Source organism: Emys orbicularis, chromosome 4 (assembly GCF_028017835.1).
Source record: "Emys orbicularis isolate rEmyOrb1 chromosome 4, rEmyOrb1.hap1, whole genome shotgun sequence".
In the NCBI taxonomy this organism is placed as follows: Eukaryota; Metazoa; Chordata; order Testudines; family Emydidae; genus Emys; species Emys orbicularis.
Window position 1 is genome coordinate 126,843,994 of NC_088686.1, and position 68,192 is coordinate 126,912,185.

The 68,192-nt window shown below is 57.6% G+C and overlaps 3 protein-coding genes across 4 annotated transcripts in view; all 3 read right to left on the reverse strand.

Annotated features, from left to right (window-relative positions):
* Positions 1 to 7,783: 7,783 nt before the first annotated feature.
* On the reverse strand, positions 7,784 to 30,061 carry SSH3 (slingshot protein phosphatase 3). Its single transcript, XM_065403951.1, has 14 exons — positions 29,996 to 30,061; positions 27,387 to 27,424; positions 26,506 to 26,671; positions 24,368 to 24,486; positions 23,910 to 23,981; positions 22,419 to 22,484; positions 20,798 to 20,992; positions 20,338 to 20,431; positions 19,979 to 20,107; positions 19,570 to 19,616; positions 18,976 to 19,122; positions 10,090 to 10,293; positions 9,397 to 9,856; positions 7,784 to 8,338 (listed from the first exon to the last, which is right to left on the reverse strand). The coding sequence occupies exons 1-14, from the start codon at positions 30,059 to 30,061 to the stop codon at positions 7,784 to 7,786; spliced, it is 2,358 nt and encodes a 785-aa protein (XP_065260023.1).
* A 3,211-nt stretch (positions 30,062 to 33,272) lies between these two features.
* On the reverse strand, positions 33,273 to 46,537 carry ANKRD13D (ankyrin repeat domain 13D). 2 transcript variants are annotated; one of them, XM_065402522.1, is made up of 16 exons: positions 46,448 to 46,537; positions 43,877 to 44,012; positions 43,351 to 43,475; positions 42,050 to 42,095; positions 41,498 to 41,641; positions 40,824 to 41,013; positions 38,942 to 39,008; positions 38,500 to 38,581; positions 37,226 to 37,287; positions 36,860 to 36,990; positions 36,320 to 36,477; positions 35,278 to 35,404; positions 34,851 to 35,010; positions 34,428 to 34,507; positions 33,781 to 33,807; positions 33,273 to 33,702 (listed from the first exon to the last, which is right to left on the reverse strand). In XM_065402522.1, exons 1-16 carry the CDS (start codon positions 46,535 to 46,537, stop codon positions 33,516 to 33,518), a joined length of 1,812 nt encoding a protein of 603 aa, XP_065258594.1. In that variant the 3' UTR covers positions 33,273 to 33,515. The 2 variants fall into 2 exon arrangements, with proteins under 2 accessions (XP_065258594.1, XP_065258595.1); XM_065402523.1 differs by lacking the exon at positions 33,781 to 33,807 and having other exon boundaries at positions 33,273 to 33,723; positions 34,851 to 35,001; positions 35,239 to 35,404; positions 46,448 to 46,522.
* A 5,245-nt stretch (positions 46,538 to 51,782) lies between these two features.
* The window catches only part of GRK2 (G protein-coupled receptor kinase 2), a 19,726-nt gene continuing 3,316 nt past the window's right edge, over positions 51,783 to 68,192 (reverse strand). The window contains exons 2-21 of the mRNA XM_065402525.1: positions 65,178 to 65,254; positions 63,293 to 63,366; positions 62,998 to 63,099; positions 62,520 to 62,594; positions 61,925 to 61,986; positions 61,525 to 61,576; positions 59,716 to 59,807; positions 58,833 to 58,932; positions 58,190 to 58,268; positions 57,697 to 57,827; positions 55,942 to 56,036; positions 55,538 to 55,645; positions 55,357 to 55,423; positions 54,806 to 54,906; positions 54,348 to 54,414; positions 54,141 to 54,236; positions 53,317 to 53,479; positions 52,576 to 52,712; positions 52,356 to 52,469; positions 51,783 to 52,001 (exon numbers count right to left, since the gene is read on the reverse strand). Of these exons, the coding sequence (XP_065258597.1) occupies positions 51,837 to 52,001; positions 52,356 to 52,469; positions 52,576 to 52,712; positions 53,317 to 53,479; positions 54,141 to 54,236; positions 54,348 to 54,414; positions 54,806 to 54,906; positions 55,357 to 55,423; positions 55,538 to 55,645; positions 55,942 to 56,036; positions 57,697 to 57,827; positions 58,190 to 58,268; positions 58,833 to 58,932; positions 59,716 to 59,807; positions 61,525 to 61,576; positions 61,925 to 61,986; positions 62,520 to 62,594; positions 62,998 to 63,099; positions 63,293 to 63,366; positions 65,178 to 65,254 (1,957 nt within the window). The 3' untranslated portion in view covers positions 51,783 to 51,836. The remainder of the gene's footprint in view (positions 52,002 to 52,355; positions 52,470 to 52,575; positions 52,713 to 53,316; positions 53,480 to 54,140; positions 54,237 to 54,347; positions 54,415 to 54,805; positions 54,907 to 55,356; positions 55,424 to 55,537; positions 55,646 to 55,941; positions 56,037 to 57,696; positions 57,828 to 58,189; positions 58,269 to 58,832; positions 58,933 to 59,715; positions 59,808 to 61,524; positions 61,577 to 61,924; positions 61,987 to 62,519; positions 62,595 to 62,997; positions 63,100 to 63,292; positions 63,367 to 65,177; positions 65,255 to 68,192) is intronic.

Below are 68,192 nucleotides of genomic sequence, written 5' to 3' on the forward strand. Positions count from 1 at the left end.
AACTGGCAACCCTACAAGGTCTGTGTATTCCTCTAATGGCTATTCCATTCACAGAGTGCTTCATCTCCAAAAGCAGCTAGCATTGCTATGTGGCCACAATACAAACAGCAACCCCTTCATTTAGAAAGCACCAGAGCTTCAAAGCTAGGAAACCATCAAGCACCTGTTAAATCCTACAGTCGCTTTCTGAGAGACAGAATTCTTACTAAGTGCAACGAAATGCATATTTCATCATGACAGCCTCAACTCTGACCCACGTAGTGCTGACAGTTGCTATGGAGCATTGTTATTTATTACTTGTACTAACATAGCAGCTAGGAGCCCTGCCAGTCATGGGCCAGGACCCTGTTGCACAAACACAGAATTATCTCAGTTTTGGTATCTAAATCATAGAAGATTAGAGTTGGAAGAGACCTCAGGAGGTCATCTAGTCCAACACCCTGCTCAAAGGACCAGCACCAATTAAATCATCCCAGCTAGGGCCTTGTCAAGCTGGGCCTTAAAAACCTCTAAGGATGGAGATTCCACCACCTCCCTAGGTAACCCATTCCAGTACTTTACCACCCTCCTAGTGAAATAGCTTTTCCTAATATCCAACCTAGACCTCCCCCATTGCTTCTTGTTCTGTCATCTGCCACCACTGAGAACAGCCTAGCTCCATCCTCTTTGGAACCTCCCTTCAGATAGTTGAAGGCTGCTATCAAATCTCCCTCACTCTTCTCTTCTGCAGACTAAATAACTCCAGTTCCCTCAGCCTCTCCTCATAAGTCATGTGCCCCAACCCCCTAATCATTTTCATTGCCCTCTGCTGGACTCTCTCCAATTTGTCCACATCCTTTCTGTAGTGGGGGGCCCCAAAACTGGACACAATACTCCAGATGTGGCCTCACCAGTGCCGAATAGAGGGGAATAATCACTTCCCTCGATCTGCTGGCAACGCTCCTACTAATAAAGCCCAATATGCCATTAGCCTTCTTGGCAACAAGGGCACACTGTTGACTCATATCCAGCTTCCAGTCCACTGTAATCCCCAGCTCCTTTTCTGCAGAACTGCTGCTTAACCAGTTGGTCCCCAGCCTGTAGCAGTGCATGGGATTCTTCCATCCTAAGGGGAGGACTCTGCACTTGTCCTTGTTGAACCTCATCAGATTTCTTTTGGTCCAATCCTCCAATTTGCCTAGGTCACTCTGGACCCTATCCCTACCCTCTAGCGTATCTATCGCTCCCCCCATCTTAGTTTCATCTGCGAACTTGCTGAGGGTGCAATCCATCCCATCATCCAGATCATTCATGAAGATATTGAACAAAACCAGCCCCAGGACCGACTCCTGGGGCATGCCATTTGATACCGGATGCCAACTAGATATCGAGCCGTTGATCACTACCGGTTGAGCCCGATGATAAAGCCAGCTTTCTATCCATCTTATAGTACATTCATCCAATCCATACTTCTTTAACTTTCTGGCAAGCGTGCTGTGGGAGACTGTATCAAAAGCTTTGCTAAAGTCAAGATATATAACGTCCACCGCTTTCCCCATAATCACAGAGCCAGTTATCTCATCATAGAAGGCAATCAGGTTAGTTAGGCATGACTTGCTCATGGTGAATCCATATTGACTGTTCCTGATCACCTTCCTCTCCTCCAAGTGCTTCAAAATGGATTCCTTGAGGACCTGCTCCATGATTTTTTCAAGGACTGAGGTGAGGCTGACCGGTCTGTAGTTCCCCGGATTCTCCTTCTTCCCTTTTTTAAAGATGGGCAATATATTTGCCTTTTTCCAATTGTTCAGGACCTCCCCCGATTGCCACAAGTTTTCAAAGATGATGGCCAATGGCTCTGCAAATGATATTGCTCGATGTGCTCAATGGGGATAGACGATCAGTCATTAGGCTTATCGATTGTTGGTACAATACGCTCATTTGCTGTGTCCCAAGAATCATGTTGTACATATAGTTTTATAAGTATCAGAGGGGTAGCTGTGTTAGTCTGGATCTGTAAACAGTGACAAAGAGTCCTGTGGCACCTTATAGACTAACAGACGTATTGGAGCATAAGCTTTCGTGGGTGCCACTTCATCAGATGCATGTAGTGGAAATTTCCAGAGGCAGGTATAAATTTCTAGACTGATTCTTGCCTGCATATTTATACCTGCCTCTGGAAATTTCCGTTACATGCATCCGACGAAGTGGGTATTTACCCACAAAAGCTTATGCTTCAATATGTCTGTTAGTCTATAAGGTGCCACAGGACTCTTTGTCGCTTTATATAGTTTTATAAGAAGATCTGATTTCTATCAATTTATGGTAAAAATATTGTACATAAGTGGGTGCATATCTGAGAATGGCCAATCAGTGTAATTAATGTGTCCCTCTGTTATAACTGATTCATTCATTAATTCAGAGACGTCCCTATGACCTGTGTTATGCAGGTCAGACTATATGATCACAAGGGTCCCTTCTGGCTTTAGCATCTATCATTCACCTATATTTCATTTGCAGGTGACCTGTGATTTAGATGTTGAGGTTATTAATTAAACTAACATATATTTAGGCTTAGAAGGATTAAATTTTTATCAGTAAATGTCAATTTCACCATGCACACAAAAAACAACAAAAACTATTTCCATCGATAATCATGAAAATTCATAGATAGGCCACGTAAGAAAAATGTTGCTTTTAAGACCTGATTAGAGTTTGATGTAAGGATATTTAGTGTATATATTTTGACATGTGATGTTGACAATTTTTGTTTTCATAGAATCATAGAAATGTAGGGCTGGAAGGGACCTCAAAAGGGCATCAAGTCCAGCCCCCAGTGCTGAGGCAGGACCAAGTGTACCTAGACCATCCCTGATAGGTGTTTGTCCAACCTGTTCTTAAACACCTCCAATGATGGGAATTCCACAACCCCCTTGGAAGCCTAGTCCAGAGCTGAATTACCTTTGTAGTTAGAAAGACAAGGTGGATGAAGTAATATCTTTTATTGGACCAACTCCTTTTGGTGAAAAAGACAAACTTTTGAGCTACTCAGAGGGTCAAAGCTAAATACAAGGTGAGACAGATTGTTTAGCATAAGTACTTACCACATATTATAAGAGACCATTCAAGGTGAAGTGGCCTGTTAACACCCCTCCAGTCACAGGAGAAAAAGCAGGGGGTGGGGGGGAGGGAGGAGAGAGAGAGAGGGAGGGGGTAGTGGATTACAGATTTTTGGACTAAACCATAAATCCAGAGTCTTTATTAAATCCATTATTTTTAGCATCTAGCAAAGTTGTGAATTTAAGCTCCTGGGACCAGCCCAGCTACAACAACACGGCAAAAAACATGTAGTCAAAAACTTATCCCTACTATCTAACCTAAATCTTCCTTGCATAGAAAACTTTAACATGCTTGAATTATTGTCTGACCCCACAATTATTTCCTACCACTAAAAAAATTTAAATCGATACAAATAATAAAAAAAATGCTTAAAACCCCTAATTTTATTCAACCGTGAAAATTTAAATGAATTAAAAATAGAAAAAATGCTTAAAATCAACTTTGTAATTATCCATCAAAATTATAAAAAAATACAAACCGAAGGCTGGCCAAGCCTATCTATATTTAATAATACCTGATGCATTAGACATTAAGGTTGTGCTGAAAAATGCATTGCTTCATGCTTAGTGAGACTGCTGATGTTGAGTGCGTGGGTAGCATCAGAGTGAGGTGTGGCTTTAACCATTAATTGCATTGCTTTTAAATATTGGCAAATGAAAAGAGAAGGAAGTAGATTGGCGACACTTAGCAAGAATCATAACTGGTTTTGAAACCAAGTGTTTTGTTTTGGGCATTTCCCAGGTATGGGTGGGGGTGGAGTTTTTTTTGAAAAACATCTTTCACTGTTTCCTTTTGTGTTGGTAAATAAAACACATTTTTTTAAAAATGAAATGAATGGTAAGGGTGAGTCACTAGATTATTAAAGCAAAGAAGTGAGCAGTGCTGGCATTTCTTATAACAAGCCCTGCTGCATTGTGTGTGTCTGACATGCTACAAATATTCATTGTTGTATTACTATAGAGCCTAGGCACTCCAGGCACGGCCCAAGATCCCACTGTGCTGTATGCACAGATAGAGATGGCCCCTGCCACACAGGGCTTACAGACTAAATAGACAAGACATGGAGGCATAGAGGAGGGAAGTGATTTGCCCAAGCTCACTTACCGAGGCAGAGCCAGGAATAAAAACCCAGGTCTTTTCAGCTCCAGTCTGGTGATCTGTTCTCAAAGCAAGAGCAGGCTCAGATACCCCGGTGAAGGGCAGCAGTATGCAACCCAAAGCTAGAACGCTTACCCCCTGCCTCTCTGTGCCTTGATTATCCCAGCTGGCAAACATGGCTGCTAGTAATTGGGAGGGGGAAGGGATAGCTCAGTGGTTTGAGCATTAGCCTGCTAAACCTAGGGTTGTGAGTTCAATCCTTGAGGGGACCACTTAGGGAGCTGGGGCAAAATTGGTCCTGCTAGTGAAGGCAGGGGGCTGGACTCCATGACCTTTCAGGGTGCCTTCCAGCTCTATGAGATAGTTATATCTCCATTTATTATTATTATATTAGTAATGCCTTGTTGCACATGATGGGCCTGTTCCCATCTGTCAGTGTGGCTGCACTCTGGAAAGGCACAGTCATCTGGCCAGCCTGACTTTTCCAGCTGCTATGCTCCGGTGCAGAGACAGGAGCAGCTGAGGCAGCGTCCCTGAATGCAGAAGGCACAGGTTAGGGGCAGAGATCCGGGCCTGACTCTGCTTTCCCAAAGGTATTTAGGTGCCTCCTTGCTCCCAATTGGGAAAATCCAATTTTCTGTTGAAAACCAGGCTTGGCAGAAAACTCCCAGCCAGCTGCAGAAACCCAAGCCAGACAGCTGGTGTCCCTGAGGGCAGCCAGCCTGCCCAGGCCAAGGGGAAAGCCAATGGTACCCGGCTCCCTGCTGGGACGGAGTGGGAATTTCCTGCAGTGGCTTTATGAATGGGTTGCCTGACAGTGACTGGGGTGGAGCAGGAGCCACGAGGTTCATGTCACATAACCAGGCCAGGCTGGAATGCAGGGTCGTTAAGGCCTGGCTGAAAGCGACCCCTATCCACAGAGGGCCTAGAAAGACAACGGGGACCCCCAGGGCTGCACGACTGCCATCTAACAATGGGGAAGACGTGAACTCAGCATGGCTCTGCAGGACAATGGCACTGGGACCCGCTGACCTGTTGGAGACTCAGCAGCTCTCATGTGGGCCTGACAAACACACAGAGGGAGAGAGCCAACCATGGATTCCACAGCAGGCTGGCTGGGTGGAGCACCAGCTTGGCCAGGACGGATGATGTCTTAACCTTTCTCCCTCAGGACTCCCCGTGCTGTGTGCCAGCAGGCTAATGGTTGGAAAAGGCAGCCTGGTGTCCCTGCAGACACTGGCTGTGGTGCCCAGGGCCATGGAGAGGGTGAATATCTCTGACCAGGCGTCTGGCTCAGTTGGACTCACGGGGCAGAGTTCACGGCTCAAAGCAGGAGGGCTGGAGTCCAGCGGCTCAGTTTCGGAGGCGCTGAGGCCGTGTGGCCAGCCCTGGAGGAACAGTGAGCCCCCTCGGGGGACTGGCACACTGAAGGGGGTCCTCTGGGACAGTTTAAAAGCTGGGGCATAGCACAGATCTTGTGAATCCGTCACTCCTGCCCTCTGATTTCAGCCCAATTCATTGCCCTGTGGGAGCTGGTTCCGTGCTGAGTCATAGCCTGGGAGGCACCAGAGGGTTTGGGGGGGCAGGGGCACAAATCACCTCATGCCCCCCTTTCTGATGATGAGATTGGCCTGAATGGCAGAGGGGTGAGCTATTAGGGCCAGACGCTCCGGTGATGGACACAGAACCTGGTGGTGGATGGGAGAGGCATCAGGAGATTGAGACTAGACTGGCTTTGAGCAGGGGCTTGGACTAGATGACCTCCTGAGGTCCCTTCCAACCCTGATATTCTATGATTCTATGATAGACAGGGGATGTTCAAACCTCCTCAGCTCATCCATTCCTGTGCCTGGGACAGGGCTTTAAGCCACCTTTAAGACTAACAGATGTATTGGAGCATAAGCTTTCGTGGGTGAACAGGACTCTCTGTTGCTTTTTACAGATCCAGACTAATACGGCTACCCCTCTGTTACAAGCCACCTTTGTGCTCCCTGCGTCGGTGGTCAGGTGGCCTTGGGGCTGCTCTAAGTTACACTCTGCTCCCTGTAGGAAGCAGAGCCCAGCTGAGCTGGCCACACCCCCTGGGCTGTGGGGCTAAGCAGGCACTGATACCAACTAGGGAGGGCCAGTTCTCAGGGGAGCAAGCATAATTCATTAATGCACCCAGCTCCCACCATGGCATCGCTCACCCAGCAATAGTGCTGCCCCACAGAGACCCCAACAGGCAGAACCTCCCTGAGCCAAACTGCACTTTCCCTGCCCCCCAGCAAGATCTGGGCTGTGTTCATACCCCGGGCCCATCGATGCGGGTGGGGACTTGCTGCAAGCTGGCAGAGATCTCCCTGGCAAAGACCAAGGAGGGGTTAGCCATTGTGCTTCCATTGTGGGGCAGAGGGAAGGATGTGGGGCTGCACGGGGAAGTGTCCCCTTCATGCTGCATTTCCTGGGTTTGAGCCGATTCATTCTGGAGCAGGATAGGGCTAATGGTCAGAGCACATGAGTCGGGAGCCTGTGTTCTCACCTCAGCCACGGCAGGCGGGCAAGGCTTTCCCGCCCTCAGTTTCCCTCTTTGGAGCCAGCACCCATGTGTGTAAATTGCTTTAAGTTCAATCTGAGAAGGAGTCCAAGAGCCCCTCTGTCCCCCGGGGGTGGGGTGGGAATCGACTGGCAGGGACAGGGGAACCACCAGTGCCCCTGATCTGTGGGGCATCAGGGATCACAGATCACAGGGCTGTTGAGCCAGCACCTTTCCCTAGTTCTCCCCTGGGTGGCTGGGTCCCAGACCCCACCTCCAAGGGCTTTGGATTGGGTGACTGCTCCTTGCTTCCTGTCCCATCCTTAGGCAGCAGAGGGCACAGGAGCCCATCTCCCCCGTAGGCCTAGGGACCCCAGGGAAGGGAGGAGCCCAGAGCCAACTGCAAAGTGAATTAACTCTTTATTTACAGGCGGAGTGAGGCTGGCACAGAGAGATATGGCATGGTGTCTATGTGTGCAGAGCTGGGGAAGGGGAGGAGGGGTTCACCCCCTCTCTCCTCAGTCACAGTGATGGGGTTGGCATCCTTTGACCCAACTGACCAAAGCAGTGCTCAATGGCACAAAAGCAAAGGGCTAGTGGGGAGGGACAACAGAGGGCATCATGCCTCCCATCCTCCCCCAGTAACACCTGCTCAGCTGCAGGGCAGGGACAACAGAGGGCATCATGCCCCCCATCCTCCCCCAGTAACACCTGCTCAGCTGCAGGGCAGGAGCCTCAGGGCAGCATGGGGCTGTGCAGTGTGAGGGGCGGACAGAGCAATCCCCACGGGAGCATGTTCCATCCTTCCTCCAGATCTGAGGGGGGTGGGGGGATGCATACTTGGGGGAGGGGCTTTTCCCACCATAGAGTCCATCCCTTCCATTGGCCCCGCCCCCAGCAGCACTCAGGCCCCGCCCCCCAAGGGTGATCTGCACTGAGCCCCCCGGGTATCAAATGCCCTGCCCCAAGACATTGGCACAGGGTAGCTGCTGGGCCTCAGCACCATCCATGGCAGTACCTGGGCTATGGGGGCAGAGCCACAGTCAGAGGCAAGGCTACAGGGGTGGAGTCTCACCCCGAGCCAGGCTCTAGGTCCACACTGGCCTGCCGCACCATCCTCCTGGGTTGTGATGGGGGGAGGGTGCCTCCTCCAGGCTGGGACTCCTGTGATGGGGGCGGGGGGCTAGCAGGCTCCTCCCTGGGGGGTCTTTCCCGGCCAGCTGTCTCCAGCCGCTCCTCGAACTCTCTGGTGCGGCTGAGCACCAGGGCGGCATCCATGAGCTGGGCTACGGAGTAGCGGTGCTCCATGGCACGAGCCCGGCGTGGAGGCGGGGCCCTGGGGCTGGGGCCCTCCACGTGCTTCACAGCCTTGTGCACCTTGCCCGGTGCCGGGTGGTAGGAGATCTGCTTGCAGGGCTGGGCATGGCTTCGGGGGACCTGGCGGCTGCGCTGCTGGCCCCGTCGCTTGCCTGTCTTGTCTGTTGGGGCCTGCAGTGGGTGCTGCCTGGCCTTGGAGCCTGGCATGGCTGCCCCCGGCTCCTCCTGGTCCTGTGGGGGTAATGGTGAGGCTGCAGGTTCCGGGGGGGGGCACTCCACAGGGGACTCGTGCTCTGAGGCAGCAAACACCTGCAGGAAAGAGGAGAGGAGGCGATCAGAGAACAGGTTTGCTCGGGGCACTGATAGACTCAGGCTCTCTCTCTGCTGGGCCCCAATCCCTCCCCTCCTGCCCCACACATGGGCCCCACCTCTAGCTGCATACAGGGCTGTCCTTACCCATACACAAAGAACGCAGCTGCGTAGGGCACCAGGAAATTTGGGGCATCAAATTTCCTGGTGCCCTGCGCAGCTGCGTGCTGCCTCAGCCCCGCCTCTTCCCACTCCTGCTCCGCCCCTTCCCCTGAGGACTTCAGAAGCGGTCGGGCTCCCTGCACTCACCGGTAAGTAGAGCAACCCAGCCCCAGCCTGCTCTGCTCCCCTGGCTCCCAGCCACACTGCCGGCGAGTGCTGGGGGGTGGTTCCCCCCTGACCATAGGCGCCGACTCCGTGGGTGCTCCGGGGCTGGAGCACCCATGGAAAAAAATTGGTGGGTGCTCAGCACCCACCGGCAGCTCCCCGTGGCCCCGCCTCACCCCCTGCTCACCTCCGCCTCCGACTCCTCCGTGAGCGTGCTGCTGCTTCCTGCTTCTCCTCCCTCCCAGCGCTTGCACCGCGACACAGCTGATTCGCGGGGCATGGAGGGAGGGGGGAGGAGGGGGAATGCGGCGCGCTGGGGGAAGAGGCGGGGCTGGGGATTTGGGGAAGGGATCCAATAGGGGCAGGGAGGAGGCGGAGTTAGGGCGGGGACTTTGTGGATGGGGTTGGAATGGGGGCAGGGATGGGGTGGAGTCGGGGCGGGGGACATGGGCACCCACCGGTGCCGAGAAAGTTGGCGTCTATGCCCCTGATCCCCAAGCCTGGGAACCAGGGGAGCAGAGCAGGCTGGGCTGGGTCACTCCACTTCCTGCAGGAAGTGGTCAGCCCCCCCCTCACGGAAGCCTGGGGCGGGGCCCCACACAGCCCCCCCCCACGTAGGGCACCAAAATAGCTAGGGACGGCCCTGGCTGGATAGCACCTTCCCATACCCCTGGATCCCACCAGCTGGGGCTTCCCCCTCCCCCATGATGCCCCCTGGCTGTGCCACTCACCTCCCCCTCAGCAGCACCCCCCAGTGGGGTGGTGGCGTCAGGGCTGTCCATCTCGCTGATGCTCCTCATCACGGCGTAGAGGTTGATGCGCCGGTCGCGCGGTGTCCTGGGTGTCTCTGGCACCTGCAGCACAGCCAAGTGCCCCCGGACCTCCTCAGCCCCTGAGTCATCTGAGGCCCCCGGCTCCTCTGCCTCCTGCACCCAGATCTGGGGCCCTTCGCCCCCTGCTGGGGCCTGGGGCTGGGCTGGCTCCTCGGGGGGCTCCCGCAGGGGCCGGAAACAATACTGGGGCGTCGTGACTGGCTCCTCCTCCTGCCGCCCTGGCTCCTCCTCCGAACTTAGTATCTCCTGGCACAGGCTCCCCTCACTTTCTGATTGGTCACTGCCAGTGTCACTCCCGTTCACCGTGTCCTCCCATTGGCTGTCTCCTGCCTTCTGCTCCCACAGGCTGCTGTGCCGGCTGTGCAGAGACACACTGAGCTGAACATGAGGCACTGGGGTTGTCACAACAACCCCTGCTGGGGAAGGCGGGGCTGGGCAGTGCAGGCTCCTCCCCCACCTGGATGTCACAGTGCCCTGTGCTGGGGAAGGCTGGGCTGGGCTGGGCAGTTTCCTCCCCCTCCCTGATGTCACAGAACCCCTGCCGGGGGGCAAGGCTAGGCAGTGAAGGCTTCTCCCCCTCCTTGCAGTTACCTGGCGTCCAAGATGCCCTGGTAGAACTCCAGCTGCCTCATGAAGCTGGGGTTGGGGTGCACGATGGGGCGCTGCTCCTGCACATGCCGGTAGGCCCGCTCCAGCGCCCAGCCATACTCCTTCATGGCGTAGGCAATCACCGTGGAGGCTGAGCGGCTTACGCCCATCTTGCAGTGCACCAACACCCGCAAGTTCTGGGCCCTGCTGGGGGATACGGGCTGGTGAGGCAGGCACAAGGGGCTCAATGCACCTTCTTCACCTCCCCTTTGCCAGCTGTCTGCAGACAACTCCAGAAGGGAGCTCACAGCAGTGAGCCCAAGATCGCAGCATGGGCCGGCACAAGTGACAACAGAGGCTGCGGTACAATCCTGGAAAGCTAAGTACCGGCCGCGATTCACCTACAGAGCAGCTGCTTTACCTTGGAAGTGGATAAATCCATTAGTAGTATCACTCCGACATGTGAGTGCTAGGGAGAATTTGTCTCCTGGTGTGGAAGCCTGCCCAAAAGCACATCCCTGGGGAACTGCGACCTGGAGACCCTTTGGTGCCAACTGGCAGAGGGCATAAACGGACACAGGGTTTTACAGGTATCCCCTGGGTCTAACATCTACATAATAGTGCACCAAAGGGAGGCACGTGAGGCCTCTACCAACAGCCAGTAATGTGCTGGTTGCCCTAATCATGGTGAGATGTGTGGATGTATCTACCGAACACTGCATTCTTAAGGTAGAATCATAGAATATTAGGGTTGGAAGAGACCTCAGGAGGTCATCTAGTCTAACCCCCTGCTCAAAGCAGGACCAACTCCAACTAAATCATCCCAGCCAGGGCTCTGTCAAGCCGGGCCTTAAAAACCTCTTAAGGATGGAGATTCCACCACCTCCCTAGGTAACCCATTCCAGTGCTTCACATCCCTCCTAGTGAAATAGTGTTTCCTAATATCCAACCTAGACTCCCCCACTGCAACTTGAGACCATTGCTTCTTGTTCTGTCAGGTATGTAAGTTATGAAGGGAAGGAACAGGTTCTGTTCAGGCAGGGGGTAGGAAATGCTTCTCTCTCTCCATGGCTGACTATTGTGTCGTGTGTGGCTTACAATATAAATCAATCTGCGTATGGAGCCACCAGCTAATCAAAACCATGAGGGCGACAAGAGCTCACAATGTCTACAGGAAGGAACACCCGGCAGGAGGGCGGCCAGGTTCTGACTAAGATCAAAGAATTAGTCTGGTATATGGGGAGAATGCAGAGAGACATCAATATTCCTTCACCTAGAGCACAAGCTGTGAGGCAGCTTGTCTTATGGAGGGCGATAGCTGGCCTGGTTAATAGCTGGGAGAATGACTCTGGGTGAGCTAAGCCTCTTTGAGACAGGACAGTGTGTAAGCTCTAGAAGGCGGGTTATGATTTTGTTTTTATAGATTCATAGATTCTAGGACTGGAAGGGACCTCGAGAGGTCATCGAGTCCAGTCCCCTGCCCGCATGGCAGGACCAAATACTGTCTAGACCATCCCTGGTCTAGACAGTATTTATCTAACCTACTCTTAAATATCTCCAGAGATGGAGATTCCACAACCTCCCTAGGCAATTTATTCCAGTGTTTAACCACCCTGACAGTTAGGAACTTTTTCCTAATGTCCAACCTAGTCCTCCCTTGCTGCAGTTTAAGCCCATTGCTTCTTGTTCTATCCTCAGAGGCTAAGGTGAACAAGTTTTCTCCCTCCTCCTTATGACACCCTTTTAGATACCTGAAAACTGCTATCATGTCCCCTCTCAGTCTTCTCTTTTCCAAACTAAACAAACCCAATTCTTTCAGCCTTCCTTCATAGGTCATGTTCTCAAGACCTTTAATCATTCTTGTTGCTCTTCTCTGGACCCTTTCCAATTTCTCCACATCTTTCTTGAAATGCGGTGCCCAGAACTGGACACAATACTCCAGCTGAGGCCTAACCAGAGCAGAGTAGAGCGGAAGAATGACTTCTCGTGTCTTGCTCACAACACACCTGTTAATACATCCCAGAATCATGTTTGCTTTTTCTGCAACAGCATCACACTGTTGACTCATATTTAGCTTGTGGTCCACTATAACCCCTAGATCCCTTTCTGCCGTACTCCTTCCTAGACAGTCTCTTCCCATTCTGTATGTGTGAAACTGATTTTTTCTTCCTAAGTGGAGCACTTTGCATTTGTCTTTGTTAAACTTCATCCTGTTTAACTCAGACCATTTCTCCAACTTGTCCACATCATTTTGAATTATGACCCTGTCCTCCAAAGCAGTTGCAATCCCTCCCAGTTTGGTATCATCCGCAAACTTAATAAGCGTACTTTCTATGCCAATATCTAAGTCGTTAATGAAGATATTGAACAGAGCCGGTCCCAAAACAGACCCCTGCGGAACCCCACTCGTTATGCCTTTCCAGCAGGATTGGGAACCATTAATAACAACTCTCTGAGTACGGTTATCCAGCCAGTTATGCACCCACCTTATCGTAGCCCCATCTAAATTGTATTTGCCTAGTTTATCGATAAGAATATCATGCGAGACCGTATCAAATGCCTTACTAAAGTCTAGGTATACCACATCCACAGCTTCTCCCTTATCCACAAGACTCGTTATCCTATCGAAGAAAGCTATCAGATTGGTTTGACATGATTTGTTCTTTACAAATCCATGCTGGCTGTTCCCTATCACCTTACCACCTTCCAAGTGTTTGCAGATGATTTCCTTAATTACTTGCTCCATTATCTTCCCTGGCACAGAAGTTAAACTAACTGGTCTGTAGTTTCCTGGGTTGTTTTTATTTCCCTTTTTATAGATGGGCACTATATTTGCCCTTTTCCAGTCTTCTGGAATCTCTCCCGTCTCTCATGATTTTCCAAAGATAATAGCTAGAGGCTCAGATACCTCCTCTATTAGCTCCTTGAGTATTCTAGGATGCATTTCATCAGGCCCTGGTGACTTGCAGGCATCTAACTTTTCTAAGTGATTTTTAACTTGTTCTTTTTTTATTTTATCTGCTAAACCTACCCTCTTCCCATTAGCATTCACTATATTAGGCATTCCTTCAGACTTCTCGGTGAAGACCGAAACAAAGAAGTCATTAAGCATCTCTGCCATTTCCAAGTTCCCTGTTACTGTTTCTCCCTCTTCACTAAGCAGTGGGCCTACCCTGTCTTTGGTCTTCCTCTTGCTTCTAATGTATTGATAAAAAGTCTTCTTGTTCCCCTTTATTCCCGTAGCTAGTTTGAGCTCATTTTGTGCCTTTGCCTTTCTAATCTTGCCCCTGCATTCCTGTGTTGTTTGCCTATATTCATCCTTTGTAATCTGTCCTAGTTTCCATTTTTTATATGACTCCTTTTTATTTTTTAGATCATGCAAGATCTCGTGGTTAAGCCAAGGTGGTCTTTTGCCACATTTTCTATCTTTCCTAACCAGCGGAATAGCTTGCTTTTGGGCCCTTAATAGTGTCCCTTTGAAAAACTGCCAACTCTCCTCAGTTGTTTTTCCCCTCAGTCTTGATTCCCATGGGACCTTATCTATCAGCTCTCTGAGCTTACCAAAATCCGCCTTCCTGAAATCCATTGTCTCTATTTTGCTGTTCTCCCTTCTACCCTTCCTTAGAATTGCAAACTCTATAATTTCATGATCACTTTCACCCAAGCTGCCTTCTACTTTCAAATTCTCAATGAGTTCCTCCCTATTTGTTAAAATCAAGTCTAGAACAGTCTACTTCCCCCATAGTAGCTTTTTCAACCTTCTGAAATAAAAAGTTGTCTGCAATGCAGTCCAAGAATTTGTTGGATAGTCTGTGCCCCGCTGTGTTATTTTCCCAACATATATCCGGATAGTTGAAGTCCCCCATCACCACCAAATCTTGGGCTTTGGATGATTTTGTTAGTTGTTTAAAAAAAGCCTCATCCACCTCTTCCACCTGGTTAGGTGGCCTGTAGTAGACTCCTAGCATGACATCACCCTTGTTTTTTACCCCTTTTAGCCTAACCCAGAGACTCTCAACACTTCCATCTCCTATGTCCATCTCTACCTCAGTCCAAGTGTGTACATTTTTAATATATAAGGCAACACCTCCTCCCTTTTTCTCCTGTCTATCCTTCCTGAGCAAGCTGTATCCATCCACACCAACATTCCAATCATGTGTATTATCCCACCAAGTTTCAGTGATGCCAACAATGTCATAGTTGTATTTATTTATTAGCACTTCCAGTTCTTCCTGCTTATTACCCATACTTCTCGCATTTGTATATAGGCATCTAAGATACTGGTTTGATCTTTCCTCCCAGTTTTGTCCTGACCCTCCTTTCTCTCTGCCAATATAGCCCACACTATAAAACCACACTGGTTTTAGAGGTAACCAGCTGCTTCCAGAGCTTCTAAGTACTTGCTGTTATTTCAGTCTCTTTTCTTTGATAAATAACCTTATCCTTGTTTTCCCTATAAACATATCGCAGTGCAGTGAGCTGAGATGTAAGTGGGAAGCTGAGGGGCATGGTCCCAAATGAGCAACGGATCGGTACATACTGCGAGTGTCCAGTGAGCAGGGGCTGGATGCTCCAGGGGGACGCTTGGGGGTTGGAGTGTGCCTGTCGCTCATCTGCAGATGGATAGTGGTGTCTGCTCAGGCTGAGAGGGGGGCGATTGTGTTGCCGGTGGAGTCAGGGAGCTGATCTCTGGCAGGCACAGACAAGGCTCTTTCATGCTAAGGGCAGGTGGTAGTTAGCTGCACAATCCTGGGTACCGCCGGGAAGCGTCCCAGGGACATCGGACACTATCTGTACCGGGGCTTCAGAACAGACAAACCAGCAATACAGGAGATATCAGACCTGTTTGACCTGGATCCCTCTGGCAACAAACTTTGCCCTGACAGCAAAAAAGCACAGGCCACCATTCGCGAGCTGACCCCCATGGACTACAACCAAAGTGCACTGCCGCAGTCACACAACGACACATTGCAACCCATAAACCCGCCCACACAGCCACGTGCCGAATGAACAAGTCAAGTAGGAGACAGCAAAGTCCGCAATGAGCAGCTCCGACACCCAGAGCTGAAACAGCCACAAAAACGCTGGAACATGGAGAGGCAGCTGGATTCTGGGAGATCGAATTAACTCTTAGCCCTGTCCTGCTGCGCCGCCCCTTCTTCCTGAGCCTCTGTCCTCGTGCTACCTCTTCCCCCCAAGACCCCGCCCCCCATCGCTCACCCTTACAGCCGGTAAAAACTGATGGGGCCATGGCCCCCTGGCCCCCTGTTTTCCGGCACACCTGCTTCAGGGAGGGAGCACAGAAATGGCTGCTTGACTTCTTTGATTCCTGCATGGAGGTACCCAGGCTGTGGAGACAGGCCAAAGTGGTCGCACTATTCAAACCACATAAAGACCCTAAACTCTGTAACATTACCACTCAATAGCCTTATTCTGCTTACCCTACAACAGGGGTGGGCAAACTATGGCCCGCAGGCTGGGTCCGGCCCGCCAGCCGTTTTAAGCCGGCCCTCGAGCTCCTGCTGGGGAGCGGGGTCTGGGGCTTGCCCCATTCTGGCTGAGGAGCAGGGTTGGGGGCTGCTCCACGCGGCTCCTGGAAGCAGTGGCATGGCCCCCCTCCGGCTCCTATGCGCTCCAATGGCCCCCTCTGGTGCTCCAATGGGAGCTGCAGGAGCGATTCCTGTGGACGGGGCAACGTGCAGAGCCGCCTGGCTGCACCTCCGCATAGGAGCCGGATGGGACATGCCGCTGCTTCCGAGAGCCGCTTGAGATAAGCACTGTCCAGAGCCTGAACCCGAGCCTTTCCCCACGCCCCAATCCCCTGCCTCAGCCCAGATCCCTCTCCCACCCTCCGATCCCCTTGATCCCAGCCCAGAGCACCCTCCTGCACCCCAAACCCTTCATCCCCAGCCCCACCCCAGAGCCCGCACCCCCAGCCAGAGCACTCACCCCCCCAGCACCCCACTCCCCCGCCCCAGCCTGAAACCCCTCCCGCACCCTGAACTCCTCATTTCTGGCCCCACCCCAAAGCCCACACCCCCAACCAGAGCCCTCACCCCATCCCACACCCTAACCCCAATTTTGTGAGCATTCATGACCTGCCATACAATTTCTATTCCCAGATGTGGCCTTCGGGCCAAAAAGTTTACCCACCCCCGCCCTACAAGCGATACGAACAGAGGATAGCAGATGGAATAGCGCCAGCAGTAGAAGGCCAGTTGACTGATGACAATGCCCAGGACCTTCCTGCCTGTGGCCAAGTTGTAAACCTAACTCAATACATCGAAGATGGCTTCGAAGCCTGTAAAATTACAGAAGTTGTGCTGTTGACCTGTCGGTTGCGTATAACCCATGTGCTTCTACTGAAGTAGCAAGGCGGCCCAAGTCATCTCCCTGCCCAAAAAATGACCTTTTTTTGTCGTGATGGATGGTCAGAAAAGTTGATGTCGTACTCAGTCGAACGGCTTGCCCCAAGGTTCCGTGGCGTCACCCTTTCTGGTTTATGTCTACACAAATGACCAACTGGAATTCCCGATGTGTGAAGATTCATTTAGGCAGATGATCTTTACGTCACTACCCAAATTGGAAAGATTGGAGGACATTCTAACTGGCTCCTTGAGTGTACTTGGAGAATACTATCACACATGGATCCTGAATGCCAGCCCTAGCAAGACACCAGCTTACGCCTTCCACCTGAAACACCGTCAGGCCCAGGGCCGGCTTTAGGCCGATTCCCCCAAATCGGGCCCAGCGCCTAAGAGGGCCCCGTGCCCTAAAGAAGAGCGCCTAACTTAGGCACCTTTTTAATTTTTTTACTCACCTGGCGGCGGTCCGGGTCTTCGGCGGCACGTCGGCGGCGAGTCCTTCACTCGCTCCAGGTCTTCGGTGGCATTTCGACGGCGGGTCCTTCAGTGCCGCAGAAGACCCGGAGTGAGTGAAGGACCCACCGCTGAAGTGCCACCGAAGACCCGGACCACCGCCAGGTATTCAAATCGGGCCCCGCCCTTCCTAAAGCCGGCCCTGATCAGGCCAAGCAAAACTATCGTGGGCAGGTACAATCCTTGAGCTCTATGAATATCCAGTGTACCTAAGGGTCACATTAGACAGAACGCTGTCACTCAAAGAGCACATCAAGAAGCTGAAAAAGAAAGTGAACTCCAGGAATTGTGTACTCCAAAAACTGACCCACATAAAAGGGGAGCTGACCCCAAAACACACCAACTAACCAGTCTTGCCCTAGCTCCAGAGTACTGCGTCCTGTTTGGTCCAGCACGAGTTATGCACACAAAATTGTTACTGAAGTCAATCAATCCCGCAGGATCATCACAGGCACTTTTAAACTGCCTTGCAGGGACTGTGCCACCGTCAGTGAGGTAGAAAGGAGAGACCAAAACAGGTGCAGGATCCCAGATACCCACTGCACGGACACATTCCACCATCCTGGAGGCTGAAGTCCCAAAAGAGCTTTGTCTCTGAAAATCCCTTACCCCAAATACCTCTGTGGCAAGCTCCAGAGTAACAAAGAAGCAGGAGAACTTGCTTCCTTCAGAGCCACTCCCTCCGGGCACGACCTTGAACGAAAATTCTGCATCGCGGCTCCCCAGGGGCGGTGCAACACCCCCAAATTTGAACAGTCTCTTGGGGGACCCCCTTTGTGGTGCCAGGCGCCCAAGTGGTCTCCTTCTTCCTGCACAGGGCAGGCCACGTGGCCTCCTGGGCCTGTACCTCTGGGGCTCCAGCCCTCCTGCTTTACACCGGGAGCTCTCTTCAGTGAGGCCAGCTGAGAGAGATTCCTGGTAGAGACTCATCCTCTCTTCAGGGATTAATGCACCTCACCCAGCATTTGCAGTGACACCAAACAGCGTGGGCAGAACAGTCAGGTTTATTAGTCAGCTGCGACCCAGCTGAGGAAGGCCTTAGGTTGGCGCAGAGAAAAGAAGGTTGAAACTTCATCTATTGTGGTCAACCCAGATCCCAGCCAAGCTGTGGCGTCGTGGCGAACTTCACTTTCAGGTTCGCTGTCTCTCTCTGACTTCTTTCCTTAGTCAGTTCCGAGGTGAGAGCTCCAAGCTTCTTCCAGCAGCCACCCACACCCCTCCCCCACCTCCCAGTCCTTTGTTCTAGAGATGGGCTCTCTAGAGCCATTCAGTCCGCTCTGACAGTTAGGCCATACGAACGAACACACACACACACACACACCCCTATGTCTCAGCCTTCACTGAGAGCAAACTTAGTCCTTTTTCCCCCCACCAGGTCGCCATGCAAGATATAGGGGAAACTGAGGCACACATAGGGCTCGTAAAAATACTACAGAAAATATCCGCTCTGTCACACACAGATGTACTCTAAATCAAGTGAGAGCCGGGGTGGCAGAGACAGGTGACAATACGATCAAGTGGAAGCTGAGGAATGGCCCAGATGTGAATGTGGAGAGCCTAGGCAAACACCTGAATGCTGCCCTCGCCCTCTTGAGGAAGTATTTGAGATAAGAGACACCACCAGGTCATGGCTGCGGTTTTGGAGTGATTAGCTATGATGATTATCTCAGAGATGCCCTCCACACTCCCTTTTCCAGTGCCCACAAGTGATCCAGGTTACATATGATCCTTCCCATGCATGTCTTTGGACATGTCTCCCCCACACTCACTCCTTTTGTAATACACTCTGCAAGAGGCAGCTTATGTCGCCACCTAGAGGCTGCAGCCCACAGTGCAGCCACAGAGAGGACAAAGGACCAATGCCACTACCACCTCGGGATCTCATTTAGCTCCAGTGTCAGAGGTCGGGGTGTGTGGAGCTGACGGGGCAGCAGCTCCCTGGGGACAGGTGGGGTGATTCACCCGGTTATCAGCACATGTGAGATTCCTCCCCCCCAAGCCTCCCACTTACCGGACAGCTGAGATGAAGTGATATGTCTCCTTCCAGTAGGGCAGCAGCTGGGAGGCCTCTTCGTCATAGAGCCGCACATTCAGGTAGGTGAAATGTGCCGGGAAGAAGTTGTCGATTTCCCGGGTCACGTTGAGGATGTGGCTGATTCTGATACAGAGGAGGAGTCAGGGAGGTGCTGGGGGCTCCCCAGTACTACCATAGCCCGAAACACCCTACTTCCAGTGCCCATCCCAGCAGGTAGCCTTGGAGACAAGCTGCCCTGCCCCCACTAGGAGCACCAAGCAGGGTGGTGAGGCAGTGCAGGAGGCAGGATTCAAACTCAGCTCAGACAGCCCCTTGCAGCCTGGAGAACAATAGGCAGGCAGGGACAGGGTCGCTCCAAGATGCCCATCCCCCAGCACTTGGGCTCCGGTGTTTCAGTATGCACCCTGGTCAGGATAGTTCCAGGGACAGATCCTGCCCTAGGAGCAGCAGCAGACTCACTAATCTCTCTACACCATCTGGCCACTGCAGGGCGATGGAAAGTTGCCCTGGGTCAACACAGGCCAGGTGGGGAATCTTCCCCCAACCCTCCCCCAGGGCCGGAGCACACACCTGTTGCGCTGCAGCTCCTCCAGGTTGGCTGCGTTCCACTCGGAGCCCTAGAGACAGGCAGAGAGGGGGACAGCAGAGTGAATGGACGAATGGGGAAATCCGGGGCAGCGACTGCAGCCGCTCCCTTAGTGCCTTCTCAAGGAAAGTCCTACCCCCAGGGGACCACATCCAGCCCTGAGTAACTGCAAGAGCGCCCCCTGCTGGGAGAGGATGGGACTGGAGTAGCTGGGAGCTCCCCCAACAACCAGTGCTTCTGCCCCACTTCCCACAGTGCCCCCTGCTGGGAAGGGCCAGAACTGGAGTAGCCGATAGCTCTCCCCACAGCCTGCACTTCTGCTCCACTCCCTGCAGTGGCCCCTGCTGGAAGAGGCCAGGACAGAGCTTTCCCCAGCCCCCGGCAGCTCCTCACTAGGTACAGGTGGTCAAAGATCTTGGAGGGACGGTCCATCTGGGCCATGATGAGCAGCATCTCGTTGTCAATGAACTCCTTGTACTCCTTCAGGCTGCAGCTAGTGCGGCGCTCCAGCTCTGTGCGGATCTGCAAGGGGAACAGACCATCAGAGGGAAGATCCCACTCTGGCCCCGGAGGGGAGGCGAGGTTGGCTGTTACTCCCACTTCCCCCTAACCCATACATCCTGCCCCTTTTTCCCTCCTGTCCCCCCAGCCAATCGCTTCCCAGGCCCGCCTTTACCCACAATTGCATGCCCATCCCCATCTTCCACCCCGACCCGCCTCCTCTGCCTCTCCCTCTTCCCCATGCACCCCACCTCCTTGGAGGTGATGCTCTCCAGATCAGCTGTGGCCATCAGCTCACGCAGTTTGGCCCGGATCTTCCGCTCCATAAGCTCACGTTCCGTTGGCCTGGGGCACAGGAAAAGGTGGGGTGTCAAAGCCCACAGGGCTCCCAGATTCTGCCCCCAGACCCTGCCCCACTGCTAGGGTTTGGCTTAGATCCAACCAATTTGCAGGTTCCAGGGAGGATTCGAACCTGGTGCTCCAGCAAGGGGGTGGGAGTTCTCTTCCAGCCAGTCGGCATCCAGCATTCGAGGCTCTTACATGGAGCCCTGCCCTGTCCAGATCCTCACTGGCTGCTGAGGTGGGGGATGCCCCAGGGGGACGGGTACATGTGTGGCTCGCTGAATGTAGCTGGTGGGGGAGCCCCCCAGCCCCCCACCCTGTGCCGATCCTCCCCCTCCCCGCCCACGGCGCTCCCGGCCTGGTACTGACCGGTCAGAGAAGAGGGCAGGGGAGTCGGGCCGCACGGACTCCAGGTCGGACATGGCCAGCCACTCGTTGATGCAGCTCTGCTCTGAGGCTATGGTGCGCTGGTACCACTCAGCCCAGCCCAGCGCACTGCCCCCAGGGAAGTGGTTGTTTTGGACGGCTTCATTGCACGCCTTGTGCAGCACCTGCAGCACTGACCTGGGGGAGAGGAGCAGACAGGCAGATGGATGTCAGATTGGAGACACAACAAGAGTGAGGCACAGACCCCTGCCCACAGGGACTGGCGGGGGGGGGGGGGCTGTCTCCCCATATGGGACCCCACCTGCTCCCCTGCTGCTTGGCTAGTGCCTGGGAACAGGGCATCTGCACTAGAACTACTTTACTGTAACAGCTCCTGTGTGATAAATGAGCGGGGGGTGGGGGGGGTGCAGCTCCCTTTTGTGGGCACCCAGCCAACCAGTTAGCTACAAAATCCCTGTTAGTAGTTATTCTCTACTTGCTTTACCGGTAAAGGGTTAACAAGCCCACAGATAAAAGGAAAGGAGTGGGCACCTGACCAAAAGAGCCAATGGGAGGGCTAGAACTTTTTAAAATGGAGAAAAAACTTCCCTTTGTGTCTGTTGTGGTTCTAGGGTGACCAGACAGCAAGTGTGAAAAATCAGGATGGGGGTGGGGGGTAATAAGAGCCTATATAAGAAAAAGACCCAAAATTGGGACTGTCCCTATAAAATCAGGCCATCTGGTCACCCTATGTGGTTCTCTGGGAAAGAGTGGAGACACAGAGCAGCAATGCTGTACACAGCTTTAATACCAGGTATGAAAAAGCATCAAATCATACCTCAACCCATAGGCGCTGACTCCATGGGTGCTCCGGGAGTGTGTGTTAAAGGGCTTGAGGGTATCCCACAGGAAGGAATTCCCAAGTGAGCCTTCCTGGGTCCCAAGGGGTTTTTTGCAGTTGGGTGGTGGCAGCATCTACCCATCCAAGGTCAGAGCGAAACTGTTTAACTGTTTGGGAGTTTAATACCAGCCTGGAGTGGCAAGTATTAATTTTTAGAATCCTTGCAGGCCCCCACTTTCTGCACTCGAAGTGCCAGAGTGGGGAATCAGCCTTGACACCCTATTCCATTGACTGCAGGGCTTTGGCGCAGGGATACACGGGCGGGCGGGGGGTGGTGTAAGATCCCCACAGCTGTCCCACTGCCTCCCATGGCCACCATACCTCCACCCCAGGGCAATCCCCTCAGATGTCCCTCCACCTCACTTGGCCACCATACCTCCACCCCAGGGCAATCCCCTCAGATATCCCTCCTCCTCCCGTGGCCACCATACCTCCACCCCAGCGGCCATGATAACTCCCTCAAAGGAAACCCCAGAGGTATCCCTCTACTTTCTGCAGCCATGACACCTCCTCCCTGGGGCTATCCCCACAGATATCCCCTGCTTTCCAAGTCTGATGGGGGGGAACAAATGGAAAGCTCACAGTCCAGCCCAAATCCCATCTCTCCAACTCTGTCCCTAAACCCTTGTTCTAGTGGGTCCCAGCCACAGTGATAGTCCATCCCCCGCATAATCCCACAGCTCCCACCAGCTGCACTTGACAGGCAGTATGGGGGTCACTCACCACATGGTCTGCACAGAGATGGGTTTGAAGATGCGTGTCTGCCCCCAGGACGTCACACTGAAGCCCCTAGAGACAGAGAGAGGAAGGCAGGGATTTCACAGGGGGGTTGGGCAGGGAGAGGGAGCTGGATGCAGGAGGGAAGGAGGACATTCACCCTTAACACACAGGGCTGGACTGAGAGGCTCCGTGAATGCGCAGTGCCAGCTAGGGTGACCAGACAGCAAATGTGAAAAATCGGGATGGGGGTGGGGGGTAATAGAAAGAAAAAGACCCAAAACTCGGGACTGTCCCTATAAAATCAGGACATCTGGTCACCCTAGTACCAACCCAGCAGCTCCCTGCAAGTCAGATCACATGCATGAGCAGAGGTGGGGCAGGTTGCAGTGTCTGGGATCTGAGAGTCAAGCTGGGCTTTCTCTGCTCCATACAGCAGCGCCAGTATCCCTGATCCACGTGAGCCATTTGCAGGGGGAGGAGAGTGTGTTGGTATTCTCCCAACCTCCGCCCACAAACCAAGCCCTGCCCATTTGAGAAGCCCCTCCCCACACAGACTCTCAGCTTCCATTAGAAAAAGTGACATCTGGGCCTTGCAGTACTTCATACAACCACCAGAGGTCACAATGTGCATTAAAGAGCTCCAAATTGTGCAGGACCCTGGTAAACAAAGGAGTCAAAGCTGGGACTCAAGCTGAAAGACTGTAGCTGTTTCCTTTAATAAATGCCTCCTGTTTAAGGAGGACTGTGAGGCTAGTGGGTAGAGCACTGGCCAAGGACTCAGAAAACCTGGGTTCTACTTCTGGCTTGGCTACTGGCCTGCTGGGTGATCTTGGGCAAGTCACTTCCCCGCTCTGTGCCTCAGTTTCCTCATCTATAAAATGGTGCTAATGATCCTGACTTTCTTTGTCTAGTGCTTTGAGATTTACTGATGAAAAGCCCTAGATAGAAGCCAAGTATTGTTGTTATATCTTAGATCATCACAGTGGCATCTGTCTGAGTATGCAGGCAGCTCAGAGCAACAGCTGGGAGAGGTACAAATGTGTATCAATTTGTGATGTTGACTCTGAAACCTAAGGATGGCCCATTAAAGTTTCCTACATTAGGAAACTTTTTGGTAAAATTTCTCACAGCTGACTGGGCTGGTGATGGCTGGTTAAGATGCAGCTGCCCCTGCAGAGCACATGGGACCCTGAGCACCTTGCGTGGGCCATGGCTGGTGGTGCTGCTGTGGGAGCTGGCATGGCTCTCAGAGCCCCACGACCCTGTTCGGAGAGAGGAGGGGAGCTGTGTGCCAGGCAGCAGTTCAGGCAATAAGTCTGAAGCCTGTACTACCATCTCCGCCCAGCAGAGGGCAGGACAGGCTCTTGCTGGGGGCAGTGTGTGTGGCGAAACACAGTCCTGATTGGACATAAGGCAGAATTTCCCTCTCTTCCCCCCCATCCCCGCACAGGAGATCTCCCCATGGGGGTAGCACAGACGATTGAGGTCTCTTACCCATCCCCGTCGAGGAAGACCTGGGTGTCGCTCCAGAGGGGCAGCACCATCCCCAGGGTGCATCTGGCCGACCTAGGGGCAGAGAGAGGGGTCAGAGCACACAGCATGGGGGGGGGGGGGAGTGTAGGGGTCCCCACTGGGGTGTGGGGGAGGTTACAGACTTGGAACAAGGACCCCACAGACTCCAGCTCCCTGCTCCTGTCCAGGGTTCTGCTCTGGTGCTGGGGGGCAGCCCAAGGGCAGAGCAAAGAATTTGGCCACTCTGGTGCTGACAGCTCAGGGTTCAGGCAGCTCCTCCCACAGGTTGTGGGGCATGAACCTCCCACTCCTCAGTCCTGCTCCTCCCGCCCTAATTCCCGCTCTCCTCTGTGCTCCCCCTCCCCATGCCTCACTCACCAACACACCCCTTGCATCCCCCATTCCTCCCCGCTCCTCACTGTGCCCCCCCATCTCTTCACCCCTCTTCAGGAAAGTCCACGCCCAGAAGGACCGTCTCGTTCTTGCCCTCCAGCTCCTCTGTCGACACGAGCAGCAGGTACCGGATCCGGTGGGGCCGGGTTGACTCCAGCCGCACGGCCTGAAGACAAAGCCAGAGGCAGACTGAGACCTGCCTCTCCATGTGAACTCCCAGTGCCCCGATATGCCCCTGCCTCTGTGTCACAGCGCCCTCTGCTGGGGAAGGCGGGGCTAAGCAGTGTAGGCTCCGCCCCCTCCTTGGTGTCCCAGTGCCCCCTGCTGGGGAGGGCAGGGCTGGGCAGTGAAGGTGCCTCCCCCTTCCCAATTTCCCAGCACCCTCACTGGGGAGGGTAGCGTGGACAGTGCAGGCTCCTCCCACTCCCCAATTTCCCAGCACCCCCTGCTGGGAGGGCAGGGCTGGGCAGTGCAGGCTCCTCCCCAATTTCCCAGCACCCCCTGCTGGGGAGGGCAGGGCTGGGCAGTGTAGGCTCCTCCCCAATTTCCCAGCATACCCTGCTGGAGAGGGTGGGGTTGGGCAGTGGTTTCCCAGCTCGGTGTCAGGGCTCTGTAAGGGAGATGTTAAGAGATGAACCCCGGGGTCTCTGTTCTGCTCTGGGGGGGTCAGTGTGTGACTGGGGCTCAGCGATCCACACACAGCTTTCAGGGCTGGGGGGCCCCTGGGGGCATAGGCAGCGTGACTCAACCTTGCAAGCAAGGGAAGCTCTGAGCAATCCTGGGAAGCTCCCTGCAGAGTCCCCTGGGCTGGACTGTGCAGCTGGCTCTGGCTGCCAGCCCAGGAGGCGAGAGCAAGAGCCCTGCAGCCATAAATGGGGAACTGGCTGCTCAGAAATGAGATTCCACAGGCAGGGATCCCCTCCCCCAACAACCTCCACGCTGCACACAGACAGCACCCCACCTGCCCCTCCCCAGCAGGGGGCGCTGTGACACCAGAGAGGGGGAGGAGCCTGCACAGACTAGTCCTGCCCTCCCCAGCAAGGGGCACTGTGACACCAGGGAGGGGAAGGAGCCTGCACTGCCCAGCCCCACCCTCTCCAACCTGGCATGACATCCTGTACCCTGCCGGTGGGTGGAGCAGCCCACGCGCTGGAGTGGTTAACAATTCTCCAATTGGGCTGGGCCAGAGCCAGGGGCCGGGGGGGGCGGGAAAGGAGGGACCAGGCCTGGGATCACAAACAATGAATAATGCTCATGCAATGGATGGACTGCAACCCTGAGCCAGCCTTCCCGGGAGGGAGTCTGTGCACGCAGGGCTGTGGGGAGTGGGAGGGGGGGGAGGGGGCGCTGCAGGAACTGGGCTGGTGCAATCAGGATGGGGAGGGGCAGCTGCAGCTGGGAGCAGGGAGAAGGGAGGGGGCGGGGCAGTGAGTAACAGGGCTCAGTTGAGGGGCAGTAGGAGTGCAGGGAGACACAGGCATGGGGGGCGCAGTCTGCCCCTTCCCTTCCCCACCTACAGTATATATCCTGTTGTTGCTTCCCCCTTGAGCACCAAGATCAAACCCGCTAGGCTGCTCCAAGCTGTTCTCACCCACCCCGCCCAGGGCACGGGCTGGGGACCTAGGCCCCCTGAATGGAGGCGCCAGAACAAGGTGGGGTGGGAGCAATGCATTGTGGGTACACTGAGATAGCTGCTCCTGCAGCGCTGGAGCCTGGGGGGCTGGATCGGCCTATTGGGCTAATCTGGGGTAGGGGGTGATGGTGGGGAGATGCTGGACTGGATGGTCCCATAGAGCTAATCTGGGGCGGGGGGGAGGGGGAGATGCTGGACTAGATGGACCCATGGGGCTGATCTGGGGCACAGCGGGGAGATGCTGGACTGGATGGACCCATGGAGCTGATCTGGGGTAGGGGGGGAGATGCTGGACTGGATGGACCCATGGGGCTGATCTGGGGCACAGTGGGGAGATGATGGACTGGATGGGCCCATCGGGCTGATATGGGGCAGGCTGGCAGGGAGGGAGGTGAAGGGAAGGGTTGATCCTGAGCTGGATGAACCCAGTGGTTTGATGATCTGATGTGGCGACTGTCCGCATCACTCATCTCCGCCCCCTGTCCCATTGTTTCCGCCCCCTGGTCTGTTCTCTCCTGGGAGCCACTGCGGGCCAGCCATTCCCTGTCTCACCAGGCGGATGGCATCCTCTTGCCGCAGCAGCCCCATCATCAGCTGCAGGTGCTGCTCCTGCTGGCTTTGCATTTGGTCCGGAGAGGGCGGGGCTTCTTGCACCGTCTCCAGCTTTTCCTCTTCCGGCAGGAGCAGGGCAGCCCCTTTGACCATGACGAAGCTGTGGCTGGGGGGGAGAGGGGAAGGGGACATAGATATGAGACAGAGGAACATCCTGCAACAAGGGAAGCCAGCCCTGGGGGAGGGGAGGGACCCACTCTGTCAAATTTGAGCACGCCAGCTTCTACTGAGAAAAAGAACTGAGTCGCTAACCCTTAGGGTTGTGAAGACAACCTCCCAGATGTGAGGCGTCTGCCTGAGTCTGTGGCCAGGCGGCTCCTGTGCCTCAGCAGCTGCTCAGAGCTTGGCCACTAACAAGCCCCTGGCCAATTTCAGAGCAGATGATCAGATGCCCGCAGGGGACAGAGGTAAAACTCTCCAGGGGCAGGTTAGTTTCACCCTGGGGCTCTGAGCAGATGCAAAGGCTGGGGTGATTCATGGGGGCAGGATTCAAAAGTCAGCAGGGTGGAGAAGGATTGATAGGAGCACCCTCCCCCTCAGCAGCCCAGATGCTTGGGGGGCCAATATGGGGCAGAGTCCCTTCTCCTATCCAGCAGCTATAGGGCAGGACCTTCAAATGCAACAGGGAGGGCCCAGCATGGGAATCCCAGCACCACTTCCTCCTTCCAAACAGCAGGGTGCACGGTCATTGCTCCTCCCTGTGGGACCACCTTGCCTGCCTCCCATCTCCCGCCAGTGACCAGGAAGCAGGTAGAGGGGGCTGGGGTTGGGAACCAGCTCCCCTTTGGCTGGGGGGGGAGTTTATGGGGGTGGCACCTCACCGTCGCTGCAACTGGCTCCTCCTGGAAACCTCTTCATCCTGCAAAAGAACCACAGACAGATAGGTCAGCCCCAGGCTGGGCACAGGACTTGCTCCCCAGCAGGGGGTGAGCATGTGGGACATGACCCCATGGCACCCAGCTGGGGCCAGAGATGAGGATGTACCATCCCCCAAGCTCCAGCACCGGCGGGGCAGGTCCAGAGCAAGGAACGAGGATAGGGCAGCTCCTCCGGCCCTGTGGGATGTGAGCGGCACCTCAAGACCCCCGGGAACAAGTTGGCACTACAGGGCCCCGGGGAGATTCCTGAGCAGCAGTGCTGGGCAGCAGCTAGCGCCTGCAGATGTCTGAATAGGAGCCGGCCCACTGATCACCCTGCCAGGGGCCCGGTGGTGCCGAAGGGGTCTCACATTCTGCCAGCAGAGCTCTCAGTTCAGAGATGGTGACCTTGTATTGTGTCACCCTTAGTGCCCCAGACCTAAAAACAAGAAGCTGGAGTCAGGGGAGGATCACAGTCCCCATATCTCATTCTCGAATACTTTCCTTTAAACAACCAGAAAAATTCCCCAGCAAAAATACTTTGTGAAGGATGTAAATGGAACAGCAGCGTTGCTGGGAGTCTGAAACAGTGGCCTGGTTCACCCACCCTTACTGGCCATTTCTCCCTAGGGGTGTATGTTTCAAGCCCCCCCCCCAGCAACAGAGCAAGGGGAGCCAGGGATGCCCAGAGAGCCAATGAGGAAGGGCTCCTGGGAGCATGCAGTTGGGGAAGGAGCAGCCTGGCGGGGAGCTGCAGAGATAGCAGCCCTAGCAGGGGGGAGCAGACAGGATAGGAGAGAACCCTGTCCTCAGTGCAGCACCCCCCTGTGTCCAAGAAGCATCCTGCAGGAGGATTCCTGCTCAGCTCTGGCAGCCTGCAGGAGTCACCTGACTCCTGCCCCTCCCAGGAGTGGGCACAGAGAGCTGAAGGGACAGCAGGGGAGTGTGGCTGATGTTACAGAGGAGCCAGGCTTGGCAGCAGGGTCAGGGACTCGTGCACCCTGGGCCCTAATGGTGCCTGAAGGTACTGCAGATCCCTGCAGCCTGCAAGGCACTCATACGAGGTCACAGTCGCTGGCACAGGAAGCTGGAGTTCCATGATCTTGGCTGGGGTTTGCCACCCACAGTCAGGCTGCAACGGGGAAATGGCCGCATTCGGTGCAGGCGTCACCCCGACGCCTCCCACCTATTTAGAGCATTGACTGGGCCATGAGCCCTTTCGGGCACCATCCATGGCCTCAGCCTGCGTATCAGGACCTTTCTGTTCCGTCCTGAGAGCCGGAACGGGGCTCGCAGCCCAGCGACAATTTCCTCTGACATTTTTTAGTGTGGAAAATAAAATTAACAGCATCCCGGCCCTTCCTGAGCGGCAGCTCCCAGCAGAGCGCGTGCAACCAAACACGACGCTCACAAGCCCACGCAGTCGGGAGACTGCTGTACACGGGGAAACTGGGAGTGTGAATCCTGGCGCTAGTGCCCCTGGGCATGGATCCTGCTGGGGGGGAGCTGGGAGTATGAATCCTAGCGCTAGTGCCTGGGGTGTGTATCCCGCTGGAGGGTGATTCCTAGCACTAGTGCCTGGGATGTGTATCCCGCTGGGGGAAGACTGGAAGGTGATTCCTAGCGCTAGTGCCTGGGGTGTGGATCCCACTGGAGGGAGGTGCTGGGGGGTGAATCCTAGTGCTAGTGCCTGGGGTGTGGATCCCACTGGAGGGAGGTGCTGGGGGGTGAATCCTAGTGCTAGTGCCTGGGGTGTGGATCCCGCTGGAGGGGGATGCTGGGGGGTGAATCCTAGTGCTAGTGCCTGGGGTGTGGATCCCGCTGGAGGGGCACTGGGGGGTGAACCCAGGCGCTGGGGCCCCAGATCCCACTGCACTCAGCGTGACTTTGCAGACTGCAAGACGCTAACTGAAGGGGAAGCAGCCTCCTAAGGAAGTGTCCGTTTGTGAAACTTAATGACAAGTCAGTACCAGTGCCCGATAAACCACAGGGCAACGCAGGCTGCGCAAGGGGAATTAGAGCCAGCCACAGGCACTGGGCACCCAGGTGTAATGGCAGCCCTCTTGACGTGCACTACAGCGCCCTGTGCTGGGAGAGGCTGGGGCAGCCAGGCACACCCCCACAGCCAGCGCTCCCACGACGCTCCCTCTCCCTGCTGGGAGAGGCTGGGGCTGGAGCAGCGGGGCACACTCCAACAGCCAGCGCTCCTGCACTGCTCCCTACAGCGCCCCCTGCTGGGAGAGGCTGGGGCTGGAGCAGCGAGGCACACCCCCACAGCCAGCGCTGCAGGGCACTAACCACTCCACAAGTTTCCTCCCCCCAGCCATGGAGCTCGGCAAGGAGCAGAGACAGCCCCAAAGCCGGCGCAGGAACTAGCGCCGAGACACGGAGAGGATGGGAAGGGAGGAGGAGGAGCCCAGCTGGGACAGGGACTGGGTCAGGGAAAGGGGAGCCCGGCTCGGGAGTCCAGCTGGGGCCGGGCAGGGGGCCCTAGGGAGGTCTTGGCAGGGGTCCCGGCTGGGGCAGGGATGGGTCCGGGCAAGGGTCTCGGCTGGGCCGGGGCAGGCACTCACCTTGCGGCCGGTGGGGGAGCCGTGGCCGCTACCGGCCGGGGACCTGCGGACGGTGACCAGCGCCATGCGCCCCCCGGCCCCACCTGCCACAAACTTCGGGCGACCCCGGCCGTCCGCCGCCGCCGCCGCCTGGACCAGGAAGAGCCGGGAGGCTGCAGCGCTAGGCGCCTCCCCTGAGGGCGGCTCTTAAAGGGACAGCCCGGCCCCAGGGCTTCCCCGGGAGACAGCGGCTGCCAAGGCGGCGACGTGGGGTGAGCTGAGCCCCTGCTAGAGCCCTCCAGCGTAGTGCCCCTCAATCTCCACCGCAGCCGCTGATCTCCCAGTCCTGGGCTGCCCCACACAGCTCTGCCAGTGCCCCTGTGTCCTGCCCCACAGACCCCTGCTCTCCCAACCCTGGGGTGCCCCACAGCTCGTCCAGTGCCCTTGTGTCCTGCCCCACAGACCCCTGCTATCCCAGCCCCATGCTTCCCACCCCACGGTATGTTAATACATCTCAATCCCTAATAGCCAGTGAACCTGCTATTCCTGTCCTAGGCACTTGCCCCTGCCTATTCCCCAGGCCTGCATTCCCCAGGTGCACGGGGTTTGGAGCCCCACCAAACCCATTGCCTGGGAGTGCAGTGCTTTGGAATTTGAAGCCGGATGGGCCAGGGCAGCAGCTCTCTGTCCCGGTGGCATAACACCCTGTCCCCATCCAGGCAGCAGCTGCCCATCTGTGGGGGTGCTTTGATTGCTCCAGTTCAAGGCCATGTTGACAGCAACTCTTGGGATCTAATGAGGGGAAATTGATGGGGAGATGAGAAACTTTGCCATGGGGACACAGAACTAGTAGGGACCATCCAGGTGATCACACCCAGTCCCCTGCTCTCCCATGTAACCCCAGCATATAATCCTGGTCATATATGTACCAAGCTCTACCTTAAAACCAGGCCAGTTGTTTGCCCCACTACTCCTAGTGGGAAGTGGGCCAGCCCCACACTCCGCTGGTGGGTAGAAACCTTCTAGTTCCCAACCTGTTTATTCCTGGCCACTTTCTCCCCCTTCGTTCTTGTGCCAACATTGTCCTTCATTTTAAATCGCTCGTCTCCCTCCTTGCTGTACTGATAGAGACAGCCCCGCTCCGGCTTCATTTTGACGGGCTAAACAAACCAAACTCTCCCAGTCTTTTCTCGTCTAACAGGCCCCTGCTCATAAAGCCATTGAAGTGTAGGGCTGGAAAGGGCCATGAGAGGTCATCAGGTCCAGCCCCCCATGCTGGGGCAGGATCAAGTAAACCTAGACCATTCCCAGGCAAGGGTTTGTTCCTAAAAACCCCCCCACCTCTCTTGGTTCCAGAGCTGAACTATCCTTAGAGTTAGAAAGTTTTTCCTACCATCTAACCTAGATATCCCTTGCTGCAGATTAAACCCATTACTTCTCACCCTGCCTTCAGTGGACACAGAGAATAATTGATCCCCGGTCTCATTATAACAGCCCTTAACGTATTTGAAGACCTATCAGGTCCCCCCCTCAGCCATCTTTTCTCAAGACTAAATGTGCGCCGTTTTTAACCTTTCCTCATAGGTTTTTTAAATCTCTGATCATTTTTGTTGCTCCCCTCTGGCCTCTCTCCAGTTTGCCCACATCCCTCCCAAAGCATGCACCCAGAACTGGACACAGGACTCCAGTTGTGGACTCACCAGAGCTAAGTAGAGTGGGACAGTTACCTCCAGTGTCATAGATCCTAGAAACCCTTTTCTCTGCACCAGTTCTGAATTCTTGAACGCAGGTGCCCAGAACTGCGCACAGAATTCCAGATGAGGTCTCACCAGTGCCTTGTACAACAGCACGAACCCTTCCCTACCTGTACAGGAAATACCTCACCTGACACATCCTTGGATTCCAATTGCCTTTTGCACAGCCATATCACATTGGTGGCTCATTGTCATCCTGTGATCATCTCGTACGGGCATGTCTTTCTCCTCTGTTCTTTCCAACTGATGAGAACCCAAATTAGAGCATAAATTCTTCTTTTTAAGACATTGCTAATGGGAGGGGAGTGGCAAGAAGGGGGTAAGCTAGGGGGTGGACATGGGGATTGCAGCTCAGGGATTCATGGAGCTAATGAAAGGCAGTGCAGCCACTTGGCCCCTTCTCTGCTCTAGTCTCTCAGGCATGGCCCCCTTGCCCACTGGGCACAGGCATAACTGGGTCTTGCTTGGCTGTTGAGCATGTCCAAGTCTGTAGTGGACAGGAATAGAGTGGTATCCCTTTAAATAGCATGTGAGCCCTCTAGCAGCACTCACTGTGCTCCATCTTAGAAACCACGAGAACCCACCCAGAGCAGCAGTGGGCACATAGCCAGGCCTGGCACACCCAGGTGTTTCTGTCCTGTAAAGATGCAAGATGCAACCAAGCCCCCAGATAAGCAGAAAGACCTCCCAGTATCAGTAGGACACGGTGCCCCCTTGGGGACCCTGTCTGCATTGGGGGAAGCTGGCCAGAGAGGGACCCCAGAGCAGAGGGGATGCTCCGAGTAGGATACTGGCTCCATTCCCTCCCTCAGGCAGCTGATGCACCAGTAAAGGCCCAGGCCAAAGAGTGTGACATGCAGAATGAAGGGAGCCAGAGAGCCAGGGGGTTGGTTGGTTTCTCCTTTTTATTTCATGGTTCCTGCTGCACAGAGGCCCGTACCTGGCCCCTGCGGGTGCCAGGAGGAGCTGCTCCACGCAGCTGATCCCTTTCCAACCTTTGGAGTTGAGTTAAAAAACCAAAACCCACCTTTCACCCTCCCCATTCTAGAGCTGCAGAGATATAAATAAAATAAATTAAACAGGCAGGAGAGGACATGGCAGCTACGCACAGGGGGTTCGGGATGCGAAACACAGGACTGAAAATTATTGGCCCTGCTTCTATTTGAGTGCCACATCCCACCGCTCCCACCAATGTAGCATCCCCACCCTAGTCATCAGGTTTCTGGCCCTGCCCCATCACCTCTAGCCCCACCCCCTTCATTGCCCTCACCCCTATTGCCCACGTGGGCTGACAGGACACAGTCAGCATGTGTGTTTGTGTATTATATATTTTATGCCCAGTTTCAGAATCTCACTACCTCCACCAACATGAATTAAGAGTCCAGTTGGAAACTGCTTTCTCTACAGCAGAGGGTTCTCCTTAGCCTCTGCCACTCTGTTGCTGCTCCTCTCCTCCGTTCCCTCATTCTTCTATTTCCTGCTAGCCATACAAAACTTTCCTCCACCAGGCAGGGGGAATAGAATAACCATAAAAAAAAAAAAAAAAAAAAAAAAAAAAAAAGGAGTTAAATTAAATAAGACCCAAGAGGCAGCGGGACTGAGAGCCCTGGGAAAGGCAGAGGGTGTCTCGACAAGTCCAGTCCTGCCCCCTGCAAGACAGGGGGTGGGGAATGGGACGGGTATCCCCCCTCAAGGTTAAAAATACAACAGCAAAGCCAGGGCACTGGGGAGCCCCTGGGAGTCTTGGGGGAGGCTGGGTTCAGGGCCCCCTGCTGGTAGGCTGGGCATTACTTCTCCGTCAGGGAGAGCTGGAGGATGCGCTGCAGCTCCTCATCCTCCTCACGCTGCCGGCGCTCCTGCTCCTCCTGCTCCCGCGACGACAGCTCCATGGCCAGGCGCAGCTGCTCGTCGAAGCTGGGGTAGGCCGGGGGAGGCAGGGCCGAGGAGGAGGAGCCATTGGTGCTGGGGGCCGGGCTGTCATCAGGAGGGACGATGCTGTGGTCGCCGTTGCCTCCGCCACCAGACTCAGTCGCAGCCAGGCCTTGCCCCGACTGCAGGAACATGCTCTCCTGGATGGCGCTGTGGGAGAGAGACGCGTGTCAGCAACTGCCCTCACAGTCCCGCCCCCCAAAACCAGCCTCTCCCTCACAGCTGTGCCCCTGCTTCACAGCCCCACCCCCACCAATCAGCACCTGTCTCACAGCCCTGCCTCCACCAACCAGCCCCTCCCGCACAGCCATCCCCACTAACCAGCCCCTCCCTCACAGCCCCACCCCTTCTCCACAGCCACACCCCTCACCGACCAGCACCTGCCTCTCACTGTTCCATCCCCTCACCGACCAGCACCTGCCTCTCTCAGCCCTGCCCCCACCCACCAGCCCCTCTTTCACAGCCCCGCTCCCACCCACCAGCCCCTCCCACACAGCCATGTCCCCCCACCAACGAGCCCCTCCCACACAGCCCTGCCCTCCACCAACATCCCTCCCTCATGGCCCTGCCCCCCACCAACCAGCACCTGCCTCTCACAGCCCCACCCCCACCACCTGCCTCTCACCACCCCACAGCCCCGTTCCCACTGACCAGCCCCTGCCTCACCCTGCCAGCCCAGAGAATGGCTATGTGGGAGGCCAGGGAAGGAAGGGAGGGGCCTGCTGCCCATGGAGGTCCTGTCACGAAGCTCATCCCACCCCAGCACTCACCGCTCCAGCTGCAACTCTTCGTCATAGGAAGGGGGGTTGGAGCCTGGACGTGTGTTGGTTAGCGCCTCCCAGATAGTGACCTGCAATCCAGGGCACCAATCAGAACATGGGAATATTCCCCTCCCTTACTGAATCACAGACCCCAAATCCCACACCCCTGAACCAGCCAGACAGCTCCCCATATCAACCGGACAGGAAAGTAGGGAGCTGGCATGCCCTAGAGGGGGAAGGCCCCATGTCCCATACCCTGCCCCTCTGAACCCACTAGTCCCTGCACCCTGGGGCCGGATTGGAGCCGGTGCCCCGACAGGGGAAAGGCCCCATGTCCCATTCCCTGCCCCCCTGAGCCTGCCAGTCCCCCCCACCCTGGGGCCAGATCGGAGCTGGTGCCCTGAGAGGAGAAAGGCCCTGCCCAGATCTCACCTGGTCGGTCTCGGTGCCAGCATCGAGCAGGCTCTGCTGGATGGCAAACTGCAGCAGGTCGTCATCCTCGTCCCGCATGGGCTCATTGCGGCCAGCACCCAGCATAGTGTAGCCCTGGGGCACCTCGAACACCACCGGGTCCACCTCGCAGGGGAACGGGAACACTGGGGAGAGGGGGATGGGGTGAGTGTGGGGGGGCCCATACCCCACTGGGATCACAGACACACTGCTCCACCTGTAGGAGTCTGCCCCGCCCAGAGAGACACCCACCCCCCACACACACTGCCTTGGCCCTCGACCCCATGGAGACTGGGGTCAATAGGGGTCACTGTGGGGTTTGCAGTGGGATGCCTGGTGTGCCCAGCCCCCCCCCTTGCAGGCTCCCCTACCTTTGGGGTTGGGGGGCGCCTCTGCCCCTGCAGCTGGCTCTCTGGCATCCCCTGGGGAGGAGCTGGGGGCAGGGCCGCAGACTCGCACGGAGCTCAGCGACTCATCACACCCACACAGGTTGCTGAAGGTGATTCGTGCATTGAGCACATGGAAGAGGGGGATCTCTGGTGTGTGTGTGTGTGTGTGTGTGTGTGTGTGTGTGTGAACATGAGAGCGTGAGACACTGGGAGCAACAGATGGTACAGCCCCCAGGCATGCCCCTCACCCATCAGCCACCCCAGCCCAGCTCCCCACGGCCCCCAGCCACCCCTCCCCCTCATGATCCCTGCCACACCGCCCCAGCTCCCCCATCCTGCCCGGCCCCCAGCCACTCCGGCCCAGCTCCCCACAGCCACCCCTCCCCCTCATGATCCCTGCCGCACCTCCCCCGCCCCTCAGACCCCTCTCCCCAGTTCCCCCATCTTCCCTGGCCCCCAGCCTCTACTCCCCCTCATGATCCCTGCCACCCCTCCCCAGGTCCCCCAGCCACCCTGGCCCAGCTCCTCACAACCCCCAGCCACCTCTCCCCATCATGATCCCAGCCACACCTCCTCTGCCCCTCAGACCCCACTCCCCAGCTCCCCCATCCTTCCTGGCCCCCAGCCCCCCTCCCCCTCATGATCCCTGCTGCCCCTCCCCTGCCCCATAACCACCCCTCCTGCCAGCTTCCCCATCCTCTCCAGCCCTCTGCCATCCCAGCCCAGCTCCCCACAGCCCCCAGCCACCCCTTCCTGTCATGATCCTTGCCACTCCTTGCCCATCATCCCAGCCACCCTTCTCCATGATCCTTGCCACACCTCCCGACTCCCCTGCCCCCAATCCAACTCCCCCCACTCTGGGGGACTCCTGCCAACCCTCATACCCCCACAATTGGCCCTCATTTCCCCCAACCCCGCAATTCCCACCACATCTCCAGCCACCTCTGTGCCCCTCAGACTCCCCAGATCCCAGCCATTCCTTCCCCTCCACCCGTCCCCTGCCCACCTCTATCACACTCCAAATCCAGCCAGGCCACCCCCCCTCAGATCTGCCCCACTCACCAATTTTGACGGGGAAGCCGGGCGGCAGCTTGAGGGTGATGAAATCACGCAGCTTGGCGAAGTGGGCGTTGCTGATGGCCATGAGGTCGATGATGGGCGTCACCTGCTCCACCAGCGACAGGGGGTGATCCTCGCACAGCCACAGCGTGGCCTTGAACCTGTCACGGCCGGGAGAGCATCACAGCCAGCTGCCCCAGCCCCTCTTCCTGCACGGCACTGGCTATGCAAAGCAAGGGACCAGGCCTGGCGCCCGTTAGGGGTGAGCAATCTACACTGCTGTCCCGGATGCCTGGGTCCCATTCCCTGTCCTGGTCTCTCCCTCACTCTGGGGGCTGGGAGCTGCAGGAACTTCTAGGGGTGAACACACTGCCCTGCCATCCCAGACACCTGGGTGCCATTCTCTGGCAGAGGGGAGCTAGAATTAGGGTGGATTTTCCACACCATGCAGTATCACTGGCTGAAAGTGCAGAGCGACTCTTCATGCTCCTCTAGCACATTCTCCCCCTCTGCTGCCATCCCAGACCCCCACCCCCACCTCACCTCTGCACCTTGTTGGACATCTCAATAGGGCGGCCAATGTTGCGGGCCTCCAGGTTGAAGCTGGGGTCGAAGTACTCCTCGGGGGTGATGGCCGTGGGGTTGGTGAGAGTGGCGGACTGCAGCACGGGGGCCTGGAGGGGGCAGGCATGGGGAACGGGAGTCAGATCCCTCATTCACATGCTCTCTGGCTGTGCCCCTTGTGCCAAATTCCCCCTCGCTTGCTGTATTCCCCCCACCCCTCACCCTCAAACAGCCCCATCCCCAGATTCTACCATCATGGCTGGGAACTTGACGCTTCTGCCCTGACCCCCACCACACCAGGTGTGCGTCTCGAGTCCCCAGAGCAGGAGGGGGCCCGCCACTCACCCCGTTGTGGGAGGCATGCTGCTGGGCGATCCCCAGGAAGGACTGGAAGGGTGTCTTGGAGCCTACGGGGGGAGGGGGGAGAGTAGGTTAGACTCAAAGCTCCCCTGGAGTGTATTGCATCTGAAGAAGTGAGGTTCTTACCCACGAAAGCTTATGCTCCCAATATTTCTGTTAGTCTTAAAGGTGCCACAGGACCCTCTGTTGCTTTTTACAGATTCAGACTAACACGGCTACCCCTCTGATACCTGGAGTGTATGAATCCCCACCACCACCACCTCCCCCCTCCCCGAGGAAACAGCTACCACGCTCATTCTGTGCCCTGGGGGAGGCTACTCTGGTAGGGCCAGTTCCCCCCATCAGGTCTGATGTTGGTGTGGATACAGAACACTCAGCATCAGTGGGCAGCTTAAACGAGTGCTCAGGAGGCGGGGCTTGAGACATGATGGACAGGTGGAGAGGCGGGCTGTTGTCAAAGGGGTTGTGACTGGAGGGGAGGGATGGGTACGGTGCTGTGACTGAAGGGCCAGGGGGTGGGGCCAGGCCCTTGTAGGCAGGTGCTGTGATTGGAAAGCTGCGGCGGGTCTGTTACAAGGGGAAGTACGGGGGCACTGTGGGTGGGCATGTCAGAGGGGGAGGGTTGGGGTGCTGTGACTGAATGTCCAGAGTGGGTATATCAGAGGGGGAGGGGGCAGTCTGAACAGAGGGCTGGGGCCAGGCCTGGGGCCAGGATGGACAGTCGCAGGGGAAGGGGTGCTGTACTAGGGTGGCAAAGTGTCCGGTTTTCGACTGGAAAGTCCGATTGAAGAGGGGACCTGACAGTGTCCAGTCAGATCTACTGAGCGGACGCCCAATGTCCGGTTACTTCGGATGTGGGAGGTCGGGAGGCGCTAGGTCATCACCTGCTCCAGTCCCTACTCAGCCAGGCCGCCTCCTGCCTTCATCAGGCAGCTGTTGTTCCTAGCCCTGGCTCCGCAGGCAAGTCCCTTCTGACCGGGCCGGAGGGTGGGGAGGGAAAAGCAGCAAGCAACAGGGATGAAGGGGGGGGGAAAGGAGTGCGTGGGGGCGGGGCCTCAGGGGAAGAGATGGGGCAGGGGAGGTTCCGACACTCCTGCAGGAGTGTCGTTTTTGAATATTACCAAGTTGGCAACCCTATGCTGTGCATATGTGTGGGGCTGGCACTGTGATTGGATATCCAGGGTGGGTGTGTCAGAGGGGAAGGGGTGGGCCATTGCAGACTAGATGTTCTGATTGGTTGGCTAGGGCCAGCGTGTTACCTTTGGTGCGGGACTTGTCCTGGTCCGATAGGTGCTCGGTTCTTGTTTTAGTGATGAGCTCCACGTTGCTGGCGCTGTAAACCTGCCAGGACATGGGATGTGAATCAGCTTTCCCAGCCCCCCCTCCCCCACATGAGCTGCACCCCCAAGGGGTGAGCACCTTGTGCTGCCATTCCGGACACCTGGGTCCCATTTGCTGGCTTGGTGTCTCTAGTACATGCGGTCGTATGAGGCCCGTAGAGGTGAGCACCTCCTCCTGCTCCTAGATGCCTGGGTCCCATTCCCCGTCCTGATCTTTCCTCCCTCGGGAAACTGTGAGGCCCCTACAGGCAAGAACTTCACACTGCCATCCCAGAGGTCTGGGTCCCATCCTGTCCCAGTCTTCCCCTCCCAGTTAAGGTTCCCATCCCCTGCACCCCCAGGGTGGGGAACAGGGCATTACCTTGGCTTCATAGCCACTGATCACTTCCATCTTCTCCGAGCGCCAGCCCCAGATCCCAGACTTGTTCCTGCCAAGACGGGAATGGCCGGGTCAGATGCTGCGTTCCCCCACTTCCGCCCTAGACAGACCCCTCCCCTCCCCCATATGCCCCAATGCCTGGCTGCGGCTCCCCCAGGCTCCCTCCAGTCAAGAGCTGCTCAAGCCCGGCTCTGTTCCTCCCTGGAGCCTCCTTTCAGTGCCCAGCTGTGAGTAGAGCTGTTGCACAAAAGCTGCAGGCACGTAGGGTGACCAGACAGCAAGTGTGAAAAATCGGGACAGGGGTGGTGGGTAATAGGAGCCTATATAAGGAAAAGACCCCAAAATCGGGACATCTGGTCACTCTACAGGCACGCGCACCCCCCAGCCCTAGCTCTGATCATCAACCCCAAAGGCGGGCATGGTGCTGAAGGACAAGATGCCCAAGGAAAGGCCTGGTCACCCCCCAATCCTGCTCACTAGCATGAGCGGTTGTACAAAGGCCTGTCACTTGCGCCTCCCCCCCACCCTGCTCACTAGTACACGAGGGCCCATCACACATGCAGACCCCCCGCCCCACTCACTAGCACACACAAGTGTGTTCTGTCACACACGCAGATCCCCTGCCCCGCTCACTAGTACACACACAATCATATGAAGACTTAATGCCTATACGGATCCCCTGCCCACTCATTAAGACACGCAGCCATACGAGGACCCACGGACCCACTCACTAACACACACAGTTGTGCCTGTCACACACACAGATCCCCCGCCCCACTCACTAACACATGCGGTCACATGAAGGCCTGTTGCATATACGGACCCCCTACCCCTCTCATTCGCACATGCAGCCATATGAGGGCCCATTGCATACGAGGGCCAGTCGCACATGCGGACCCCCCTGCCCCATTCACTAGAACACACGGTCGTACGAGAGCCCATCACACATGTGGACCCCTGCCCCACCCCACTCACTAGCGCACACGGTTGTGCCCGTCACACACGCAGATCACCCACCCCGCTCACTAGCACATGTGGTTATATGAAGTCCCGTAGCACATGTGGACCCCCTGCCCCTCTCACTAGCACACACGGTCGTACTAGGGGCCGTTGTACATGAAGACCCCCTCGCCCCACTCACTAGCACACACAATTGTGTCCATCACACACGCAGATCCCCTGGCCCGCTCACTAGCACACACACAATCATATGAAGGACTATTATATATACGAACCCCCTGCCCCCTCATTAAGACACGCAGCCATACGAGGGCCCATCGCACATGCAGACTCCTGGCCCACCCCACTCACTAGTGGACATGGTTGTGCCCATCACACACGCAGATCACCCACCGCACTCACTAGCATATGTGGTCACATGAATCCCTCTTGCACACGCGGATTCCTCTGTCCCTCTCACTAGCACGTGCAGTTGTATGAGGATCCTCCGCTTATCTCACTAGTACGCATGGTCGTTTAAGGGCCCGTCGCACACGCAGACCACCCCCCCACCCCATGCTCACTAGTGCACATGGTTGTACAAGGGCCCATCACACACATGGATCCCCCACACCGCTCACCATTTGCGACCACACAAATGTCAGTCGTGCCCATCCCCTCTCCCCACTGTCCACTGCCTCTAGCACAAGGGCATCTCGTGCACAGCCACCTCACCCGCCACTTGTGCGCTCCTCGCATGCTCCTCCTTCCCTGCCCTCCCTCCCCAGTCACGTACTCTCCTGCCTCCCTCATGGCTGTCCTCGTGCACCCTGCCTCCCACACCTGCTCCCCTCTCAGAGGCCTGCCCCCATGTGGTCAGCCTGCATGAATGCCCCCCACGCGTGCCCCCCCCCCAACAGCTCACCGCTCGAAGGCGATGTTCTTGGTGTCGAGGTGGGTGGAGACAACGGGCGAGGTCAGCCGGCTGGCCACATGCTCCTCGGTGGGCTGCATGGCAGCCAGCATCAGCTCCGGCTCGTGCAGGGCAAGCGACAGCGTCTCCGTGTAGACCACCTGCTTGTCGTGATCCACCTCCATCACCACAGCACCCTCCTCTGGCCAGGGGGAGAGGGGACACATCAGTGCCACAGCCCCACCCCACCCCACCTGTGGCCAGGCTGGAGGCGCCGTGGTGATGTCACCTCAGCCTCCCTCCAGGATCCCGTGAGACTCTAGGTGCAGGCGGACTGCTTCCCTGGCCCTTTACAGCAGCCATATCCCAATGGAGCGCCAACTCCCATTGGCAGTGACCCCATTCCCCTCCCGAGGGCTGGGCCAGCTGGGGTCTCAGCCCCATCTCTGGGAGCCCCTCATGTCGGGGAGTGGAAAGGGGCCCACGTCTACTACTCAGCCAGATCGGGGAGGTGCATCCTGCACAGGGCATCGAGGGGAAATAGAGCCCAATTCCCCTGGGGGCATAGGGCAGGAGCAAATTCCCACGGGAGAACAGGGGAGGAACACCATGGGGGGAGGAGACCCCAATTCCCCCGGGGGCACAGGAATGGGGTGGGGCCCGGAGAGGCTGGGGGCATCTCTGACCTTCCCCCTTGAAGATATAGCTGCGCCGCCCACGCTGCCAGGTCATGTGCTCGAAGCCCAGCAGGGTGGTGTCGACCCGCAGGCTCTCGCCGCGCTTCCACACCCGGTACACATCACTCGGGCACACCTTGGAGACCAGGGGCACTGTGGGGGAGGGACAGAGAGTGAGCGGAGGAGGGCATGGCAGTGTGGGCAGCTGCCCCACCTGCACGCTGTCAGCCCAGCCCTGCACCCCGCTGGGGAGGGTGTGTCCAGATGTCTGCAGTTCCTCCTCCCAGCCACCAGGGGCTCCATTATGGTGCTGGGCTTAACACCGCCAGGCAGCGCTCGCATTCCCCCCGAACCCCCACCCCAGGGCCCAACTCCGAGAAAGGGAGGCACCAACTGCTGGCAGATCAGGGGCAGGGTAGGGGCGGGGTGGGGACAACAACCATGTGTCTCTAGTCTCTCCCCTCCATATAGCCGCATATCCCTGGTCTCTGGCACTGGGGAAGGAGATTGGGGGTATCCTCCTGAAAACCCCCCTTCAGGAGCACCCAGGGACGGACTCACCCCAGCTGGTGAATTCCCACTTCATCTCCACGTAGAAATCAGGGGCCTGGAAGAGAGGAGACAGCAAAGCGATGAGATCAGGCATTCCCGGCAGAGATCGGGGTGGGGGAGATCAGGGTCTGCGGGGCGGGGGGAATCCCTGCAGAGATTGGGGTCTGGGAGATCATGGGGGATTCCCTGGAGGGATGGGGGGGGGGGGGGAGATCAGAAGGGTGGGTGGGATTCCCTGCAGTGATCAGATCCAGGAGGGGCAGGGGAAGAGAGATCCGGACCTGGGGAGGAGGGGAGATCCCTGCCCTGATTGGAGGTGGGGGGTAAGAACAGGATCCCGGGGGAAGTGAGAGATCCTGGGGGACAAATCTCAAGCTGGGAATCCCCAGGGCTGGGTGAGATCCTAGGTGTGCTCATGTCCGAGATCCTGGGGGATCCCAGATGCATCCACAATGGATCCCCAGAGTGGCAGCAGGAGGATCCATCGCACTGCGGGCACCCAGGGCTTAGCTCTCAGGGGGCACCTAGGGGCCAGCAGGGCGGAGGTGCCAGAGGGCTGGGGTCCCGGTGGGGGGGTCATCTGCACCTCAGGGTGGGGGCCCCAGGGGGGTGTCTGTAGCCCAGGGTGGGAATGCCAGAGGGCTGGGGCCCCAGGGGGGTGTCTGTACTCCAGGGCAAGGATGCCAGGGGACTGGGGTCCTGGGGGGGGGTCTATGCCCCAGGGCAAGGATGCCAGGGGACTGGGGTCCTTGGGGGGGGGATCTGTGCCCCAAGGGCAAGGGTGCCAGGGGACTGGGGTCCCAGGGGTGTGTGTTTGTACCCCAGGGTGGGGGTGCCAGGGGGCTGGGGTTCTGGGGGGGGTGCCAGGGGAGTTGGGGTCCCTGGGGGGGGTCTGTAACCTAGGGCAAGGCTGGCAGGGGGCTAAGGTCCCAGAGGGTCTGTACCCCAGGGTGGGGGTGCCAGGGTTCTGGGGTCCTGGGGTGGGGTATCTGTACCCCAGAGCAAGGCTGGCAGGGGGCTGGAGTCCCGGGGGCAGGTGTCTGTATCCCAGGGCAAGGCTGGCGCGGGGGGCTGAGGTCCCAGGGGGTCTGTACCCCAGGGCGGGGGTGCCAGGGGGCTGGGGTCCTGGCAGGGAGTGTCTGTACCCCAGGGCGGGGGTGCCAGGGGGCTGGGGTCCTGGGAGGTCTGTACCCCAGGGTGGGGGTGAATCTGTATCCCAGGGTGGGAGTGCCAGGGGGCTGGGATCCAGGCGGTGGGGGGGGGTCTGTACCTGACAGCAAGGCTGGCTGGGGGCACACGCACACACTGACCTTGCGCAGTTTGTTGAGCAGCTCGGGGATGCCAGCCAGGCGGTTGGTGGCACGCTGGTAGTCGCGGTATTGGAGCACCAGCTGCACCATCTCAGGGTCCCCAGTGCTGACGGCCTCCTGCAGGACTGGGGGAGGGGCAGAGAGGGAGCAACACGGAGCCATCAGGCATAGGGCACTGCCTGTCCCTGCTGCACACTGGCACCCAAGCCAGCTCCCTCCCCTGCACACACCCCGGGCAAGGCCAGCACCAACCCGTTGCCCTGGGCATGCAAAGCCAGGTATCCAATGGCACGATACAGGACCCTCTAATGGCGAAGTCCAGGTGTGAATCCTGGGTCCATGGGCACCAGCCCCCTGGAGCATGGCAGAGGGGAGGCTGAGACCTCCAGGAACTAGTGGGGGAGAAATTCCGTGCCATAGGGCAGGAGCTGTGCATCAGAGGGGCTGGCACCAGAGCTGCCCAACTCCCCATAACTGCCCCCCAGTCCTGCCCTCCCCCAGCTCCGTGTGCTCCCCCCGCCAGTACCTGTCCAGCCATTGGCATTCTCCCTGCCCACGTTGGCGTTGTGTCGCAGCAGCACCCGGGCCGACTCGAGGTTGCCCAGTGACACAGCCAGCTCCAGAGGCGTGCGGCCCCGTGGGTCGATCAACTCGATATCGTGCTGAATGGGAACTGCGGGGTTAACAGCTGTACATCCCCCATGCCCCAGTGGGCTAAACTAGGGCCCCAGCTGTACCACTGCCGTCCTGGAGGCCTGGGTCCCATTCCCCATCCTGGGCTCTGGCCTCTCTGCCGGGGCTGGAAGCTGTTGGGCCTCTATGGGTGAACATCCCGCACTACCATCCCGGACTCCTGGGTCCCATTCTGCCTGCCCCCTTCCCCCCCAAGGGGACTCTCCTGCCCAGCTCCTCAGCCTCACTCATGCAAAGGTGCCCCTCCCATGGCAGCGAGGGGACGTGGGGGTGCCTTGTCCTGCCCACTTCCCCTATGGCCCCTCTCAACTTGTTGTCAAGCTCCTGACTGTGGTTGTAGTGGGCTGCGGGCAGATATGGGATCATGGGGGGCGCTGAGGGCAGGGGATGTGGGTTTATGCCCTGAGATCACTCTCCAGAGCCTAGTGCTGGTTGGGGAGGAGAGATAAGGGGCTGGGAGGGCTATGGAATGGGGTCGATCCCACACCTGCCCTGTAAGCAGATCACACTCCAGTGCCTGGTACCGGCTGGGGAATGTGGGGACCTGGTGAGAGGGATCGGGGCAGGGGGGAGCTGATTGGGAAATAAGGGCTGGGGGCTGCCCGGGTGCAGCTTGCTCTCCAGCACCTGGTGCCATTTGCAGTGATGCTGGGGTGAGGCGGGGGGGGGGGGGCAGGTGGAGGGAAAGAGGAACCAGGGGGACCTGGGGTGGGGGGCACCTGGTGGGGTGGATGCTGGGTAGGTGTGTCAGGTGGAGGAATGGAGGATGGGGATACCAGGGTCAGGGTACATAGTGGGGCGATGCTGGGGGTAGGGGATACTGGATGGAGGAGTGGGATTAAGAGGGTACCTGGTGCAGGTACTGGGGGGTACCAGAAGGAAGGGGTTAGGGGGTACCTAGTGAGGGTACCAGAGTGGAAAGGATGGAGGATAGGGGTCCTGGTGTGGGATACCAGATGAAGGGATGGAGGCTACTCAGAGGGGTGAGAAGAGAGGGTATCGGGGTGGGGGTACCAGAGTGGAGTAATGGAGAATAGGGATCTGGAGTAGAGGAATGGGAATTAGGGGGTACCAGGGTTTAGGTGGTACCCAGTGGGGGGATGTGGGGTTAGGGGACACCTGGAGAGTGGTGATGCAGGGTTAGTGAGATGCTGGATTGAGGTTCAGGAGTGGGGGATACCTGGTGTAGGAATAGGAGTTAGGAGGGGATGCTCAGTGGGGGAGTGCCAGAGTGGGATATCCCAGGTGGGTTATGGGGTACCTACACTGGGGATTCCTGATGGGGTGGGGGAGGTCCCAGGGGAGGGGTGTGCCCAGTGGGGTGGGAGTCCTGGGAGGGGTTAGTGGGTCCCTGTGGTGGGGCTACCCATGGGGGTGGGGTGCCCTAGGGGGTCCCAGGGTGGAGGTTAGGAGGGTCCCCACAGTGTAGAGTCCTAAGTGTGCCTGGTGGGCTAAGAGGTCCTGAGGGGTGCCTTGTGGTGTGAGGAGGTCCCAGAAGTGCCTGATGGGTGGGGTTCCCCAGGGGGTCCTGGGGTGGCTGCAGCAGAGTAGGGATGCCCAGTGGAGTGGGGATTCTGGGAAGTCCCGGGGGGTATAGGAGTTGCCAGGTGACCGGTACCCAGCAGATTGGCAGGGTGTCTGGTGGGACGGGGTCAGTGGAGTGGGGAGTGCCTAGTGGGGTGGAGGTCCTGGGGTGGAGAATGCTAGGAGGTAAGGGATGGCCGGTGCCTAATGGGGTGGAAAATGTTAAGGGGTCCCAGGGTTTGGGGGGGGGTGCTGGAGGATTAGGGAGTCGCCCAGCAGGGTGGAGGTGCCCACAGTGTGTTGCCCAGGAATGCCTGGCAGGGTAGTGGGTGCTGGGGTGAGGGGTTCTGGGAATTTAGGGGATTTCCATGGCCTGTGTGTGGGGGGGTCCTGGGAATGCCCAGTAGAATGTGTGTGTGTGTGGGGGGGGTGTCCCGGGAGGTCCCGGGGTGCCCAGCAGGGTGGAAGGTCCGGGGTGCCTTGAAGGGTTCCAGAGGTGCCCAGAGGGGCGAAGGGTCCCAGAGTCCCAAGAGTGCCCAGCGGGGTGGGGTAAATCCCGGGGAGGGTTCTGAGGGTGCCAGGCAAAGCTGGGAGGGGGGGTCCCAGAGGTGCCCAATGGGGTGGGGAGTATCCCGGGGGGCTAGTGGAGCAAGGGGGATTTTGGGGGTGCCCGGTGGGGAGATCCCGGGGGTCCAGGTGCCCAGCGGAGTGAGGGGTTCCCCAGGAGGGTCCGGGGTGCCGCTGGGATCCCGGAAGGTGCCAGGGATGCAAGCGCGGGGGGGGTGGGGTGTCCAAGGGAGGGTCTCGCGGGAGCCCGGCGGGGTGGGGGAGGTTTCGGGGATGCCCGGCGAGGTGGGAAAAATCCCGGCGGGTCCCGCACCTGCCCCATGCGCAGCTCGCTCTCCAGCGCCTGGTGCCGGTTGTGCCAGGCCAGCAGGTGCAGCGGGAAGGCGTCTCCGGCCCGGGCCATCCCGTCACCATGTCCCCGGCCCGGCCGAGGCTGCGGCTACCCTGCGCGGCGCTGGCGGCTCCGGGCGCGGGGCCTGGCCCGGAATCGCTGCAGCGGCCGGGGGCGGCGGGGCGGGGCGGAGCGCGGCGCGGCGCGGCGCTGGGCGGAGCGCGCCGGGCGGCCTCGCTGGGCCCGGGCGGCCTCGCTGGGCCCGGGCGCCCCCGCAGCTCCGCCCGAGCCATGCAGCGGCCTGGGGCGCCACTCCGCGCCTGCCCCCCAGCTTAACTGCCCCTCGGGGGCGTCTCAACCCTGCCCCGCTGCACCCTAACTACTTCCCCTTGGGGCATCGCAGCCCTGCCCCGCTGCACCCTAACTACTTCCTCTTGGGGCATCTCAGCCATGCCCAGCCACAGATTAACTGCTCTCCTTGGGGCATTTTAGCCCAGCCTCCTGCATCTTAACTGCCCTCCTTTGGGGCATCTGAGCCTTGTTCCCTTCCCTTGAGGCTACCTTAGCTCTGCCCACTTCCTGCATTTTAACTGCTTCCCTCTATGGGCCACCTGTCTCCCCTGCATCTTAACTGTCCCCCTTGTGGCATTTTAGCCCTGCCTGCCCCCCAGGTCACCTGAGCTCTGCTGCCCCCCGTGATAAGACCGTGATAATAGGGCCTTATTGTAGTGTAGAAGCACACAGTGTGCGTCTACACTCCAAAGTGAAGGTGGAATTGCCATGTGGGCAGGATTAGCAATGCCAGAACTCTTATCAGAGGGGTAGCCGTGTTAGTCTGTATCCACAAAAACAAGCAGCTTAAAGACTAACAGATTGATTTGGGCATAAATTTTCATGGGTAAAAACCCACTTCTTCAGATGCATGTAGGCTTGGCCATGCCAGGACTCTTGGCACCTGCAGTCAGTTTCCCGAACAGGCTGGTATTGGGGTAGCTAGCCCATGCCGTCATATCCTCATGGCTTTTCTTCCCTGCCCCGGCTAGGTTAGGGCTAGCATAGGTCTACCACCTCCCCAGGCTGTGACACTGTACCCTGTGACTGGCAGCTCTTTGAGGCAGGGACTGTGTTCTGTGTGTACAGCACCTAGCACAACAGGGATCCTGGTCCACTGCTGGGCTCCTGTGCTACTACCATGCAAATAAATACCTGCAGCCTTACCGCTGCCCCTTTGCGTGGGTGCATTGTGCTACAGGCTCTAATTACATGGTCACTTGTGAAAACTCACAGGAACCCCGGGCGGGGGGAGAGCTAAGACCTGCCTCCCTGGGGCAGGGACTTGCTTAGGGTTACGGAAATGGTTAACACAGGTTAGTGGAAGAGGCAAGATTTGAGCTCCTGGATCCCAGTCTAGTGCATCTTCCCCTAGGCCAAAGGGTATTTTGGGAGGGCAGGGGGCTAGAGGTGGAATGTAGTTTCCAGTGAAATCAGCCTCAAATTGGCTCATCCCCTTTTTGCAACACTGTTCATCCTGGCCGACCAAAAAGTGCTTTAACCAGCTACATAGCATGAGGGTGGAATTGCTTAAGCCAGCAGCACTAAGATGCAGCTTCTTCTGGGGCATGGCACAGCAGCTGTTTACACTGGGATCCTTCACCTGGTGCTGAGATGCAGGTGCCTCTGGGGTGGGATGGAGCTGCAGCATATATGTGTCAACCAGCACTGAGATGCTGCGACCACTGGGGTGGGATGCAGCAGCTCTCTATATAAGTAACACCGGGCTCTGTGATGCATCCATCTCTGGGGTGGGATGCAGTAGCTATATATATAACTAAAACCAGGCACGAAGATGCAGCCATATATATAAATAATACCCAACGCTGAGATGCAGCAGCAGCAGCAGATGTAAATATTATCAAGCACTGAGATGCAGCCACCTCTGGGGTGGGATGCAGCAGCCATATATATAAGCATTACCGAACAATGAGATGCAGTCACCTCTGGGGTGTGCCACAGTGGCTGTTTAAAAGACCAGAGCAACACCCATCACAAGAATCTGGCTAGCAGGAATGGTCACCTTTTGCTCTGTTTGCTTCCCACCCATACAACACCTCAGCCTGGGGGGTTGCTGAGGCATCTCCCCATTCGGGGTCCTGCATTTGCTGCAGTCCCAGGACTTGGCTACCCTGGGCACCCTGGCTGCTTCAGGCCAGCTTGGAGGATCTCAGGGAGGCTGGGTCGGCTGCTGTGATGCAAGCACTGCTGCCATCTGTGCTTCCTGTTTGCAGGCAGAGCTGGTTTGGCAGGAGGGCGTCTGGATCTGGGGAGGTGCCCCCCCCCCCCCCCGCAGGGTACAGGGCACTACCTTCTGCACGGATAATGAGAGGTTAGGAAAGGCAGTGATGGTGAATCACGGGGAATGCCAACGAAGGAATGCAGGGAGGTAGGCTGGAGTCAGTCAAGCTGGCCAGGAAGCCAGGATGATGAACTTGCTTCTCCCCAAACATGCCAGGGATCTTTACCCACCACAAGGGGCACAAGGCACAGATTGGCTAGGCATGAGAAAGACCCCACCCCCACAGCACAGCACCCTGCAGGTACATTGGGGTCAGTACTGACTGCAAGGGGACAAAATGCCCTCTACTGAGTCCCCACCCTGCTCCCTTCAGCACAGCACCTCCACTGCCGCCCCTCCCCCCCTCCCCCCCCAAGCATTCAGAGCCAGCCCTGCCTGTCTGCTTTGCTCTGGGGCAGGTGCTGCCGGCTGCCTGAGCAGGGACTAACACTGCCTGACTGTTGCCTTGTTCTATTACAGCTGGTTAAATCCACCTCTCAGCTGGAACCTCCTTCCCCCATTCAGCATCTTGGAGCCATTGTTTGCCTTGAAGCGAATCCCTGGGGAGGGAATGGTGGCAGGACAAAGGCCCAGCAGCTTCTGAAGAGAACACAGGCCTGGAGCATGGGGAGAACAGGGAGAGAGACAGCCCTGCAGTTCCCATTCCAGCCAGGCATGGGCCATGGCAACAGTTTGCTGCCAGCTCATTAGCCACTGGGTGGTTTGGAAACCAGGGTGGAGCTGGCTCTGGGATGCTGGGGGAGGTGGGCACAGAGGGGCTGCCCCTGGGACCCACTGGCTTTGAGCCTACCCAGCAGAAACACGGGGCTCTTTGCTGGGCCCGAGGACCCTTTTCTCAGACCAGGAGCAGAGCCCAGATTAGGTGGGCAGGGGGTTGCTCCTGTAGCCCAGAAACAGCTGCCTTGGGGGGGGGGCGTGGCTTTGATACAACCACAAGGCCCAGCAGAGGGGAACCGAAACTGATAGGGGGAAGGGATGCATTGGCAGAGCTGGAGGGCACGGCTGGGGGAGCTGCGGCTCAGCTTTGAAAGCACTAGATCCCCTAGCATGTACCCCCCTCCACATACAACCCCATGGCCCAGGATCCCCCAACTGAGCCCTCCACAACCCTTCCTGCCCCCCAAGGCCCAGGATCTCCCAGCTGAGCCCCCCATTGTGTACCACCCCCAGTGACCCCTGTCTAGGAGGCTGCCAGAAGGGGTGGGGTCCCCGGCTCTGAGTTGCCCCATCCCAGCCCATCCCACAGGCCAGCCGCCACAGGCAGAGCCCCATTTTTTCACTTTTTTATTATAAAAACTCAGTTATCTTTTTTTCCTCTCCACTCGTTAAAATCACATTCAAAAATCGGCCAAAAAATTAATAACCCCGAGAAGAGACGGACCAGAAACCAATATTTACAGACACTGCGAGGGGGGAGAGGCAACCCCCCCCCCCCAAGAAAATCGCCCCCCAAGGGGGGAAAAAAAGAGCCATTGGCAGAACGGGCAGAACTCAACACACGGGGTGGGGGAGGGGGGCGCATGCAGCACAGCCAGGTTCGCATGCGGTTCGGGGCTGGGAGACCATGGAGATGTGGGGGAACAGGGGAAGGGAGACCCTTCCCCCACTCCCCTTGCCAAATGCTCCCCCCATACCCTGCCCTCTCTCCTACCCCGCCATGGAGGGGGTGGAAAGGAACCCAGGGTTAAGTCACCCCAAGAGCCTCCTGTCCCTGTGCGGGGGTTGGGTTATAACACTGAATGGGGGAGGGGAGAGGAGTGGGGTGTCTGGCTGGAGCGATAATACAGGGGGCTATGGATGGGAGGGGGCAGCGGGGGCAGCACTCAGACACACAGCACTTGGTGTTGGCACTGGCCCCCCCGGCTAGCTGAGCAACAAGCCCCCCCCCCCCCCCCAAAGCTCGGCCCCCACCCCAGCCAGCCTGACAGCACTGGCATCAGGCAACTCTTCCTTCTCCTTTGGCATGAGGCCCAGGCGCCCCCAAGGCTAGGGCCCAGCAAAGCGCCCGTCTCCCTGGGAGGGCAGAGATGTGTCCCAATGGGGGCACTTCCACCTGCACAGACCTGGGTTTGGCATCGCTCATGGGTGAAACGAGTTGCCAGGTGAGGGACTGGCACCTTGCTATTTGGCACAATTTATTATAAATACCCTGGGGGACGGGCAACCCAGCAATGCAATAGCGGGGAGGGTGGGGCTGTGGGGTCAGGACTGAGGGGCACTGGCACAGTGGGGGCAAGAGCCCAGGGCTGGGGGCTGTCGGCGTGGGCAGAGGCTGCTGGGGTGTGGAGGCATGGGTGTTTGCCTCCATCAGATAATTAATTGTTCATTCCTAATGTGACTCTTCCTCTTGGAGTCGGTGGCCCTCCAGCCTGATCCTGCCAGGCAGTTAAGCTCCTTCCACACCCAACCCCCACCCCTTTGGGCCCCTGGCCAATCCTGAGCCCCAAGGCTCTCGGATGGCACCGTGGGTCCTCAGCCATGGGACAGCATTGCTGGGTCTGGAATCCCTTCCAGTAAGAGCTGGGAACCCATGGAGAAGGGACTGGAGGCAAGTCTGTCCCCCATTCCCCAGTGCTCACTGCATTCTACAGGCTGGGAAGGGCAGGCCCTGGGCCATAACGCCCCTGCTGGCAGAGCCCTCTAGCGTGCCAGGGATCTGGGCCATGCCCCGCCCGAGCTCTCCAGCACCAGCAGCGATTTGATAATGGAGAGAGAAAGCAGGAAGTTAAGTGCCAAAGAGGAAGTTCCTCCCTGTGATCCCTGCATCCCCCATCCTGCTGGGGGCAGGGCCAGCATGGCCCCTGCCCCATGAGCTGAGATGGGAAGGAGAGGAGAAATGGATCCAAAAGGCAGGATCCATCCTCAAATCAGGGGAGGGGGGAGTCTGCCCCACCCCCTCCAGCAGGGGGCAGGGCGGGAGTCACAAGGATCAGCAAATTAACAGTTACGGTTCCGCTGGGGGTGCGAGTAAAACCCAACCCAATAAATTAAAGCCGGGGGAGAAGGGGGGCGCGGGGGTCAGAGGCCGTTGGCACTGGAGCGCTGCAGCAGCGGCACCTTGCTGAGCTCCACTATGGGCGAGCGCGGCTTGTTCTTCATCTTGGGCACCCGCTGCAGCAGCTGCTGGGCCTCGTGGTAGGCGTCGCGCAGCTCTTTCTTCCACTGCACCAGCTCAGGGTCGCTCTGCCGGGTGACAGGACGGGGGGTGGGGTTAGCCATGGGAGCACCACGGAGGGATCAGAGGTCATGGCCAGGGGGCGGGGTTAGCCACAGGAGCAACACAGAGGGGTCAGGGGTCAGCCACAGAAGCACCACGAAGGGGTCAGAGATCACAGCCGGGGGGGGCAGGGTTAGCCACGGGAGCACCACGGAGGGGTCTGGGCTCACGGACAGGATGCATTATTAACCATGGGAGCTCAGCACGGGGAAGGAGCAGCCCTAGGGAGTGGACAACCGGGATGGGGGGCGGGGAACAGAGACATGGTGTAGCCCTGGCCCAGTAGAGGGTGCCAGTGGCGGGGGAGGGGGCGCACTCACATCACACTGCAGGATGAGCTGCCTGTGCTCCCGGGTCTTGAGGAGGATGCATTTGCGCTCCTTAATCTGAGTGTCCTCCACAGATAGAATCTCCTCCATGGTGAGCAGGGATTGCTGCAGGGGACAGAGCGCCAGGGGTTCAGAGAGAGACCATGGCTCCCCCCACCACTACCAAGAACCCCCCTCCCCAGGACCCCAGGCCCTGCCCTCAGCTCCCTACCGGGGATTCGCCCTCCCCTCGCCACTCCAGCCGGTTGGGGAACAGGTAGAAGTATCGCCGCTGCCATGGCGTCAGGAAGGGGTTGCCCATCTTGGACATGTAGCCGTGCATGATGCAGTCCTTGCCCAGGGCGTAGTCTGTGCCGGGGAGAGACAGAGAGAGAGTCAGATCGCAGCACCAGCCAGCCGTCAACACACAGGGAAGTGCCTGCAGGGGGCACTGTAGGGAGCGGGGCAGGAATGCTGGCTGTGGGGGTACTTCCAGCTACTCCAGCCTCAGCCTCCCCCAGTGGGGCATACTATAGGGAGGGGGGTTGGCTGTAGAGAAGGTGGGGAGCGATGGTGAGTGGGGCTGGCCATGTGGGAAAGCTCCCAGCAGGTAGGGTGACCAGATGTCCCGATTTTATAGGGACAGTCCCGATTTTTGAGGCTTTTTCTTATATAGGCTCCTATTACCCCTCACCCCCGTCCCGATTTTTCACACTTGCTGTCTGGTCACCCTACCAGCAGGGGACACTGTAGGGAGCAAGGGAGGCCCTGGTGGAGGATGGATCTCCCAGCAGGGGCACCGTGGGGAGCAGGAGCTGGCCATAGTAGGCATCTCCCAGCAGGGGGCACCGTGGGAAGCGGGGGCCGGCCGTGGCATGCATCTCCCAGCAGGGGGCACCGTGGGGAGCGGGGTCCGGCCGCGGCATGCATCTCCCAGCAGGGGGCACCGTGGGGAGGGGGCTCCCCGACTCACCCTCCTCGTGGCCCAGCTGCTTGTTCTTGGCCTTCTTGCGGGTCTCCAGCTTGTCGGTCTCAGCATTGACAGCATCAAAGACAGTCTCCGTCACCTCCTGCTGCCAGCGCTCCGAGATGGTGAGCGGGAAGTTGCGGTACAGCTCTTGGTCGCTGTCCAACAGCTGGGGACGACAGAAAGACGGCGGGTGGGCGGGCAGCTGGGGGCTCCCGCAACCCAGATGGCTGGGTATCCCCCACACCCTCTCCCGGCATCAAGCTCTCTGGGGGAAGGGCTGGGTGGTTGGGGGGGGTGGGGGGGGAGAGGCTGGTGGGAAGGTGAAGGGACCTCCTCTCCCTCCACAATAGGGAACTGCGGCTCCAGAGAGAGTAAAGGGCCAGGTGGGAAGCAATGTTCCCCCTCTAATTTTTCCCATGCATGTGCAGAATGAATATTGGTGCACATAACAAAATTCATGTGGTGGGGCTGGGGCAGAGGATTGGGGTGCGAGGGAGGGGAGGAGAGGGCTCTGGGGTGGGGCTGGGGATGAGGGACCAGGGCTGGGGCAGAGGGTTGGAGTGCAGGCTCTAGGGTGGGGCCAGGAATGAGGGGTTTGGAGTGCAGGCTGCCCAGTGGCTACAGATGACTCCCCTCAGCTCTCTCTCCCCGCAGCAGCATCTGGGCTGTGGGGTGAGAGGTGCCTCTCCCCCAGCCGCAGCAGGTCTGAGCTTGTGCTGGGAGAGGGGATGGGAGCCTGCACCAGAGAGGGAGAGTAGCCTGCATGGCTCAGTCCTGCCCTTTCCAGCGGGGGAGCTGTGCTAACCCCCATGAGCTCCCTCCGGTACCTTGATCCCTTTTGTGTCCTCTTCATCGAAAGATCCAATGTCAAAGGCGTCAGCCGCGTTCACCTCCCCACGTGGCGGGATCAGGGGCGGTGGGTACTGCGGGGTCAGGAGAGGCGTTAGAGAATCTGGGGGGACAGGACAGCAGCACCCACCACATGCCCCTGTCCCTCTCCTTCCCCAGCCGCTCTCCCTACCCACCCCACTTACCTTCTGCAAGAAAACCATCTGCCAGTCCAGGCTCTGGAAGAAGGGATCCTCCTTCACCTCTTGTGCCCTGGGGAGGAAGACCAGGGGCGAGGTGGGTCAGCAGAGCTGGCCTGAGGGTCCCTCTGGCCCCCCACATGAGGGGCAAAGGATGCCACAACCTATGCTGGAGCCAAGGGGTCCAATTCTAGCAGGGGAAGGACTGGAGCATGGCGGTAGAGGCAGAGAGAGATGGGGCTGCCATGCCAGCAGGGGGAGCTCCGGAGCTACCTGTTCTAATAACACAGTGACTATTTCTGTAGGTCCTATGCAAACAGCGCCACTCAGGCTGAGGGATGGGTCTCTTCCAGTTGGGGGACGGTAGCCCAATGCACCCATCCTTCCTGGGCTGGCTCCTGCCACGTGCTTGCTGGGTCCCCAGGATGTGGCAAAGCCCCCCTGCTCCCCAGTCACGGACTCACCCATGCCCCATGCAGCCCAGCCTCCGGTTGACGTCTCTCTGGAGCAGCCCTTCCAGCAGGGAGCGCAGCTGAGGCGAGAAGGAGTCGGGCAACTCTACAGGCTGTGGGGGAGGGGAGAGGATTATTTTATGGGGCGGGGCCAATTCCCAGCCCTGGGAGCTGGACAGACCCTTCCTGGGGCTGGAGGGACACTGCAGTTCCAAACCCAGCCAGCAGGGGGCAGTTGTGTACACACAATCCCAGCCAGCAGGGGGCAGTCTCATCCACACAGCCACACTGGAGCTCCACTCTGCTCAGGGGCTGAAGGGCGGGGCCAGGCTCGGGTCCATGGAGTGGGGTGTGTATGGTTAGGCTAGGCAGGGCCCTGGCTGAGGACCAGAGGGACGGGCGGCAGGTACAATGGGCTCAGAGCTGAAGAGCAGGGCTGTTCCTGGCCTGGAGCGACAGGGCACTGGCTTGTGCAGATGGGTCGGGGCCCCTCTCCGTGCAGCCCTGAGGAGGGCAGAGATCATGTCTGCACCTGATCCCCCAGCCAGAGCTCCCCCACTCACCATGGTCAGGGTCATGCGGTCGATCTCATGTTTATCCTTGGTCTTGTGCTGCCTGAAGGGGCTGTGCCTGCGATGGGAGGGGAGAGGGTGGTCACACGCTGCCCATGCCATATCCCTGCCCCACGGGTGTCTCTGTCCCACATGCACCCCCTCCATCCCCCAAGATCGCTTGCTCACTCACCCCCGCAGCAGCTTGAAGAGCATGCAGCCCAGGGAGAACCAGTCAGCACTGCTGTCATATGCCACACCCTTCTGCAGCACCTCCGGCGCCATGTACCCATGCGTGCCACTGTGGGAGCATGTGGGGGGAGAGAGATAGACAGAGAAGGGGGTCAGAGTACAACAGAGCCATGGCCCAGCCCAGGAGCTGAAGTGCCACACTCTCCCTGCAGGGGGCGCCAAAGAGCCATCACAGAACCACTACAAACCCAGCCTCTCCCAGCAGGGAGTGCTGCAGGGGGCAGGGCAGGAGCGCTGGCTGTGAAGGGAGCTCCCGGCTACTCCAGCCCCAGCCTCTCCCAGCCTGGGGCACTGTAGGGAGCGGGCAGGGGGCACTGACTGTGAAGGGAGCTCCTGGACACTCACACACTGGCATGAGGCTTCTTCTTGGAGAAATCACAGGCCAGTCCCAGGTCCGAGATCCTGACGTGACCGAACTCGTCCAGCAGGATGTTTGCTGGCTGCAGAGAGAGGAGAGCAGCCCCATGAGCCAGGGTGATGGGACAGGGAGACCCAGGTTGGGGATGGAGGGGAAATGCAGCATCTGAAATGCTCTGTGAATGGGAGGGAAGCCAGCGGGTGGGAGCTGGGCAAAGCCAGTCCCTCACTCCTGCCCTTCTCCCCTTAACTTCACCAACCATGGAGGTGGGGTCCTGGAATGGGGGCTCTGCTCTCACTCTGAGATCTCCAAGCACCACCCCCCATGGGGGCTGAGCAGATGGAAACCCCAGGAGGGAGCAGGCAGGGTTACCCTGAGGCCCTAGCATGGGAGAACCCCCGTGGTGGAAGGGGTGGGACTCCGGGACGGGGCGGGTTTACCTTAAGGTCCAGGTGTGGCAGGATGGGAGATACCAGTGGTGGGAGGAGAAGGGTGTGATGCTGGCAAACCAGGTGCCGGCTCTTGCCAAGGCTTTAGGCCTCAGCCAAGCACAGACATATTCATTGCTGGAAACCTGTCCAGCTCACCTGTGTGTCAGTATGGGTCAGACAGGTGTCGGGCTTATAACAATATATTTAGACTTCATGAAATGCTTGTACGTTGCTACATGTATTAATCCTGCTTATAATGTCTGTATCCCACGTTGTCAGGTGAAACTTAAGTGTTTGCTGTAGAGCTATAAAATTTTTGCTCTGAACTATATAACTCACCAGACAAGAACAAAACTTTGCCTAGTGCAAAATGCTAAATCGCTATGAAAGGCATTACCTCTTGCCCATCAGGAAGGGCTATCAAAACTAAATGGCTCACTGTGGGACATCACAATACAAAGACTGCTACTTGCCCCTGCACAAGCTATGTGCAAAAGGCTCATCCCATCAGCTTGAATTCTGGAAGAAGAAAATAAAGATAGCAGACATGAAAATTTTTGATCTCTTTGCTGTTTGGCCTCTCACAGGACTGGAGCCAGGAAACAGAAGCAGAGATCCCCAGGGTCAACCTGGGTTAGCCCTAAAAGACATTCAGAGCTCACAGATTACTACATCTCTTGCAGTCTATGGTTCCAAAAGCTGACACTCATTGGTGTATACATGTTTGCCTGCTCTAATCTGTAAGTAACTCACTCATTTCTTTTTCCTAGTTAATAAATCCTTAGTTCGTTTACTATAGGACTAGCTACAGGCATTGTCTTTGGTGTGAGATCTGAGGTACAGATTGACTTGGGGGAAGTGTCTGATCTCTCGGGACTAGAAGCAACCTGAATATTTTGTGAGCTTTGGTGTATAGCAACGAACCATCACTACGTCCAGCTGGCCTGGAGGCAACATAGACTGGCATGCCCAAGGGGACTGGCTGTGACTCCATGGTAAGACTGGTATAGTGCTTTAGGAGTTCACAGTTGTTTATGGGGTTGGTGAAACGTAATTATAGAACACCCCCACCCCCATGGGTCTCTGCCCTGAGGTCGTGAACCACTCCAGTCAGCGTGACACTGAGGTTCTGGTGTGGGAGGATGGACAACCAAGGTGGGAGGAGGAGGGGTTACCTTGAGATCCCAGTGTGGGAGGAGGGGACACCCATGGTGGGATGGGGCAGGGCTCCAGGAGGGGATGGGATTACCTTGAGGTCCTGGTGTGGGAGGGTGGGAGACACCCCTCCGTGGTGGGAGGGGGTGGGGCTACCTTGAGGTCCCGGTACACTACGAAGCGGTTGTGCATGTGCTCCAGGCCCAGGATGATCTCGGCAGCGTAGAAGCGCATCTCGGCCTCAGAAAAGACCCCGTGCTGAGACAGGTGGTAATGCAAGTCGCCCCCTGCATGAGACAGCCGACATCCTGGTCAACACAAGGCCCTGCCCCACAGGAAAGACAGTGTGGGCCATGCAGGGGGTGACAGTGTTGCCTAGTGGCTAGAACACCAGGCTGGGAGCTATAACTCCTGGGTTCAATCCCCAGCCCTACCACAGGCTCCTTCGGCAAATCGCATCTACGCTCCGTGCCCCGGTTCCCCTCCCGCTCTTTGTCTGTGTGGACAGCAAGCTCTTTGGGCATGCACTCTCTCACTAAGCGTGCGCAGCACCGGACAGTGGTGCGTAGCTTGAGACCGGGTGTATTAATTGTAAGGGGGGGCAGTGTGGGGGCTGGGGGGTTCCCCAAGGATAGCAGGGGGTTCTCACCATTCATCAGGTCCAGGATGAAGCTGAGTTTGTCAGGGGTATGGAAGGCGTAGGACATACACACGATGAAGGGGCAGTCCTGGGGCGAGAGGGCGAGATGGATCACCCACCGAAAGAGGGAACCCCACAAACTGCACCACCACAGGCTCCCCTCCCCCCCAACATGATCCACCCCCCCCACATGCTCCATCCCTCCCCCACACTTCTCCCTACATGCTGCCCCCTATATTCCCCCTTGCACTGCCCTCCCATAGATTCCCCCTCCCACCACACTGCCCCACATGCTGCCCCCGCCCCACTGCATGCTCCCCTGCATGCTGCCCCCCACCAACCTCCACGCTGCCCCACCCCTCAATCCTATGTGTGCTACCATCCCTAACGTGTTGCCCCCTCAAACTCCCTGTCCCCCCCATGTGCTCCCGACCGCTCACCTGCACCCCCCTTGCTCTGAGCACACTCACTCCTGCCCTCCCCTGTGCTAACCGCCTCCACTGCTGTCCCCAGACCTAGGCCCCCTCTTTACCTTAGATTGGGCTTGCCCTGTTCTGACACACCCCCACCCCATGTATGCCCTGTGGCGAGGCTGGCCTGGTCAGGCAGGCCCCATGGCTGCGGTGCCTGGCGTGTGGAGAGCTGTTCTCACCCCGGTGCTGACGAGAGACAGCATGATGCGCTCATTTAGGGCCAGCGTCTCCCCCTGCTTCATCTTAATGCGCTTCTTGTCCAGACATTTCATGGCGTACCTGCCCCAAGAGAGAGAAAATAATCCCTGCTGCTATCCCCAAGGCAAATCTCCACACTCCTCATCCCTCCGCCCCTGCCTCCCACAGCAATTCCCTCACCCCGGTATCCTTCCGCCTCCCATGGCAAATCTCCATGCCTGTTGCCCCTGGTATCCCTCCACCTCCCACAGCAAATCCCCGTATCCCTCCACCTCCTGTGGCCATGGCAATCCCTCCCCCCCACAAAAAACCCTGTGTCTCCCATGGTCATGGCAACCTCAGTAATGACAAGTATCCTTTCATCTCTCCTACTCCCACAGTACCCTCCTTCTCATTGAAGGTATCCCTCCACCTGTCATGGCCAGGGCAACACCAGCACCACTGGTATCCTCCCTTGCCCCGGGACCGCAACAACCCTCCCTCACTCTCACAGCTCCAGCCCCCCCCCCCCCCCCATCCCAGCAGATATTCCCCCAGCAAAACCCAACAGATATCCCTCCACCCCCTGGCTATAATACCCCTCCCCACCAGATATCCCTCTGTCTCCCGGCTATAATACACACACACTCCCCAGATTCCCAGCAGATATCCCTCCGCCTCCTGGCTATAATATCCCCCACCCCAATGCCTAGACAATCCCAGCAGATATCCTTCCACCTCCTGAGTATAATACCACCCCTCCGCCTGTCCCCCCAGATTCCCCTCCACATCCTGACTATAATACCCCACCCCCAGGGGAATCCCAGCAGATATCCTGCGCAGTTCATCTCCCCGGGGGTCCCACCCCTGGTGTTGGCTAATTACATTTTGCCCGTGTCCGCTTTCCGGCAACCATACACCTCTCCAAAGCCGCCGCGGCCGATGATCCGGTGCACGCTGAAGTCGTTCATGGTCAGCTGGGCCCACGGCAGGGGGAGAGCGGGTGAGGGTGGGGAGGAATCCAGATATTAATTGTATTGTACTGCCGCAAACTCATGGCACATCGCACAGTGCAGCGTGGGCTCTCAGAGCACCCCATGCCTAGGCAGGGAGCGAGAGGCTGGGCTTGGCATTAAGGCCTCAGACTTAGAACTCCTGGATTCAGTTCCCAGCTCTGCCACTGACTCCCTGGGTGATGTGGAGCAAGTCACTCTCCCTTCCGCCACCCCATTTGTGCCTCGGTTTCCCCAGATACAAAGCAAGGAGAATAATCTGTCCTATGTCTGGATTGTATATTCACGGGGGGGAGGGGGGGAGAGGCAGGCCCAGCTTTTCTCTATGTGTGCATGTATGCAGAGCACCCAGCACCATGACAACCATTCATCGGAACAATAGCACCTGTTCCCTGGCCATTCCCACCGATGCAAGCACTTTCATTGTAGAATTGAGGGGAAACCTCCCCTCCACCCCATGCTCCCCCTAAGCCCTGGAGGAGGAGTGGTGGCTTGGATCTCAACCTGCATCTGAATTTTGGGGCTCGCACAATACGAGCCAGGGAGCCCCAGCTTGCAATGTGGCAGGGCTGAGGAGACCCTTTGCCCCCAGGGCCAGGCAGAGAATAGGAGGGTGTGGGACAGATCCCAGGGTGGGGTGATGTTAAAGGAGGGCACTGGGGAATAGTCTTAAGGGTGGCACCCCCCCAAACTTATCCCTTCACCCTGGGACACCTCCCTCCCCTATGTGTTTAAGGCCCCTGCCCCACAGCTACTGCCCCCCACAAACTCCCCCACAACGAGCATAGCCCCAGGGGGTGGGATGATTCGGTAGCAGTGGGGTTAGGTTGGGACCCGGGGGCTCCATAGGGAGCTGGGTGGTGGGGTAGGGGCAGTGGGGGTCACTGTGCTGGGCAAGGGGCACATGGAAATGGGATTCAGTTCCAGACAAGTCTACCTCCCAAATACAAATCGCCAATCCTCCCAGGCCAAGCCCCCCAAGATGGACTACAGCCCCCTCCCTTGCTCAGGCCAGGCCCCCCCAGATAGAACCTGCCACTCTATAAATGCATGGTGTACCCACACTTTGAATACTGAGTGCAGTTCTGGTCACCCCAACCCAAAAATTGTAAGTTAGAACTGGAAAAAGTTCAAAGAAGGGCAACAAAAATGATGAGAGGTCCGGAAGAGCTTCCATATGAGGATAGATTAAAATGACTGGGACTGTTCAACTTAGAAAAGAGACGACTAAGGGGGGATATGCTGGTGGCCTATTAAATCATGACTGGTGTGGAGAAAGTGAATAAGGAAGCGTTATTTACCCCTTCATATAACACAAGAACCAGTGGTCACCCAGTGAAATTACTAGGCAGCAGGTTTAAAAAAACATAAGGAAGTGCTTCACACAACGCACAGTCAGCCTGTGGAACTCTGCCAGGGGATGTTGTGACAGCCAATAGTATAGGTCCATCAGTGGTTATTAGTCAAGACCCCCTGCTCTGGATGTCCCTAAACCTCTGTTTGCCAGAAGCTGGGACTGGATGACAGAGGATGGCTCACTGGATAATTGCCCTGTTCTGTTCATTCTCTCTGAAGCACCTAGCACTGGCCACTGTCTGCAGACATCATAATGGGCTAGATGGACCATTGGTCTGACCCAGTGTGGCCGTTCTTATGTTCTTATGCCCTGGGAGACACTCACATGGATGTTCAGCTCCACATTCTTCCACTGGCAGAAGCGGGTGAATTTGTCACTATAACAAAACAGAAAGAGGTGAAAAAACTACAGAGGCCCCCACAGAGAGACCCACCCATGGGCCTGCAGAGACCCCATCACCCCAGCCTGCAGAGACCACCCCTGCATAGCCCTGCAGCAAGACCACCCATCCCTCTCACCCAGAGAGACCCCCATAGTCCTGCAGAGAGACACCCCATACCTCCTCCCAGAGAGACCCTTGCAGAGAGAGGTTGCTCATCCCCCCAACCAGAAAGACTCCCTCAGCCCTGTGCAGAGACCTCCCCATTCCCCGCCTGACATGGTCCCTGCAGAAAGAGAACCTCCAGGCCCACAGCCAGCCCCCACGGCAGGTGGCTCCTCTCACCTCTCGATGAATTTCTGGAAGATGGCCCCATGCAGGTTCTGGCAGATCTCCTCAATGTACGGCTGGGGAGACATGGGGGTCAGCGCGGGGAAGAAAGGAATCAGCAGGGAACCCCACCCACCCCCAGTGGGATGGGCCATGTCAGGAAATTCCTTTCCCCTCTCCTACCTGTACTGGGGCCTCCTCCCCCAGGGGAAGTGGGATGGGACACCCTTCTCTTGGGGCCTGTCAACGCCCCTGCTCTCCCCTGCATCAGAGCTTCTTAGTATCTCTCCCTCCCCTGGCCGACAGGGCAGCCCCACCCACCTTACCCATCCCCGACAGCAACCCCCTCCCACACAGCACCAGGAAGGGGCAGGAGACCAGGCTAGAGGGGCTCATTGCTCTGATCTGGTGCAGCTGGGGAGGAAATATTGCGCTAGGTGGACCCATGGGACTGATTGGTGCAGCGCTACCCTAGAGGGGCCTATAGGGCTGGCTCGGCACCAAAGGGGGCCCTGGGGCTAGAGGGGCCCGTGGGGCTGGCCTGGCACCTCAGGGGCCTGTGGGGCTGTCCCTGTGGGGTTGGTAGGGAGATGGGGGTGGGGACACACACCTGGAATAGGTCTGGTGGCACCTGTTTCTTGCTGAGCCGGCTCTGCACATGCTCTGTGGCGCTCTTGGAGAAGGGCTGTGGGGAAAGCAGTGGAGAAATGAAAGCCTGTGTGGCCCTCACAACCCCTCTCGGGTGGTCAGGGCAGGTCCGGGGGCTGGGTTATCCCCACCCCCATCCCATGGTAGCTCACAGGGCAGGGCTGGGGCACCAGGGGAGACCCTGGACTGTATGAACAAGGAGAAATCCAACTCTCAGGCCAGGATGGGAGGGCTGGGGGAGCAGTGTAGGGTCCCCATCCAGGGCAGGGTCTGTGACTGCTTCAGGGTCACCTGTGAGGCAGAGTTCCTGAAGGTCTTCGGGGTCCCTTCTGGAGATTTCTGGGGTCCCCCTGGGCAGGGTCTGTGATGGTTTTTGGGGTGTGTCCCCTCCGGCAAGGTCTATGGTGGTTTCTGGGTCCCCCCCGGGGTGGCGCACTCACATGGGAGCAGGACAGCAGCTCCTTCATGATGTACTGGTCAAAAATCTGGCGGCTCTTGGCAGCTCGATCCTCCTCCGAGTCCAGCTTCTCATATTTCTTAATCTGGGAGGCAGAGGGCACAGTGTCACCGTGGGGCAGGCTGCAAAGCCATGACTGGGAGCCCCCAACACCCCAGAGGGCAGGGGAGCCTTTCAGGAGCCACCCTAACACCCCACAGGGTGGGAATTTACCCTTCCCCCTCCCTGCTGGGTGGGGATAGGGAAACCCCGGTGTGTCAGCCCCCACAAGGCCTCACCTCTTCATAGAACTCCACGAGCGGCTTGGCCTCCTCCACCTGATTCAGGCAGAAATCCCGGAACAGCAGGTACCCTGGGAAACAAGGAGAGAGTCAGGGCCCCAGAGCCCTGAACCCGGCCCCTAACCTCCGGAGCCAGCCAGCCCCCCATCCTGGGGCTGGATAGTAGCCAGTGCCCTCTAGAGGGCAAAGGCCCCATGTCCCATTCCCTGCACCCGAGTCATGCAATCCCTCCTGACTCCCTCAGATCCAGCTCCCGTCTATACCAGTGATAGCAACAGTGGGCTATTTTCTGCCCAGCACCCCTAGTGTGGTCACCGCCAGAGAGGGCTGATTCCCCACAATGGGACAGTAGCAGCAGGCCTCTCCCCAGAGCCAGGCTGGGCCACAAGGCTCTCTGGGTGGCTCCATCCAAGCCCTGGGGGCCCTGCGGTTAAACGGCTCCAGGTGCTGCCAGCTCCCACCCCGCTGGGTAGGCTGCAGTTCACAGGGTTAGTTGGGCAAGAGGCCAGGCGGTGCGAAGCAGGCAGGGGAGCACAGGGGAGGAGGCAGGGGCGCGCGGGGCGTACTGGCGCGGAAACCACAAACGCCAGCGTGGGCGGGGAAGGAAGTGACAGGGGCTTCCTGCTGGAGGCTGTTAGCTACCAATGGCAGAAAGGGGAAGTGTCCCACCACGCCAGCCAGGGGGCCCGGGAAAAAACCACTGGGGACCCCCAGCCGCTTAGAAACCCCTGTCTGACTGGTGGATCCTGGCCCCTATCTCCAAGCCCCCAGCAATCCCCATTTCTGACCTTCCCCCATGAATCCCCATCCACCAGAGACCCCAGCCCCTGACTCCAATCCCCTTCCCAAACCCAGCCCACCGGGGACTCCTCCCCCCTCCCAATCCTGACACCACCACCCCAAAGATCCCAACCCACCAGGTACCCTCCACTCCCAGGAAGCCCCAACTGACCAGGACGACTCCGGATTCCTAACCCCCACCCAACCCCACCCCAGCCCCCAACACCAACCCCAACCCCAACCCCAGCCTCCTCCCATCCCCCACCAAAACATGACACCCCCAACCCCCACCCCGCCACACAGCTCTACCCACCCAACAAACCCACCCCCCGATCCCAAACCCACCCTTCTCCCAGCTCACCACCTGATTGGGGTCACCACCTGACCCTTCCCTCCAACCCCCACCCTGGGATTCTCCCCCCAACTGGAAAATCTCACCAAGTGCCCCCCCCTTTCCAGTCCATGCCCCCTGCCCCAGCCAGAGACCAGGGAGAGGGATCTGGACCTGGGCCTGGGGGGGTGGAGAGAGGGCGGGGGATAGGAACTGCCCAAGCCACACAAAGAGGAAGGAGAATTTCCTCTTGCGCTTCAGCACCCTCCACCCGTGTTCACAGCCAGTCTCTTGCCTCCCCCAGAGCTGGAGCTGTGCAGCGAGGAGCACGGCCAGCCCTGGGGACAGGTGTGAGCACAGAGCCCCCACAGCTCTAGTACAAAGAACAGGAATACTTGTGGCACCTTAGAGACTAACAAATTTATTTGAGCATAAGCTTTCGTGGGCTACAGCCCACTTCTTCGGATGTAGCCCACGAAAGCTTATGCTCAAATAAATTTGTTAGTCTCTAAGGTGCCACAAGTACTCCTGTTCTTTTTGCGGATACAGACTAACACGGCTGCTACTCTGAAACACATCTCTAGTGGTGCCCTTCAATCCCGACCCGCAGCCCCGTTAGACCAGCGCTGGGCTCCCTCCCACAATCCTGCTGTTGTCCCTCAATCCCAACCCTCCCAGACACAGTTACACCAAGGGCCTGGGGGGAGGGGGATGTGCATGGGTGTGTCTGTGCATCCCCTGCAGCACTTCACCCCCACCCCCTCCACTCACCGATCTTCTGAGAAAAGATCTTGTCAAAGGTCACTTCGCCCCGGTCCTCCAGGTATTTCTGCATGACGCTGCGGATGCTGGCAAGACACGCAGCACACAAGGGATTAATCGGGATACCCACCCCTCACTCTTGTTCCCTCCCCCAGTAGAAACCACCTGGGCCCATTTGGATTCTAGATCTACATGCCTGGGGGTGTCGGAACAGGCATCTCCCCGCCGGAGCCCCAGGCTTTCCCATGTTGGGGATTTTAATATATGCTTTTTCCCCTGAACCGAACCTTCTTTGACTTTCCAATATTTATTAGTTTGTTAAATTTCAGCTCCCTTTAAGACCCTTCCCTCCCTTCAGCTGCAGCTTCACCAAGTTTTTTGGGTGAAAATTTCCTTGTTTGTTTGTTTAAACAACAGCCACATGGCAGCATCAGTCACTCACTAGCACATCCATTAAGTAGTCATCCAAAGGCCCCAGTTGAGACCAGAGCCCCATCGTGCCAGGCACAGTACACTCTTGAAAGAAATAGCTTCTACCCTTAGGATCTCCCAATTCAGCTACACAGGACAAAGGCCAGGAACAGAAACTGAGTCACAGAGACAGGAAGGGACTGGCCCAAGGTCACCCAGCCCCACCCACTGGCCCCCGCTGCCTCTTGACGCTGACACGTGAACTGGCTGCATCATGGTTTGTTTTTGAGCAGTGCCAGAACTGGGTCCGGGTCTCCAGCATAACTCCATCGTTTTCCATCTGTCTCGGGCTCATCTGGCCCCCATCGCTGCTCCAGGTGAGAGCCTCGTGATCTTTAATGGATTTAGCGTCCCAATGCCCCTGGGAGGGAGGGAAGTGCTGGTAGCCTCATGTTCCAGATGGGGACACTGAAGCGCAGAGCGGCTGAGTGATGTGCCCAAGATCACACAGGGAGGAGGAAGGAATTGAAAGCAGGTCTCCTGCCCCCCCGCTTAACACCTGAGCCATTCCCTCTTTCAGCGGCATGGCCACTGAGTCAGGGCGGGTTCCTTGAGTTCAACATGAGGCCCAGTCCAGCCAAGCCAGACCTGCAGGCTGTGTAATGTCCTTCAATCCAGCTGGTCCCTGCAGGGCTTGGGCCAGAGACCTCTGCCATGGGGCAGTCAGAGTGGCTGGAGTCCTGTGGGGCTCAGCAGCTCTGCCCTGAAGTCTTAAAGCCCACTGGGATCTTCTACGATGCTTGACCAGGCCGCCAAAATCTCACCCTAGGGAACATCCCACCTGCCCAGCATATCCATGGGCAGCTCCCCAAGGGACATGAACACCATTGCAAGACAGCAGCTGGCACCCGGCAGACCTGAGCAGGAAGACACCAGGCCTTGTGGCACAAGGAACATCTCAGACCAGCAGGAAAGTCAAGTCTGGTGGATAATGGGGAGATGGAGAGAAGCTGCTGCCTCCATTCCCACCCACAGGGAGGGGTGGGAGTTTGCAACATCCTCCTCTGGGATCTGCACAAATAGGGCCTGACAGTGCTCAGGGCAAAGAGAAGAACTTGAGCTGGGCAGGACTCCTGGGTTCTCTGGGAGGGGTGTGGGGTCCAGTCATTAGAGCTGGGGGGGTTCAGAGCCAGGACTCTTGGGTTTTCTCCCAGCTCTGGAAGGGGAGTGGGGTCTAGTGATTAGAGTAGTGTGGGCTGGGATTCTATTCCTGGTTCCGTGGCAGACACTCCGTGCGACCGTCGTCTCTTGGTGCCTGAATTCCCATTGGTACAGCGGGGATGACTACCCTGGCATGGTCTGCCAGGTCTATGCAGACTGAACGCTTCAGAGCAGGGGCTCTCTCACCAAATGTCCGTGCAGCACCTGGCACAGCAGGGCCCTGGCTGCAGTTGGCTACTGGAAGGGGGATAAAAGTGAAAGCTCTGGTCCAGAACTGCCCACTAGGAGGCTCCTTGCACCTCCCCATGAAGCAGCCAGACGTGAGCATTGTTGGAGACGGTATACCAGGGTAGATGGGCCCCTGCTCTGGACATGCCTGTATGGCTACAGGCCTTTCTGAAGACCCTGCTGACCCGTGAAGCCCTGCTCATGAAGGTGCCATCCTCCCCTGGCCCTGCCAAGGGCAGCAGCACTCTGACCCTTTAACAGACCATGGGCCAAAGAACTAAGACCAGGTGCTTGCCCTGGCCAGGCCTTTCGTGCTGGGGCAGCCAAGGGCTCCTTTGGCCTGGGGTGGCGTGGGTTGGTGGGTGGCGTGTGTCTCTGCTGGGTTTTTGAGGGTTTGGCCAGAGCTGGTGTCAAGGCCCTGCGGGGTACTGGAGCAGCTCTGAGGCTGCTCTTGATGACACCAAAGAGAATGGAAACCTGGCCCCAACACTGATCAGCCCCAATCAACTGCACTGCTGCCCTCTGGCCTTGCCCCCTTACTGGACATCCAGGGGGACTCGGCCCCTCATCTTTCCAGCCTCCCAGGTCTCAGGGTCTTGGGAGAATTCACCAAAACCTGGAACCAAAAACTCTCCTCTGTCCTGTAGGCCAATGGGAAGATGGGAGGAACCTTCCCCAAGGCTGGGCCGGGGGCAGAGGTTCCCTCGATGATGGAGGAGGGCCTCAGCCTTGGCACGACAGGGAGGGTCCCAACCCAGAGGCCTGGGCTAGCCCAGCCCTGGCCTCCCCCTGCAGCTCTGCCACTGCCCCTCCATCCCTCCTCGCAGCCCCTCTGCTATCCCAGCTCTGGGCTCCTCCCTGATGTCTTTCAATGTCCCTCAATCCCAGCCTACAGCCCCCTGCTACCCTCGCCCTGGGCTTCCCGCCCAGACACACCAGGCAGTGCACTGCTACATGCCCGTGGCTGCTGTGAGCAATGCCAGCATGGCGCAAGGTTCTGTTTCCCTGATTGGCTCTGGCTCCAGGATTTTAGTCTCTAGCCTCTCCAAATCAATCCGGAGGGGCAGGCAAAAAAGAGGAACCCCTCTGGCTGGGCCCTATGGTGGGGGAGGAGTGCCTGGGGGGCAGGAGGCTCGACCCTCCCCCCTGCACCTCTGTGGCCAG

What these genes read in the sequence shown, in the direction of transcription:
- ANKRD13D (XM_065402522.1), bottom strand. Translation starts at nt 46,537, where the DNA reads ATGGCCCGGGCCGGAGACGCCTTCCCGCTGCACCTGCTGGCCTGGCAC. An exon ending in GGACAAGTCCCGCACCAAAG is followed by an intron (nt 37,288 to 38,499) that starts GTAACACGCTGG and finishes CTCCCCCCGTAG; the next exon opens with GCTCCAAGACACCCTTCCAG. An exon ending in CGGCTTCCCCGTCAAAATTG is followed by an intron (nt 35,405 to 36,319) that starts GTGAGTGGGGCA and finishes CACACACACCAG; the next exon opens with AGATCCCCCTCTTCCATGTG.
- SSH3 (XM_065403951.1), bottom strand. Translation starts at nt 30,061, where the DNA reads ATGGCGCTGGTCACCGTCCGCAGGTCCCCGGCCGGTAGCGGCCACGGC. An exon ending in CCTGCCCTCTTCTCTGACCG is followed by an intron (nt 20,432 to 20,797) that starts GTCAGTACCAGG and finishes CCTGTGCCCCAG; the next exon opens with GCCAACGGAACGTGAGCTTA. An exon ending in CACTTCATCTCAGCTGTCCG is followed by an intron (nt 10,294 to 18,975) that starts GTAAGTGGGAGG and finishes CGTATCCCCCAG; the next exon opens with CAGGGCCCAGAACTTGCGGG.